Source organism: Coenobita brevimanus, chromosome 100, assembly GCF_032717465.1.
Source record: "Coenobita brevimanus isolate Jiangsu-jjx chromosome 100, ASM3271746v2, whole genome shotgun sequence".
NCBI lineage: Eukaryota > Metazoa > Arthropoda > Malacostraca > Decapoda > Coenobitidae > Coenobita > Coenobita brevimanus.
Genome location: NC_137053.1, coordinates 24,393,309 through 24,465,397, shown reverse-complemented (window position 1 = coordinate 24,465,397; position 72,089 = coordinate 24,393,309).

Below are 72,089 nucleotides of genomic sequence, written 5' to 3'. Positions count from 1 at the left end.
GTAATAGTGAAAATAAAAGTCAGCAAGTGGTAAAGTGTGTAATATATGTGAAGAATTAGTATATAAGTGTGTGAGTATTATGTTGGTCGAAACATTCATTGCGAGGGTATTTTCATGCGATAATCTCACGCTCACTTGAATAAATAATGCCAGTAAGTACGTACAGTGCAGTATAGGTGTGTAAACGTGTGTAATGTAAGTGGGAAATTATAATTGGAGTGAATAAATAAAGTAGATGATGAAACACGAGTGTTTGATATCGTGGTTGCTATGTGAATATGCGCTAGCATATCGCTAAATGCCCTCGTAATGAATGAAAATAATTGAAAACGTTTACAGTGGTGGAGGAAAGGTTCTATGTAAAGAGAAAAATAATAGGAAAGTGATAAAACAATTGGGTATGTTGAAATATGAGTCATAGCGAGTGCGCTTACTAAGCTGATGTGCGCTAAACCTATGCTGCATGTCATCATAATGAATGAAAACATCTGAAAACACTTTCAAACAGTTGTAATTGGTAAAATGTCATTGAAACAGAAGTATACAAGTAGAAAAAATGATATGTTGACTGATACAAGAAACTTAGCATATAGAATGTTACAACTCGGACCAAACTCGCTATGCTCACGTGATGGTACAATGCTTATTTTTCAAATATATGTGTCTGAAATCCATTATATTGTTACTGTTATTGTTTATTAGTTCAAATTCAATAAATATAGAGGTGTTGTGTGTTGTTTCTCCCAGTATTCCTTACCATAGAAAACGTCAGCGCCTGGCACATCCATTACAGAATACGATACCTGGCTCGGGGGACCTCACCTGTATGGACCACTTATAGACTGCGGTAAGCCCTTTCTTCGTGATTTTCCTTCGTTTCTCAACCTAAGCAGAAGTTTTAGCCAAAAAAAAAATTTTCCAAAAAGGCTCGGGACTGGGGGATGTCGGAGGGGCGGAAAACCTCGGGACGTGACGGGTTAAAAGACATTCTCGGTGGAGACGAAACACTAATAACTGACAATTCAAACCTACCGAATATTGAATAGAATACAACCCATGGTAATGGGTTGTATTTCAGATTATTAACAGACTATAGAAAAATATTATTATTATTTTGCACCAGTGTGTCACAGAGCCAAGGAGGGAGAATAGCATCCTAGATTTCTGGGGTATCTCAAGCAAGGACTAGAAAACCACTGTAGATGTTGGCAAAAATTAGCATCGCTTGACCAAAACTTCTGAGATACCGTATCTCATCAGCCTTGCACACAATGCATGTATTAGCAAAAGAAAAGGTACCTGATTATGAGAAAGCTGATTTATTGGCTTTCGAAAAAACTTTTGTATATTTCTTGGGCATCTAGAAAATATTAGTGACGCAAATGATGCTTTGGAAAATGTTAAGTGTATATCATGTCTCCCCGAAATATATACATTCCCATGAAATTTAGAAGGAAGAAGGAAGATATAAACCACTGTAGTTTAATGTAGAAATAAGTAAAGCAATCAAGAAAATATTCTAGAAAGATAGTTAAGAAATTCTTTAGATCAGCCAAAGTACTGTATGAAAATTTTTAGCCAAAACAAGCTCAACCAATCCTAAGCATTTTTATAGGTACCGTATATAATAAATAGGTATAACAGTTTAATACAGGCATTCGTCCATTACAAAGCAACTGAGAAATACTTAGACGTCAGGGAAATTAATTCCACCCTCGACCATTTTTTAAAATTCATTATTTACAAAGAAGACTAATAACTACAGCGAGGAATAACCATACTGGGCCTTGGTAGCAGGCTGTGAAGCATTTGCCCAGAGTCGGACACATAAAAAAAAAAAAAAAAATACACAGAACATGAGTCACTAAATACTATTAAGAGAGCAGCAAAGAGGTTAAGGACGAACTTTATAAAATTAGGAGCAACAAGACACACGGTCAATACAGTTTCTCTCCTAAGGTCCTAAAATGTGTGACGTGCGAAATAAGTGAACCTCTTAAACTTATTTTTAATAAATCCATACATGAAAGAAAGTTTCCTGTATCCTGGATATTAACCAACATAATGCTAGAGTATAAAATGGGCAGTGGATATTACCTAGGAAATTACAGACCAGTAAGTTTAACCTCCATCGTACATAATACATAGGGATAAGGTAATTGAATTATATGAATCAATTAATCTAATTACTTTAAGTCAGCATGATTTTCAGTTTGGATATTGTGTGTCGCAATCCTAATCGACGATGTCTAAAAGTATGGTAATACCAGATCAATGTATGTAATATTTTTCGACTTTCACAAAGCATATGACAAGGTTTCATACATACAACAAACTACTGAGAAATGTAAGATCACTGGGAACTGATGGAAGTATGCTCCAATGGATAAGAAACTAATTAAGTGATAAGGAACAATCCTTCGTTTTGAAAAACATTGAGTCCGACAGGATACCTGTCACCGATGGCCCACCAATTTTCAGTTTTGTGACCGGTTCATTTTATAATATATATTGATGATACTGAAGTTAGGCTAAATATTTTCATTTTTAAAATCGATGCTAATACTAAAATAGATATTGCAGTGACGATAGAGGATGACAAAAATTTTCAGTAAACAAATCTAAATAAAATTGGCGATGGTCAGTGAAGTGGCAAATGCCATTTAAGGCCAGTAAATTAAAGGTCTTGGAATGTGGAACTATAACAAAAAATGATGGGATCATGGAAAGCATGGGGAAGTAATTGACAAGGTCTCACAAGTTAAAGATTTAGCCATTATTTCAGATACCTTTCAGCTCTCGGGTCAATGTGTTATTCCACAAAAAAGGCAAAAATAGCTCTAGACTTTATCAACAGACATTATACTTTCATTTGTCAGGAATTTGTAATTTCTACGTACACATGTTCAGGTAGACAACATCTAGAGTTTCAGTGTAAATTCTGGGCACCATATCAAATAAACGATATAGAGAAACTGGATGCAGTCCAGTGAAGAGCTACAAGGTTAATCCCAGCCTTGCAAAATACGCCATACCGTGAGAAGCTTATGGAGGTGACTCTATTTTCTCTTGAAAAAAAAGTAGACTTTGAGGGCAACCCATTGAATGTTCTGAAGTACTCAAGTGTTTCATTAGCATTGAAGCAAATAAACTTTATGTAAAATTATAACAGACAATTAATCTGGAGGAAATATCCTAAAAATCCAGGGTAGGAGAGCAAATTTAGATATTACGAAAAACCTGTTCATATTCTTTATAGACAAAAAATGGAAGAACTCTCCGAGGAATATTGCGAAGAATGAATATTCAAATAATAAATTATGAGCATCTGAATGATGTTAGCAGTATACAGACATTTATATCATCCCACTTTATCCATCTATCTATCTATCTACCTATCTATCTCTGTGTGTGTACTGCATCAGAAGCAAATAGGGTGGGGAAGGAAAGAAGTGGGCTTAGAAGTGTCAGGTTAAGGTGGGCCTTGATGATCAGACCTGACCTCCGTACTCAAAAGTACTTCCAGGGAATACATAGGGCAAACGGCGATAGTTTTGTTGGTAATTTCCTGTCTGTTTTCTACGTGCAAGGTTATAGCTAACAAAACGATTCTATCAGTTAAATACAAGGTCAGAAAAGTAGGAAGGCTCCTCCCCCCCCCCAACCTACCAAACCCTCTAGCTGAAACTGAGAGGAAATAGTGAGAAGGACAGCCACGCAGCATAGAAAAGCAATGATGGAAATTTCATTGGAAAGAGGGAAAGGAAATCTGATTCTACACTACAGTATCTACCTGAAAAGGAAAACAGTATCAAGTCGACAATATGTATCGGTGTTATTCTGTGCTTGTATCCTCCAAGTTCTGAAAGGAAACAAATGTTATTTTTACTACAGCAATGTATTATTAAGAAGTTAACATACCTAGCTGGGGGTTAGAATGCATATACTAATCCGATATTTTAAAGGTTAGTACTATATCACAGTTTACTATATTGGAGGGCAATTTGTTCTATATATTTACAACACTGTTGAAGAAATACTTACCTTCATGTGGCTGGAATCTTTTGCCAACAATTTTATGCTCAGTACCTCTAATATTATTTGTCCGATCAACCGTTAATTATTCATCAATTGCCATATTATCATGTCCTTTGAATATTTTGAATACTTGAATAAAATCTTCTCATAACCTGTGCATAGTTAAGGCAAAGATATTCAGGGCTTACTTCGTATGGTTTATTTTTCAGCCTGGGTAACATTTTTGTCACCTTTCGTTGTACCCTCTCAAGTTTTTCCGTCTCTTTTTTGTAATAAGGTGACAAGAACTAGACAAAGAGCCGCAAGTGTGGGCATACTAGTGAATTATACAAAATGAGGACGGTATTCTCTGATTTATAATTGAATGCTCTGTCACTGAATCCAATTAGTTTGTTGGCTTAATTACCAGTCTCGATGCACTGGTTGCTTGGCAGCAGCTCATGTAATACTCTAATTTCTAAGTCATTTTCATTGTTGATATTACCAAGTTAAATATTGTTCGTAGTGTAACTGACTTTTTCGTTTCAACTTCCAGTGCTTAGCACGTTGCATTTACTAATATTAAATCCATCTCGCATGTTTTGACCCAGTTAATTAAACGATTGAGGTCACTCTGAATTGCCTGCCTCTGTAAGGATGTCTCTGCTCTGTTTCCAGCTAAAATGTCATCAGCAAACTTTGACATTCTATGAAATAAATCCTCGTTTCTGTCATTTATCTAAATCAGAAAGAGAATAAGCCCGGATATGGAGCACCGTGGTTCTTGTCTTTTAGTATCATGTAATCTAATTCTTTACCATTTATTACGAAACTCAGTTTACATCATGTAATCCAATTATCGATCCACTTGAGCAAGCCACTTCTGAATCCATGTGCTTGCAGTTTCTGAAGCAGTGTTTTGTGATAAATTCATCACATGCATTTTGAAAATCAAGATAGAAAATATCAGTAAATATGATCTCATCCTAAAGTCTGAATATGTTATCAAAGAATTCCAAGATTCATAAAGCAAGACCAGTTATTCCGAAAACTGAGGTTTGAATCTTTTGATGAGGGCATTTATTTCTAATTGTTTAGCAAACTTGTCTCTGATAATTGTATCCAACAACTCGCACACCAGTGATGGCAAGTATACGGTACTGTATGATAAGTTTCTGGTTGCGATTGGTTGCCGTTTTAAAACATTGTGGTTACATTTACTACTTTCCACTCCTGAGGCAACCTACTTATTCTTAATGATTTAATGTATAGTTCTGCTACTGGCTTTCCTATTTCAATCTTTGCTTCCATTACAATGTACAGATATTATACTCTGCTCCAGTGTTATACTTACTTTAAGTTTGCCGATGGGAAATTGTATATCTTTCTCACTAACAACAATGTTGCCAATTAAGTTACCCTCTTCTAAGATATCAGGAAACACTGCAGACATGGAATTGGTAATTTTCACTGTAAATATAGATGCAAAGAAAGTGTTCAGAATTTTAGCCTTCTCCATTTCACAGTCAGTATGCTTTCCATTATGTGTGAATAATTTACCTATTGTTAGTGCTATCAATATCTTGTTTCTGATGTAGCCGAAAAGTTCTTTAGGGCTGGATTTACTGATACAGGCAACATGAGCTTCGAAGTTTGTTTACATATATATATATATATATATATATATATATAGATAATTACATATATATATATATATATATATATATACATATATATATATATATATATATATATATATATATATATATCTATATCCAGACGCCTCAATCCCGTTTGTGGTGGCCACAAACAAATAGCCTTCAAGTCGCCCTGTCCCCCGCCAATTCACTGCCCTGCTCCCAACTCACACCCCCCTCTCTCATATACCTCTCCACCCCATCCCTCCATCTCATTCTCGGCCTCCCCCTCCTTCTTCCCCCCTCCACCTCACTCACATACACTCTCTTCGTCAGTCTTTCACCCTCCATCCTCTCCACATGGCCAAACCACCTCAGTGTGTTCCGTAACGCATATATATATATATATATATATGGAGCCTCAGTGGTAAAGTGTGCATTTTCGTACACTGAAGAACGAGGGTTCACACCCCACCAGGGGCCACGTACTGCAATGGTGGACACAAGGGGTGCTCTGGTTGAACCAGTGTCGCATACAATAAAGTATGCTTGCACCCAGTCGGCTTGCGCAGGCTGATTACACTTGGTTCACAGACTACACACACATCCAAAGCCACTCCAACACTACAATTACTCTTACAAGCACTTCTCGCCCTACATACAGTCTCTACTAGACAGCCTAAGCCACTTGGTAGAGATACATTGGCTGTATCGTCCCCACTTCAGTCGGGATAGGCTGGTTCTGCAGTGGACACTCAAATGGCTGATGAGATGATATATATATATATATATATATATATATATATATATATATATATATAAGTAATCCCTCCACTATCCGATGTAATAGAGCCAAAGGCATGTCCGGAAAGTGGTCCCATTCGGATAGTGGGCCCCAGCCTCCTGGACTTGTACTTATGGACCCTAACTCAGAAAAACACCTACACAACTCTCTCTGGACATGCATAGCACCTATTTAAGACCCAAATAACACCAAAAAGGGACACAAAAGACTGAAATAAAAGCAGAAGAACCATAAAATGAGGTTTTAGAGGTGAGTTTATACAATATTAAACATTCTGGGTACTTACAAGTCCCTGGCTCCTAGACTGGTAGTTATGAACCTTAACTTAGCCTGACTCAGAAAAATACCTTCCTAAGGCACTTGCATAGCACCTAAGACCCTATTCACACCAATAAGAGACATAAAAGAGTGAAATGAGGTGTTAGAGGTAAGTATGGAAAATACAGTACAATATGAAACATTCTAGGTACTTACAGCAAGTCCTTGGCCATCCCGATGAATAACCCGCCTCCTTTCAGACTCTGACAGTAAGAAGGAGTTGCTGAAGCACCTGCAGTACACTGTACATGAAGTCTTGCACTGAACTTAGTCATTTGCACTCAGAATTCCATTCTGTTAACACTGCGCACTCTACTCTTACTTGTGCTCCGTTGTACCTTAATGAAATAAGTGTTGCACTCTGCACTTAAAGTCTTTGCACTCATAAATCCATTTTCTAAACATAACACACTCTAGTTTATTAGCGCTACATTGAAAGTCTATACAATCAGTGTCTTTTCACTCAGAATTCTAATTTCTTAACATTATGCACTGTTTTTTTTTTTTACTGCTCAACACTGTAAATTCCCATGTGGTCTTGTGGAGAAGCTCTAGCCATTTAATCACTGTCAGAGTCTGAGAGTAGCTGTTACAGGTGACCTAGGGGTGCATGGCTGGGTCGTGGTGATGGAGTACCCACAGCAGACGACTCTGAAGAGAGACGCAAACTGACGTCGAGTGGTGACTCCACCATGCCTGATGTGCCGGGTTGTGGCTCGGAGGATGAGGGCCTGTCTTGGGGATGCAATGGAGTGGAGCCAAGGCTGGGGACAACGGGGATCATGGGTCTGAAAAAGTTGTCAATGGTTGATTGACGCAAGGAACAATGATTTTGATGATTAATGATGTGCTGCCTGAAAGTGCGTATTTCCTCCACAAGTCCTAAGGGCCCCATCTCCCTGTCGCAGTCCAGGTGTTCCAGGTAGCCGAGAACGAACTTTACGTGTTCCCAGAGTGTGCCCAGGTTGGGGATGGCTGGAGTAGTGTCACGCTGAGAGGAGTCTGCATCATCGTCGCCGTCCTCATCGGAATCTTCAAGCTGGGTACTGACACCTGCAACTGAAGATGCGAACCCGATATCAGACATGGTCTGATAACCAGGATCACACTCGTCATCCAACCACTCACGCACTTCGTCCGCATCAACATCGTCCCCATGTGCATGTAGACGTGCATGGAAGTCATCCACGTCAAAACCTAAGAAATTGTGCTCCACATCCGTTCCGAGACGCAGATGAGACCAATCATTTTCTAGAGTCTTGACAGGGATTTCCATGCACTGGTCCAGTTGTAGATGGCAGACTTGATGTAGTGGCGAAGGTTTTCCAAAGTCCGCTGGCCTCGCGTGTCCGGTCCCTCCCTGCACTCGTCCTCATCCTCGAGAACAACCATCACCTCATCCAGGAATTTCCTTCGGTAGAGCCTCTTCATTGCCACAATCACTCCTTGGTCCATTGGTTGGATGAAAGCAGTCGTATTAGGTGGCAGAAACATGCACTTAATGCACCCATTCTCAGCCACCAAGTCCTTGTCGCACAGATGAGCAGGTGCATTGTCGAGGAGGAGGGCCTTTACCTGGTCGCGTGGGATTCCCAGTTTCTCCGTCTGGTAATGGATGACCTCCTTGACGAAATGGCGGTGGAACCAGTCTTTGAAGATCTGGGCAGTGAACCGTGCCTTCAAGGAATGGTACCAAACGACAGAAAGGACATCCATCACCCCACGAAGACACCGAGGCTGCATTGCACGACCAACAATAACGGGCTTAAGCTGGTGCATGCTGTTAGCATGGCACAACACAAAGCAGATATCTGTTGCTTGGAGAGCTTGCGGCCAGGTACACACTTCTCAGTCTCCTCTGCTAGAGCGTTCTTAGGCAAAGAACGATAGAATAAACCAGTTTCGTCAGCGTTGAAGACTTGACTGAGAGTGGGGCCCTTCCTGTCGATCAAGCACTTCACCTTGTGCCGAAACTCCTCTACTCCATCCTCGTTGGCATCCAAAGCTTCGCCATGAGACTTACAGTTGGTAAGGCGATGTCGTAACTTGAATGCGAAGAGCCAACCCTCAGATGCCTTGAAGTCTAGGGCATTGTGAAGCCTTGCGAACTTCTCAGCAGCAGACTCCAGCTCCATGCCACGCACCAGCACACCAGCAGCACATTGTTGTCGATACCAAATTAACGTGGAGCGGTCGACTTCAGCATACATGGGAGTAAACATCATCTTCCTCTACACGTTGCGTTTGCTTTTCAACGAGAAGTCAGCCGTGTACTGCATGAGTTTGTCTCGGGATATCTTGATATCAAACAAAGTAGATCGGGACAGGTTGAATTCACAAAGGATGCGTGAGGAAGACCATCCTGCATCCACCTTGACCAATATCTCCCTCTTCTTCTCCAGAGTCAAAACCACTCTCTTCCTCTTCTCAGACGGCCGGGCCATCATCACACACTCTAATAAGAGGCACGAGAGCAGCAGGAGAGCCTGCAGCAGGTAAGGCACCACCACAAAAGCGAGCACGTGGGCGGCCATGATCACGGGCGTGCACTCACAACAAGAGACGGGCGGTAAGTGGGGAGGATGCAGGGGCGCTCTAGCGGACGGCGGTGGAACAACACACCAAAACACAGCTGGCCCACACCACGTGCGCCAAGTTCAAATTACGGGCAGGAAAAAGTCAGATTTTTAAAAAAAAATTTGCAGTTTTTGGCCCATTTTGGGAATATTGGATCCCGGGACCAAAATATCCGGTAAGTAGGGATTTCTGGAAAGTGGGCATCTGGATAGTATGGGGATTACTGTATATGTATACAAGGGGTGCTGTGATTGAACCAGTGTCGCTTACTATAAAGTATGCTTGCACCCAGTCGGCTTGCGTGGGCCGATTACACTTGGTTCACAGACTACACACACATCCAAAGCCATTCCAACACTACAATTACACTTACAAGCACTTCTTACTCTACATACAATCTTTACTAGACAGCTTAAGCCACTTGGTAGAGATACATTGGCTGTATCGTCCCGACTTCGGTCGGGATAGGCCGGTCCTGCAGTGGATACTCAAACGGCTGATGATGATGATGATATATATATATATATATATATATATATATATATATATATATATATATATATATATATATATATAAATATAATTTATATATATATCTATATATATATATATATATATATATATATATATATATATATATATATATATATATATTCACTTAAAACGAAGAGCATCGTATTCATTTTTATCATTGTGATGCATTATAATTTTTGTGTACAATGTGTGTGTGTTTTTTTTCTGATAGACAATGATTAAGATCTGTGTTCGATCATTTGGGTTTAATGTTTTATCGGGCAGTCTGTTGTGTATTGAAAAATATGACTTGGCTGCTTTATAGACAATGTATGTGAATGATTTCCATGACTCACTAAATATCTAATGTTTGAAGAATGGGACTCCAGTCGCCATTACAGATAACTTCCTTTGTTTCTTGAAAATCTGCTCACTTGTTGTTGGGCACTTTCTCGTAACTAGCCCTAACATTGTCATCACTTAATTTAAGGTTAAATATAACCATTTTATGGTCATTCGTACTACTGCACATTCTTCTCCTATATAACATCACTTATTTTTCTGATGTGGCAAAAACTAGATCAAATTTGATTCCTCCTCGTGTTGGTCAGTCATCTCATGCAATGAACCATCTTGCAAGTTAGTGTACAGGTTCATCTCTGCTAAGACAGGGTTTGTCCCCGTTCAGCAACCAGCATAGGAAAATTACCGAATAGGCTAATACGGTATACAGTATTTATGGTATTGCTATTTTATATCTGTCCTATAAAACATCCTTCGCTAGTTTTTCCACTCCTGCAAGATGCTTCCTCTCACAATATCCTGTACGGTGGATTACCAGAGAGTTTGAAGGGGGAGTGAAAGAAACTTCTACTATTCTGTCTTTCACATCTGTGACTAGGGTACAATAATTACAATTAAGACCACTCCGCCTCGTTGGGGCTATAAGGCTTGTATGGTCTGTATATGTAACTACATTAATTTCTCTCTCTCTCTCCCTCTCTCTCTCTCTCTCTCTCTCGGGCAAGGCAGGGTAATAAACCTGAATAAAGCCTTGTGAAAATATGCACTGTAGAATGACCAGTAAGGACAGGATGACTGATTAATTGAAATGGTTTAAAAATGGTTAACAACGAAAAGAGGGTCAGCACGCGTCGTTCTCATATACCTGGAGCCTCATGACTCAGGTAAAATCCTTTACAGCTCACTAACGCCACTCACACTCTAAACTCTTACACTCTGTCACATACTGTACTACTCCCTTCACCACAACTCACAACACCACAATATACCGTAGCATTAACAAAAGTTTAAAGCACACACACACACACACACACACACACACACACACACACACACACACACACACACACACACACACACACACACACACACACACACACACACACACACACACACACACACAAGGACGCGGGTGCCTCATCAGTCTGTATCGCCTCCATCACACTACACCACCACCCACACAGACAGGTCCAGAGTTTTCAAAGAAACCCCCTCTAAAAACAGATGAAAGCATATCAATACGCAAAGAGATCTTGACCATGGTTGAGAGGGAGGTTGGAGCTGGTTCGGTTCCTTGACGTTTGAAGACCCCCCTGACATGTGTTTGATTGGAGCGTCTGCTATATGGAAGACTGGATGTGGAAATATTGATGAATCGAGAAAGAGAAGGGAGAGAACGAATAAAACCTGAGAGAGAGAGAGAGAGAGAGAGAGAGAGAGAGAGAGAGAGAGAGAGAGAGAGAGAGAGAGGATGACTGAAGATGTAACGGGAGAAGATGAATAGAGAGAGGATATTGGACTGGGAAGGAGGAGGAGAATGAGGGGCTGAGTATGAGAATAATAATAATTGGTGAATGAGGAGAAAGAAATGTAGGCGAAGAAGTAAGAACTGTATTGGAGGAAAATGATTAAGAGGCAGATGGAGTAGAACTCATAAAAAGCAAAGAGAGGAGAAAGAATAAAATAATGTGAATGAAGAATTATAACAATGTGTACGAGAGTGAATAAAGCAGCGCAAAGAAACGGACTAGAAAAATTAAAAAGCTTAGTAAGCGGAAACGCAAACTTAGAGGAGGAAGAGGTGAAGAAGAAAAAAAGATAAATATAATAGAAAGAAGAAAGGAGGTGGAAATTCGATGTAAACGTGAAACTAATTACTGGCGAATATAATATGTAAAAATCGGCTCTACTAGTAAAATATCATGTCCTGAACCGATATAAATGAAAGAAACTCATTAGAGGATGTAATCGCCTCATTTTTTCCAAAAACTTAATGAATACTCTCGTGCTTAGGGGGAATATAAACTCACAGGCTGAAAATCGAGAGCAAAAGAGAAGAGGGCTGAAAGAGGGACATGGTAGAACAGGAAATAAAAAAGTGGAGGAACAGGGGGAGAGAGAGGGAGGAGCGAATGGGGTAAGGGTCAGAGAGGACGAAAGAGTAGTGAGAATAGAGGAGGAAGAAATGGAGAGATGAGGGCTAGGGAAGGGAAGAAGGGGGAAAATATGATGAGAAAAACGAAACATGGAAAAGAGGAAGAGAGAAAAAATCAGTGAACAGTACTGAAGGGAAATCTACTGTAGGGTGGGGAGAGGATTGGATTGGAGAAAAAGAAGAGAGAGGAAGAAACAGATGGGGGAAATGGAAGGCAGTGGAAAAGCGATGGAGGAATGGAAAAAGTCAGAAAATGTTAGGAAAGAGGGTGCGAAGGAGGTGGGGGGGAGGGAAGAAGATGGAAGGGGTTCGAATGAGAAGGGAGGAGGTAGGAGTACAGTGAGGGACCCCGGAGAAGTGTCTCGGTAAAGGAGGGAAAGAGCTAAGGATGGAGGGATAGGGGGAAAAGGGGAAAGTGGAAAGAGAAAGAGAGGGGATAAAAGGGAAGGGAAGAGGAAGAATGGAAGGACAGGGTAAGGGGAAGAGATGAAGGATGGAATAAGGAGGATAGAAAAGGACGAAGGAAGGGAGAGAAAAGAAGGGAATGGTGGAGGGAGGAAGGGAAGTGGAAATAAGGGAAGGATGGATGGAGAAGAGGGAAAAACAAGGGTAAAGAGGAGAAAGGAATGAACGATGAGGAGAAACACGAAGAGACAAGGAGGGGAAAAAAACATAGGGATGGAAGGCAGAGGGGCAGAGGACAAAGGAGGGGTTGGGAAAAGATAGTAATGCCGGAGGAGGTAGGTGAAAAGTTGTAGGATATAGGGGACGGGGGAAGGGTGGGACCTAGAAGGGGAGAGGGACAGAGCAAGGAGGAGGATGGACGAAGGGAGGGAGGGAGGGGGTGAGGGAACGGACGGGGAGGAGAGGGAGAACACAGGACGGACCGGCGGCGGAAGGAGAAACAGAAGGAAGGAGAGGAGAGACGGGGAATATGGGAAAGGGAGAAGGCGGAAATCTCACTGGTATAATAGAGAACAAGTGATCGGATGTGGAAGAGGAAGAGGGCGAAGGAAAGAAAGGGAGCGGAAAGGAATTGCTACAATGAGATAGGACGATGACAATAAAGAGGGAAAGCAGGAAATGAATGTGGTTGAGGTATGTTATAAGAGACAAAATGAGTGGGAGGGAAAAGTGTGAAGAGTATCGGTGTAGCAAAAATGGTTGTGGAATAATGGAGAACAAGGGAAAGAGAAGAGGTATAAGGAAAGGGAAGAAGATGATGATAATGATGATGATGATGAGAGGAGGAGAAAGAGAAGGAGGAGGAGAAGGAAAGGGAGGCGCGGAAATAAATCTTGAGAAACAAAAATAGAATAAATGAAGTACGGAGAGAGAAGGGAGAAGGAAGACAAGGCAAAAGAAGTAATGACTAAAGTACGGTAGAGGGAAAACGGGAAGACATAGTTGGAGAGACAAACAAATGTGAGGGGGGAGGGGTTGAGGGGAGGAAGGGAATAAAGCAGCGAAAATGGGTTGAAAATGTGAATGTGAGAGGGAGGAGGAGGAATATTGTCGGAAGAAAGAGCAAGAGGCATGAAGAAAGGAGATGAAATAAAAAGAAAAGGGAGGGGTATGAGAGAAAGGGGGAAGGGGGAGAATGGATGAAGTTATAGATGAAGGTGAAGAATGGGGAAGGGGGGAAGGATGGAGGAAGGTTTCACTCTCTGTGGCCTATCAGATAAGGCCAGGATAATTCTGTGTAGGGCCGCTGAAGGGGAGATGGGGGTGGGGGAGTAGTAGGGGTTGAGAAGGATGAAAGGGAAAGAAATTGTATAGGGTGAAAGGTAAGGCATTGGTTGAAGGAAGGGTGAAGGTGGTTGGCTTGGAAAAGGAGGAAGCTGAAGGGGGGCTGGCTAATATGAAACGGGAACGAGTTGCTGGGGGGAAGGGTTGGTAGATAATGGGGAAAGAGCTGGGCTTGGTGAAGGAAGAGTGAGTTTGGTGTGGTGAAGGGGGAGGGGAGTGTGTGGGGTGAAGAGGAAAGGGTTCGGTTGGATGAAGAGGGGGGGATTGGATGAAGTGAGGTAATGTTGATAGGCCTAAAGGAAGGGAGAGTTCATGGTTGGAAGTGAAATAGGGAAATGAAGGAAATATAAGGAAGGGGAGAGAAGATAGAATGAGAAGGGGGCTTAGACGGGGAAAGGATAAATGAGAAACAGTGAGGGAAAAGCTACAAAAATAAAGACTAGGGAAAGTGGTAAAATGATAATCGAAATGAGGCCTGTATGTAAGGAGAGGGATGATATATAGAATGAGAATGGAAAAAGTGGAAAAAAAGTTCATTGGACGAATAAGATATACTAGGCATGTATGGGAGAATATGTTCTAATTGCGTGGGAAATTAGGTCTGTGTGTATATATATATATATATATATATATATATATATATATATATATATATATATATTTCATTGCCAGACGCCATGTATCCCAGACGGGGTGGCCAAGGGCTTAGAGTTAATTGTTTTACAGGGAGGGGCACTAATCCTCCACCAACCCCACTTGACGTAGCGATGCCAACAGCATCTGGTGTTCCCAGGCGGTCACCCATCCAAGTACTACCCAGACACAATGTTGCTTTATATATATATATATATATATATATATATATATATATATATATATATATATATATATATATATATATATATATATATATGTGTGTGTGTGTGTGTGTGTGTGTGTGTGTGTTCAGCATACTGAAATTAGCGTGAAGTGATTTCCAATGGAATTATCATTTACTCCATTGACAAAGAGAAAATGCGCTTTAATTTTATTAGTTTTATTCAGAAGAGTACATTATAATTTTATCCTTCATTACATTGCAGTGATTCTATGATATAGTTGGTGTAAGATATTTATTGCAAACTGGTTGTTACAAATATTATTGTTTTTTAAGTAATCATTTCGTAGCCGAAAATGGGGGAGGATAAGCCGCCTCATCCCCAAATCCGTGTGTGTGATAGAACTTACAGGACTTCTGTAGACTAAATGATGCAAATGTTATGAGATGTGGAAATAAGATGGTAAAACTACTGAAAAAATGCAGATCTTAAGCAAGCTGCATCTGGTACATTCATTCAGTTTTGGGAAAAACCGAGGTTCGTGGAAAATGGGGTGATCGACAGTATTCTGTTTCTTGTGTCAATCCATCGTTCCTAGAAGACTAAAAATGGAGAGACATGGAGCGTCCCACCTCGCCCTCATCCCAACATCCACGTCTCTGCTTCCACATCACCATCACACTTTTGTTTCTTTCTTTTTTATGTGATTGCGTATTATCTTTCTAGTCTTGCATTCACCAAGCAGCTTTAATCTCTTCAGGAAAGAACTCTCGAAATTAGGGTGTTAGATATAGTCTTCAATCATTAACCCCCATCACTGTCATGGGATTCTGTTGAGCTGCATAAATTTGTTTAATGAAACAAATAATTAAACAAAAATTTTGTCCTGGAGCTAAGCAGTTTAAATACATTCTCTTTCACACCCCCTTGACTTCATTCACCTACTCTATCTTCTCATTTCCCACATACCCCCTCTCCAAGCATATCTCTCCCACAACCTTTCCCGCCCCCGTTCACACACACCTCACTGCCCTAAAATTTTGACACTTTAATCCCACACCCCCTTCATCCTATTTATCTACCCTACTTGTATCATAATCATGATCAGCAGCAGCTGTTTGAGTATCCACTGTAGGACCGTCCTATCCTGACCTAAGTCGGGACGATACAGCCAATGTATCTCTACCAAGTGGCTTAGGCTGTCTGGTAGAGATTGTATGTAGGGTGAGAAGTGCTTGTAAGTGTGACATTAGTGTTGGAGTGGCTTTGGATGTGTGTGTAGTCTGTGAACCAAGTGTAATCGGCTCGCGCAAGCCAACTGGGTGCAAATATACTTTATAGTAAGCGACACTGGTTCAACCACAGCACCAATTGTGTCTGCCAATGCGGTACATGGCCGGGTGAACAATCCCAAAGTTTATTACCCTAGCGGGGCACGAACCCTGGTTCACCCACGTACAAAACGCACACTCTATCACTGTACCACAGAGGCTCCATTCTACTTGTATATATATATATATAGATAGATAGATAGATTGATAGATATAGATATAGATACAGATGTATACAGCAAGCTCGCCCCTAACGAGAGGGTTTCGTTCCAACCGTGGTGCGTTTGGTGCGAAACTGCGTAAGTTTAACTACTCCTTATTTTGCTCCCTAGACCCCCTAAATGTGGTGTTTTGCTGTTATCTGCCATTGGTAATCAATATGAAGCACTTTAAGTGGTTAGAAGGTTTATTTGAAGTTATAACTTGCAAATACAGTACTGCACAGCAAAACTTCAGCACACAAATACATAAACACAAGGCAACATTCCGATGCTGATTGGTTTTGGGACAATTCGTCAAGTCAATTCGCCATCACAACAATAACAAGACAATTCGTTGTCATTAATGAAGACAGCTGTGGGTGATGCTAGAATATAATTAAAAGGCGAAATAAGTATATTTATAGAATGATGGGGAATCGTTCAGGGTGCGAATTGTCCTGACGGGGAATCGTCCATGTTTTGACGAGGAATTATCTGACGGTCAATTGACTTGACGGAGCATTATCCCAGAACCCGCCGATCGTGGGTAATCATATAAATCAGGTTAACTGGTTACAAGGCTTTATTTAATGCTTTAACGTTAGTTAAGTGCTTTAAGTTACAAACCAGAACAGTTAATGTTTAACTTACAATACAGTACTGTGGAAAATCAGTGCAGCAAATCTTTAATGAACAAATAAAAAAGGCAATATTCCGACGGCTATCAGGTAAACTGGTTTTAAGACTTTATTTCTTGCGTTAACATTATTTAATAGTACTTTAATTTGTACATAAACTTACCAGATCAGTAATGTAAATATTTAACTTACTAATATAGTACTGTGGAAAAGCAGTACACCAAATCACATGACACGTGATCAAAACAAACCATGCACGCTGTGCTCAGGTTCGAGGCTTTGGCCTTTCAAAGGCCTCTCTTGCATAAATTTATAGTTTTCGTAATGGTTCTTTAATCTTACTTATCCCAGCACTAACTGTATATAATTGCGAGCACGTTCGGCAAGAACGTGTTAGGGGCAAGCTTACTATATATATATATATATATATATATATATATATATATATATATATATATATATATATATATATTACAATGCAAATAATTCAGCATTTCTATTATCAGCTTTGTCAGTCATTAATAAGGTCTGTAATCTATTCAACCGGTTTTGTTCTTTTTTGAAATTCCTGTATTAGGGTTTATCTGATCCCAACTTCAGATAATTCCTGCATTCATCTCTATTCAGTTCTGTTCGGTTACCTCTTTTTTTTTTTTAGTATTGTATTTTGACAAAAATATTCTCGTTTTTGCAGATCATATAGAACTATGAAATATCACACAACGAGCCACTGATGGACAGTTATATCTGATGTGAAAATGGTGGATCAGGGCCGCTGGGGGATGGCTATAACCGCAAGTTTTTTTGCACCACAATTTGAAGTGGCTGCCACTTGATCTCTCCACCATAAGGTGGGGATAGCCTCCCGGCACCGGAGGCAAGCATACCTCAGTCGTCTTTGCAACTGCCAGGTGTAGGATGATGGCTTCTTAAGTCTCTCATCAATTCCGTTCCTGCTCTATGTGGACCCTTCTCTCATCCACCCATGCAAAGCCTCTTTCCAAGGATACTAGGAAGCTAAGTGACAGTGTCATAGGGCATGTCTTGGATGCAACTGTGTCTAGTTTATCTAGTAATGGAGAAGTTATCACGTTTGAGAGCAAAGGAAAGTCAATGCCACGCTCACACACGTGAATATAGCCTGCCTTATGGCCAAAAAATAAACATATTCTTCACGTCTTTACTCATGAACGCGACCACCGACAGACCTGAGGATGGTTTTATTCGCAAGAAGAAGAGCTGGTGAGAATTATTGTTTTTAATGTTTCCCTAACTGCTAAACATTCCGAAATATTAAAATTTGAATACAAGCAACATTGGGAAAATTGCCAGTACTGAGAGGGCAATGGTGGCATAACAGCCCGACGTGGAGGGGTTGGAGGAATGTATACCACTGAAGATTATTTCTCCATCTGTTATACGAACAGATGAATAGTACAGGATCATATATGCAATGTAAGGAGTTATTCTCCTTTCCAATTCATGTCTTTGTAGTGGAGTGAGAAAGGGATGAGAGGGGAAGGGGGCTCTGAGGTCACAGAGAAGGTGAAAGAAAATTAAGAAGGAAAATAAGATTTAACCCCTTAGTGGCCGTGCCTCTGGAAATTAATGAGCCCTCATGGCTGGTGCCAGGACCATTTTATCAAGTTTCGAAAATCGTTTTTTTTTTTTCTTTAACAACGTGAGGAGAATCGTCCAACGCACCTGACAATGTAATTTTTAGCTTCTTAAACCCGTACTGTGATTCGTAATAAATCACGGAAAATTCCTAAAACGGTTGCGAACATGTCAGTGAAAACTTACGAAATGTGCTGTATACACACACACACACACACACACACACACACACACACACACACACACACACACACACACATTTCCCCCCTCCCAAAAAAAAAAAAATGCTGTTAAAATGGTTTAGAATGACTAGAAAGCTGTAATATGAACAAAATCAGTACATAGTACGGGAAGTTTCATAATAAAAAAATATTTATATATTTTTCTCTATTTTTTATGTTTATTGTGTTTATGCAAGTATGGAGTTAGTTTTGCAGTATGAGTTGTGTGGTGTGTGCCTAAGGAGAGGCAAAAGATGCTATTTTCAGTCTGATGCCAGATAAGGGTCATGCTTTGTGTGTATAGGCTGAACCGTCGTGGCCTAAATTCGATATGACCCGAAATTATTACCTCGCATAAGGGTATTAGAGTGAAGGGAGCGGAAGGTTTTGCATCCATATATTCACCATGAGAACGTCTCATGCATTAATGATACGCTTGTGCAAAACAAGAATGCACAATGAACAATATACCTAAAATACACTTAAAATAAAAATATACTTAAAAAACAACATACTTTAAAAAAATTACTTAAATGAAAGTACACTTGCAATTATAATATACATCCATCCATCCGTCCATCTATCATGTGGTCCTATGTTCCCCCATGAGGAGCGCAGGAACCCGGGGCTAGGCAAATTGGTCCACACATTTAAGATGAGAGTGACCAGCCTCACTCATCCCTGAGTGGCATTACTTGAACAATAAACCCCAACCACCCCTTGGATATAAACCTACACATGCTCAATCAGATTGGAGCGCCTTAATTAACCACTAAGCCAGAAGTTGCCATAATTTGGCTATATGGTTACCACCCAGCATAGTATATGGTTTTCTGGTGTACAGGAAACCACTTGGCTTGTCACTCAGTGCAGAGTAACCCATAGGCAGAAGGAAGAGGAAAGAATGAAGGAAAGAATGACAGAGGAAGGAGTGTAAAGTCACCCGCAGGTAGAAGGAAGAGGAAAGAATGAAGGAAAGAAAGAAGAGGAAGGAAGGAAGAGAGGAAAGGGTAGACCCCTAAAACAGCACTACATCTAGTGAGTGGATGATGGGCGCCCCCACCTACTACAAATATACTTAAAATAAAAATATAATTATGAAAATATTTCCTATTTTCTTGTTTATAATGTTTATTCCTGTATGGAGTTGTTGTTTTTACTCTGGGTGGTATAGTGCGAAAAACAACCCTCGCGGTCAAAAAACGATAGGCCAGAGATTAGCAAGGCGGGCTGGGGAAGTGGGGGGGGGGTGTAAGAGATGGTGAGCTAAGTTATAATTTTAAGTGCACTAAACGAGGAATATGAATATTTTTCCTGCAAATACAAGAAAAAATAAGCGGAAAACACTACAATATAAGAAATAATTACACATGTATAATGAGTAAAGGAAAAAAACAACTAATCATTTATGCTTGTAGGGTTGTGCTTGTAAAGCCGGCAGAGCAAGTAAGTGTGAACGATACTTATCTCTCTTCCCTCCAGTCGCAGGTCAAAAGCAAACACTGATTTGTAGTCACTGTCTGGGAAACACACTTTCTTTATTTCCTTGGCTTACTTGCTTTTTATTCTTACTTACACTAACACTTGAGGGAAGCAAAAGACGGACGTCCACCCTTGACTGATTCACTAGTTGTACCGTCTGAGTGGTTTAGAGGGTAGAGGAGGTCAGTGTCAACATCTCCCAAGTTTTTGTTCCTTTCCCAGAATAATGTTCGCAGTGTTTTACAATCACACCGCATCGACACCACCGGCCATGCTACGGTAAAGCGTTGTTCGACCCTAGTTGCCACGGAAGGTTGAAGTAGAAAGAAAGGGTAACTGATAGGAGAGATGGATGAAGGGAAGTAGATAACGTCAGTGGGGGGAAGGATTAATGAGAGAGAGGAGGAGAGAATATGAGGAAGTGTAAGAACTTGGGGAATATAATGAAGAGTCACAAGCTAATATAAACAACGGAAAACAAGAAAAGATGGGAAAAGGAAACGAGAAAAGAGTACATGAAATACAAGGAAAAGTAATGACAAGAAAATATTTAAGAGAGACAGAAAAAACAAAAGGAAAGGATGGGTTGACGCCTCTGGTAAAGTGAATTAGGAGGGGAGTTCCACTAGAATTAAGAGACAGAAGGAAATGAATGAAAAGGGGGAACGAAGCAAAACTAAAGAAGGAAGTACAAGATTTTTTTTTTTTTCTTTTGAAAAACCTGAGACTTGTAAAAGACTGGGAAAGGAAGAAGAGGAAATGAAGCTAGAATTTAGCAAAGACTGCGGGTGAAACACATTGCAGGGTGATCTGAATAATTAAAATAAGGGAATCATGATGAGAAGCATGAGGGAGAAAGGATCATGGTCCTGCAAATATGAAGAAAGTATGAGTTAAACAAGAAGTGAGAAAAGGGTATAAATAATGGAAGAATCTATCTATCCATACGCAGTGTGTCCAGGCATCTCAAAATGAATGGATCTTGAATTTGGCTCTCTCTTGAATTTTGTTTTTCTCCAGGAAGGAACAGTTCTGCGGGCTTGTTGACTTTGGTTCCTTCTTCCTCACATAAAAAAAAAATCCATCTATCTACCTATTTATCTATTTATCTATCTGTCTGTCTATCCATCTATCTGTCAATCTATCTATCTATATACTGCATAGATAGATAGATATAGATAAAGATATAGATTATCTCTCTCTCTCTCTCTCTCTCTCTCTCTCTTTAGTATATATATATATATATATATATATATATATATATATATATATATATATATATATGCCCATCATCCAATCCTATGTCGCTTCATGAGGAGCATAGGAACCCAGGGCTAGGCAAGTTGGTCCTGACATTTAAGCTGTGAGTGACCAGCCTCACTCATCCCTGAATGTCAATGCGTGACCAATAAACCCCAACTATCCCTTGGATAAAAACCTACACAGGCTCAATCCCATTGGAGCGCCTTCATTACCCACTTAACCACCAGGTGCCATAATTTGGTTACCACCACCCAGCGTTGTAAACTGTTTCCTGGTGTACAGGAAAGCATTTGGCTTGTCACTCAGTGTAGAGTCACCAATAGCCAGAAGGGATAGGAAAGTAGGAAAGAAAGACAGAAGAGGATGGAAAGAAGAGAGTAAAGGGCAAACACCCAAAGCAGCACTAAATCCAGTGAGTGGATGGTGAGCTCCTCAACTACCACTAGCGCTCCCCCCCCCTCTCTCTCTCTCTCTCTCTCTCTCTCTCTCTCTCTCTCTCGAGAGAGAGAGAGAGAGAGAGAGAGAACTTACTATTGTAAGGGAGATGGGAATTAGGAAACGAAAGAACACTAGTGGAAGGAGGAAGGAATACCTAAAGAAACAGGTTAACTTAATGATAAATGAAGACGAAGAAAAGTTAAGTGGAAAGGGAAGATGACGGGTGTGAAGGCATGTTCATGGGTTGATATTAAGTAGCTGAGAATTTTTAATGTGCTAAAACTCAAGCCTGAGAGCATCCAATCATGTTGCTTTACCACGTACAGGTATTTGCATTTCCATGAACTCGGGGTCTTGGAGAATCTGAACGCGGGGTAAACAGAAACTTCCTTTTTTTGGAATCTTACATTCTTGATCATATATTTTTTCTGCAGTTGTGTCACTGCTTTCAGCACACTCTCTCTTCTTTCCTTCACCTCTTTTATTTTTTCTTTTTTTACGTGAAGAAGAAGAAACCAAAGGCCACAAGCTCGCAATAACTGTTCCTTCCCAAGGAAAAACAAAATACAAGAGAAAGCCAAATTCAAGATAAGTTCATTTCGAGGTGCCTGGACACACTGCGTTTGAAAGACTGGAGATCATAGGAAGCAGGAAATACAGACAGAGGTAGACAGTTCCAGAGTTGACCTATTGCATAAATGAACGACGGGGAGTAACGGTTAACTCTTGCATTAGTGATATGGACAGAAAAGGGATGAAAGTTTGCTGCCAGACGGGTGCTACGCGCCTGTCAAAGAGGTGGAGGAATGCAAGCAGACAGGTCAGAGAAACAGTGGCCATTGAAGTAGCAATAGAAAAGAGATAAAGATGCAACAGTGCGGCGAAGAGACAGAGGTTGAAGAGAGTCCATAAAAGGAGGAGAGTTAATGAGACGAAAAGCCTTTGACTCCACCCTATTGAGAAGAGCTGTATGTGGGGAACCACCCCACACATGAGAGTTGTACTCCACAAAGGGGCGGATAAAACTCGTATATAGAGTCAACAATTGTGCTGGGGTAAAGAAGGAATGGAGTCGGCTTAGCACACCTAATCTCTTCGAAGCAGATTTTGCAAGAGATGAAATATAATCTTTCCGAGATAAGTCCCGAGTAAATGAAACCCCAAGAGTGTTCAAGGATGATGCAGGCTTAAGCTGAATATTATTAAACATTAGTGGGTACACCTGTGGAAGATTTTGTTGGGTTGACAGATGTAAGAACTGAGTCTTTGATGCATTAAAAACAACCAGATTATTTTTACCCTAGTCAGAGATACGAGCCAAGTCAGACATTAGGTGTGTCATAGCCTCATCTCTGGTTTGTTGAAGCAACTGCTGAGATGGGCGTTGTGGGAACTGAATGGAAAGGTGAAGGATGGAGTCATCAGCGTTTGAGTGGATAGGGTTAGATGTACTATCACGATCCAAAGTTTCTTTACCCCCCTGAGTGGAAGAAGGTCGAAGCCAAGGTTGTAGCAAGACCAGATGATCGGACACTGCCAGTATACAATACTAATAATGGTTCATGATACCGTGATTCATAAATAGGCTCGTGTGTTTCATCCGGGTGATTCTTATTATCCTAAGCTTCAGGTTAGTTAACCCCTCCATCATGAACTGGCCTGTGTTCGGTGGCCCGTCATTTCTTCAACCTTGGCTTCGACCTTCCTCCACTCAGGGGGGTAAAGAAACTTTGGATCGTGATAGTACAGTCATAAGAATAAGTATCGTTACCCCCAGGACTGCTCAATTCGAAACGAACGTTAGCTGGGCTATGTGGGCGGGTCCTTTCTGTTTGCCCCTCCCCTATCTAGTGTTGCCATATCACAATCCCATTACAAGAGTCTAGGAGGGGTGCACGAGTTCATTTGTTTGCATTAGATGGGTGGTTAAATGCTTCAGATGGATGCTTCAGACGTCTAGAGGCTGTTTTCGAAGCAGGGGGTGGGTATACAAAATATTAAAGTAATGAGACTGAACATGTATTATTATTTTCCTTCTACTCAACTTTTATTATATGTAGAAAGCAATACATATTATTATACTGAAATTTACTAAGTTGACTTGTATCTGCTGAAGTACTATCATACGTCTAGCATGGGTGCACATACTCATAGCTCGTCTGCATGTGTGTTGCCGACTTCAGACTATTCAGTTATATTTTTATTTAATGAATTCGATGCCGGATAATAAAACGTACTGTCTCTATGCACAGAGGCCAAACGATCTAATTAGCTTTTATTACCTCTAGCACAAATTCTAATAACTGTGTCTCACATAACCGTCCTTCCACAACACTTCGTCGTTGTGTCGTAGTGCATAGCACTGAAGGGTAACGATAGTTTTTCTTATAACTGTACAGCTTAGAACAGAGGTTCTCAACCTTTTTAATTTTATGTACCCCTTGAAGTCTTTCAGTATTGGTCACGTACCACTTACACACAATGCAGCATCAGGAAGGGTAAAAAGAAATGCATGGTTTATTGACTTAGTCTATTAAGTTTAAATTGTGTTATATATGTGGAGCAGACAAACTTTTCAATTAATGTGAGTATGTCACTATGAAGTAGTGTTGATAGGAACTAGTTACTGTCATAGGGAAACACTATGTGACTAGCTGCTAGCATGCAATACATTTACTAAAACAGAACTATAGCAGACAGTTTTCGATCACTGTGACAGTGAGCTAATGCTGCTTGCAGCTAGTTGCAACTTGTAACTAGTAACAGTGATAGGTAAGTCACTGTGTGTGTGAATAGCATAAAAAAATAATAAAACACAACTAAATCAGACACATTTTTCCAATAACTGTGACTGTGAGGTAGTGGTGCTATATACAGCTTATAACTAGTTACTCATGGGGAAATTACTGTGTGCGTGACTAGCGTCACTACCATGAAAAAAAATTAACAAAATAGAATTAAGAAGGCATTGTGTTCCACTGACTGCGAATAATGCTGATTGTTAAGCATCGCAACTAGTTATTAGTATCTAGTTACTAACTCATAGGGAAGTCAGTGTGTGTGACTGCATTAAAATACAAGTATATACTAATTCAGTGAGATGGTTGGGCCTGTTTCTTTGCTACCAACAAGTCAATCCTCGGCACAGTCTTTGAAAGAGCCACTCTTATGTCGTCTCTGACTGCAAGACGTGAACGTAACTTGTTTTTAATCAAGCACAGTGCTGAGAATCCCTGCTCACAGCGGTATGTAGAAGGAAACATCAGGAGGTTCCGTACACATTTCTTTGCTAAAGCAGGATAAGAACTTCCATTGTTGACCAGAATCTTGTCAATGACAAACTATCGAAAGAATCTTTTGCAGTTGAGTCATTGACAAAGTCAACGAATTCTTGTAATTCATCTGGAAGTGATCTAGGGTCCATCTTCAATGGATTTCGAATGAGTTGGCAATCTAAGTCTGTGATATCAGGAAAATAGTTATCCAACTCTTTACTGAGAGAAACCAAGTGCTTCTGGATGAGACCACTGACCTCATCCACATCATCTTTACACAGAGCTGACAAGCTGTCTCTCATATTCTCTAAAACGTCATACCGACCCGCTGTGACTTTTTCTTACCAAAGTTTGAGTTTCATTTGAAAAGCTCGCAGCTTGTCAACAAAATCAATCACAATTGCCGAGTAACCTTAAAGTGATCTGTTGACTGCATTGATGCGAGAAAATATATCATTGAGATAAGCCAGCTTCGTGATCCACCTGTTGTCTGAAAGCTTGTAGACAAACGTCTTTGTTTTTTCTTTCTCATTTTTGTCAAAGAATTCCTTCAGCTCCTCCTTTAATGTTGCAACTCGAGCCACTGCGTTACCCCTCGATAGCCATCTTACATCTGTATGAAAAAGGAGTGACTCTTCCTCAGCATTAAGTTCCTGACACAAAAGATGCAGCATCCTTGTGTTCAACAGACTGTTTTTAATAAAGTTGACCATGGCTACAACATCGTCAAGTACAGTTTTGAGGTCTGTAGGTAGGGTCTTCACAGCTAATGCGTAGCAGTGAAGCATACAGTGCATCTTGCTTGCGTTGGGGTTGGCTGCTTTCACCCTTGCTTGGAAGCCAGACCGACAGCCTAGCATTGCAGGGGCACCGACTGTTGTACATCCCACCATATTTGCCCAAGAAAGCCCTTCTTTTTCAAAAAAGAGCTGGACACAGCTTCAAAGATGTCTTCTCCCATCATTGTAGATTCCAGAGGGTGACAGAACAAAAACTCTTCTTTAAAGTCTAAGTCTTTTATATACCTCGTGTAGGCAAGAAGCTGGGCACAAGAAGATATATCAGTTGATTCATCAAGTTGAATTGCAAATATACCTAGAGGAGCTTCCTTGATTTCCACAATGACTTGATGCTTGATATCCTCTGATAAGTCGCATATTCTTCAATGCACAGTATCATTTGACAATGGCAAGGAGTTCAACTTCTGTGCCACATTCTCCCCGAAGAAGGAACCAACAATATCTTTGCAGCATGGCAAGACAAAAGTTTCAATTATTGTGTGGGGCTTTTTATTTTGTACAACTCTCAGGGCAACCATAAACGAAGCATGGAGGCTAGCTTCATTTTGTTTATGTACCTGACCGCTATGATCAAGTCTGATACGCTTGAGAACAAGTGCCTTCCTCTCAAAATAGGACTGGTCTTTATCAGAAAGTTCAGGATGACAGCTGGAAAAATGTCACTTGAGGAGACTAGGTTTCATGGATCCTTCTGAAAGAACTTTTTGGCAGATCACACATTGCGGCAAATCCTTGCCTTGATTGTTCACAGCTGTGAAGCCAAACTTGATATAAGACTCACTGTACGTTCTTTTCTTGCCAGAGGAAGCCATTATTATCTGGAATTTGGACAAACAAAAATGCAGTTTACAAGTTGGGTATAACAGTCATACACCACACCACAAAATCATACTGCACACCACAGGGTAATACTGCACACCACACAGTCACTCACCACACCACACAATCATACTACACACCACAGGGTAACACTGCACACCACACAGTCACTTACCAGACCACACAATCATACTACACACCACAGGGTAATACTGTGCACCACACAGTCACTTGCCACACCATGCAGTCATACTGTACATCACAGGGTAATACTGCACACCACACAGTCACTCACCACACCACACAATCACACTGTACACCACAGGGTAATACTGCACACCACACAGTCACTCACCACACCACACAATCATACTGTACACCCCAGGGTAATACTGCACACCACACAGTCACTCACCACACTATACAGTCATACTGCACACCAAACAGTCATCCTGTACACCACAGTAACACTGCACACCACACAGACAAGTCACCACACCACACTGTCATACTGCGCACCACAGGGTAATACTGCACACCACACAGTCACATAATGGCAACAAATGTACCCATCAATTTATTGGTGCACTTTCCCAGCAAACTTGCCCAGGAATTCGTCAGAACATAACATATGCGTCCAGGAATTCATCAGTAAATAATAACAAATGTGTCCAAGAATTCATCGGTGTGTGATGACAAAAAAAATCTTCTCATAAATCTATCAGTATATAAAATCTATTATTAAATGTGCCCATGAATTCATCAGTACCGTACGCAATGACAACAATAATTGTCTGAGAATTTATGGGTCAGTCCAGGTCCTATAATAGACTTACACCCACCCCCCACATGTGAGCTGGGTACGGTAATGAATTTACTAACTAACAGGCAGACGGACAAACATACATACATCGATGATCACAGTCTCTGCCGCAACCGCCGTTGGCAGACGTAATTGAAAACCACAAACTTGGCCATGAAACCATTACCAGTTATTATGGCTGCAGTGTAGGCACATGACTTCGTAGCCGCAAGCAAAATCCATGACAACTTAAACGAGGAAAAAAAATCAGACTACAAATATACTGGAAACCATGAAGCAGATCTCAACGTACCTGAGGGTGAGGGTAGTGAGGGAAGAGTGGTGAGTGGGTGACAGTGAGAGGCGAACAGTGCGTCTCACTTTGGTACCTGTTCGGTACGCGTGCGGAGAGACGTGGTCGATAGAAAACGAGCAAGGGTGACTACTGTATTATGGGTTTGCAAGGTTGTGTGGCAAGTGTAGTCCAAGAGAGCTTTCTCTCAAATGACATAACTCCAAGAGTTTCCTTGTTAACGTTGTCACTTAGTGTCCTGGTTCTAGTGGAGGACACATCTAGCCTAGCACATGTAGGCCACTTTCTACAAACAGGTTTGCAGTTATTCAAAACCGAAGTATTTTGAGAAACCTGTCACGTACCCCCAAAATTCCTCTCACGTACCCCTGGGGGTACGCTTACCCCAGGTTGAGAACCCCTGGCTTAGAAGGTCATTGATGAATAAAAGGAAGAGAGTTGGTGATAGGACAGAGCCCTGAGGAATACCATTGTTGATAGATCTAGGAGAAGAACGATGGCCATCTACAACAGAGACTATAGAACTACCAGAAAGGAAGCTAGAGATGAAGGCACAGATAGAAGGATAGAAACCGTAAGAGGGCAGCTTGGAAATTAAAGATTTATGCCAGACTCGATTGAAAGCCTTTGAAATGTCAAGTGCAATGGCAAAGCTTTCGCCAAAGTCCCGAAAGGAGGATGACCAGGAGTCTGAAAGGTAGGTGAGAAGATCACCAATGGAGCGTCCCTGATGGAGCCCATATTGACAATCAGAAAGAAGGTTGTGATAGGAAAGATGCTTTAAAGTTTTTCTATTAAGAACTGACTCGAAAACTTTTGAGATACAGGATGTTAAAGCAATTGGACGATAGTTAGAGGGTTGGGAATGGTCACCCTTCTTTGGGACTGGCTGAATGACAGCAAACTTCCAGCAAGAAGGAAAGGGACAAGTTGATAGACAAAGACGAAAATGTTTGCCTAAGCAGGGTGTAAGCACAGAAGCACAGTTCTTGAGAACAACAGGAGGGACTCCATCAGGTCCATATGCTTTGTTAGTGTTGAGGCCAGTGATGGCAGAAAATACATCAGCTGAAGAAATTTTAGCGTCAGCCATGAGGAAGTCAGAGGGGGGAAAGTGATGGAGGAACAGCACCGGAATCGTCTAAGGTGGAATTGAAGGATAAAGTCTGAGCAAAGAGATCTGCTTTATCAGTAGAAGAAATAGCTACAGAACCATCAGAGTAGAAAAGAGGAGGGAAAGATGATGAGGTAAAGTTGTTAGAAAGGTTTTTGGCAAGGTGCCAGAAGAAATGGGAAGAATTCGAGTTTGAGAGTTGAGAGCATTTAGTATGGATGAAATTATTTTTAGCAGAGCGAAGAACAGACTTTAGCACGATTCCGGGCAGAAACGTATAAAAGATGTGATACACGAGTGGGTTGGCTCCGGTACCTTTTGTAGGCCCTCTCCTTATTGTGGATAGCATTAGAACAAGTGTGATTAAACCAAGGCTTTCTTGCATTAGTCAAAGGATATGAGAAAGGGATGTATGCTTCCATACTCGAGAGAATAGCCTCCGTAATGCGCAAGGCACACCCAGATGGCTCCCGGGCATGGAAGCAATAATCATTCCTCTCCTGTTTCTTGAGCTTTCCTTGTAGCACATTCCTCTACCTTCCTGTTCTTTCCTGTCCCTTCTTCTTCCTTGCATTTCCTTTACTCGTCTTTTCTTTAATTCTCCTTTTTCTTTTCATTTTCATTCCACCATTGGTCACTTTTTCCTCAAACAGAGAGTAGACTAGTAGGGGGTAGACTGTAGCACAAGTCCAACAGGGCGGTATATCCGAGGTGGATGGCAAGTTGGTCACAGGGAGAGCTGGAGCTCATGTTTCACCAGTCCTCAGGACCATCTCACTTTCCTGAATATTTTCAGTGTTTTCATTAAAAGAGTAAGTAGACCAGCATTCTCTCATAAACATCTACCTCCAGCTATCTATACCAAACAACATTCACATTATATATTACGCTTTTTTTTTTCATCCGACCTTAGCAATTGTCACTGCAACATTAGGGGGACGCGTGGTGGTACCTCGGATTGCCACCACCAGCAGGACTGACGGCACAGGGTTGTCATCAATTGATTGTGCCAACAGAGGTTACTGTAACCACAAACCATGCTTGGCAGCTGAGAAGTGGGGACTCGGCCTTACCTTTTACTAGCATTCATTGGTCTTAATACCAATCTGATTTCTGTTCACTTCTTCTATGAATCCATATCCCCTCCATTCATATTCTTCACAGCAGCCCAAATTCTTTCCTCTGCTTAACTATCCCTATTCAGTCTTCCTGGTTACCATCTCCTCACTAACTTTCGTAATAAGAGATGACACTTTTTGCTATATAAAATCTGAGTATGCAATTAACACTACCATGAACTTCATTTCTACTAAATTTTATTATTTTTTGGTACAAACTGATACACTTTAATATAACCAAATACATCAGTATAGTTCATCACTCCCCTAATACCTCACAAGAACCCAATGTACTTGACACCATATCCAAGCAGTTGGTCAACCTAAATCTTACCCTTACTAATGAAAATACTGTGTTGGATGATTTCAATGCTCGTAATGTAGAATGCTTCTTTCATTCTGCCAGGATTCCTAATACTGTTCTAGAATGCAAGCTGTTTGCAGAATTGTTGAATATCACACAACCTGTAAAACACTCAGTGAGAACACCAGATAGTCCTGACCATAGTGTCTATCTCCTAGACCTATTCCTGACAAGTAACCCAGATCAGTACAGGAAGAGATACTGTCACCACTCGGATCCTCCGATCACATTCTCATCAAAACATTATTCGTCAGTTTCTCCAAACTCCCCGTTCTGAATGGCACTTTGACAGGGTTGACTATAATGGACATAGAAATGAACTACCTGATATTGCCATGGCAGAATTTCTTCTCCACTGACGAAAATTCTATCCAGTTCCACATTAATGTATTGACACAGGTTGGTATGAAATTGTTCACATCCTGTCACCAGTTTACTAAAATACTGGTCTCCCAAAAATGATACGAGTGTAATTTTACCAGAGTAGTGGCCCAGAGTTTTTAGCATATAACCATTACTTTAAAATTACTAGAAACTACACAATAGTAGTAATAAATCTCGCAATAGGCAAACTTTCTTTACAACTAAGCATCCAGACTATTTAATCGTTCTGATGACAGAATATCGTGGTCACCTTTCACTGCTTTCAATATTAATTTTAATAAGTCATCACTCATTCCTCCACTAAAATCTTTAGACAGAAATACAGTAAATGACGACCGTCTTGGAAAGCTAACATTCTTCCCATTACATTCACCTGATATTCTGTATTAGAGGAAGTCATTCAGAACATTCCTATATCAGAATTTGACTCTCCCTAAACTGCTTTACTAAAGATACAGACTAGATATGTAAAATCTATCCAAGACAATTTGCCATCCAACAAAGCTTCAGGTCCAGAAGGGATTCCTCCAATATGTTTGAAAAAGTGTTCCTCAGAACTTGCTCCAGCTCTAGTTATGTTATTTAGACTGTACATACGTACTTTTTCATTCCCGAGTCCTTCGAAGTAAGCCAGCATCCAATTCCAAAGACAGAAAAGTCCTCTGACCCTTCTTATTACAGACCCACAGCTATCACACCTTACAGTATAGTAAAGTATTTAAGACTATCATTATAAAGCATCTTGAATCCGACAATTGGTGACAGAGAGCATGGTTTCCTCCATGAAGGATCCACAGTTGATATACTCGGTCTCATTACTCATACAGTCCATCAGTCAGTTGACCAATATAGAGAAACTCATGCAGTAGCCTTTGGTATTTCTAAAGCTTTTGACAGAGTGCGACACCAGTGTCACGAATCAAATTCGCAACATTTCCCTTTTGTGGGAAGCCACGAACTATTAGTGGAAAACTCACTGTGTATCGCTCAGTTAACCGTTTCTCTCTCCATTTCAGGGTCTACTTTTCAAAACATTCGTCACTGTTTTCAAAAGTGACCGATTTAATGCACGTCACTAAGTGCTCTACTGAGCGATACTATTGTTTCTTTATTGTTCGCCCCTGCTTGCCTCGACCGTTAGAAAAATGTGGCCTAGTGCTCCGCTTTTCTTTCCCACGACTTACTCAGTCCAGTGTTTGCTCTGACGGAGGAAGGATCTGTGCTCCAACAAGTGAGAAGTCAGCCAGGCTCTACTTAGACCACAGTCTCCAGTGCTCCTACCTTGAATTGGGTGATACAAAGCATTCATCGACCAGTATTTCATTTTTGTATTTTCCTAGTCTTAAGAGTTTAATTAAGGTGTTTTTTTTCCTAAGCGTAAGTATTTAGCTTTTGCGTGAGTGAGTGAGTGCGATCTCATTAATTTGATTTTGAATTGTAACGTTAAATTTATTTTTGTAATCAATAAATTTAAGTTCTTTTTCTTGAGCTTAATGTAATGTAAACTCTTGTTTCATTTCTCCATAATTAAGCTTATTTTCCATATAGCTCCTAGCTTGCATAAACGTTTGCCTTTCATAACCGGTACTTAGACCAGTCTTGTATTAAACTTAAAATCCGTTGTGCCTTCTAGGAGTTAAGCATCAGCAAGAACTTGATGTTAGTATTAGTTATTTATTGTCAGGGGTGAAGTAACTTTCTCCAGAGGCTACAGTGCTAATGAACAGCAATTGAGTGATTAGTCTCTGCTGTGTACTGTCGAGAAAGTTTATAAATTCTCGTTCTTAGAGAATCGTTGCTTGATTTAGCAAGACAATCATTGTCCCTGCTCTTTAATATCAATTAAATAACATTTAAGCATTTATTTTTAAAAACACCGTGATTATTTTCAAAACCCCGTGACAACCAGTCCCAGTTACCCAAACACTCTTGCTGTGGCTCTTATCAACCTTTGTTCCACTGATTGCATCGTGTCTCAGCAACAGAAAGGTAGAAGTAAAGGTAGATGATGTATATTCCTATTTCTACTCAATGCCGGTTTGTCACAAGGATGAGTCCTGGCTCCAACCCTGTTCCTCATTCATATCAATGATCTCTTGTTTGTCACCCATAATCCCATTCACTCATATTATGCTGATGATTCTGAGCTTCACACTTCCATTAAATTTAACTACCCATTCACAAACTTTGATAACTCTAACTCCCAACCCAGCACAGCAATCTCCATATATCAAGACATATCTAAGATCATTGAATGAGAACGAAATAACATTGTCTCAAGTAATGCAAGGAAAACTAAATATATTCAATTTACTAACAGTAATGCAAGGAAAGCTAAATATATTCAATTTACTAACAGTAATGCAAGGAAAGCTAAATATATCCAATTTATTAATAGACAGATATTGCCTGATTCCTATATTACCTTCAGTGCAACCGATATTCTTATTTATAAAAGTATTGAAATTATGGGAATTTCGCTTAACAATACTGTAGCATCAGCTGGACCCGTCAAGTCAGATCATTGCTAAAACCGCCTCAAATAACCTGGATTATAGTACAGGATCCTTAACTTCTTCACTGATGAGAAATCAGCTATAATTTACAAGAGTCATATGTGCTCTCAACTCGAATGTTGCTGCCCCATATGGAGTGAATGTGGAGAGGTTGCACTAAAACAACTGAAAAAAAAATCAGAACAAAGCTATAAGAATAATTAATAACCCAGCAACTAATAATGAAATACCTCCCAAACAAGTAAGATGGAATGTTGCATCTTTTGCACTATTTTACAGATACCTTTATAGCAAATGCTCAGACGCAGTTGCAGCCAATGTGCCACCTCACCACACCTTTTCCTGTGCTATATAGGCTTCTGGTAGGGCCCATGAACTGACCGTCACACTGCCATATTGCAGAATTTTTGCCTATCAGAAATCCTTTATTCCCAAGTCTACTTCTCTTTGGAACTCGGTTCCTCAAATTAGTTTCTCGCCATACATCAACCTACAGCAATTCGAGTCGAACTGTAACAGATATTTAATGAACGGAAGACACTGTAAACTGGTGTATGGAATTTTTTATGTTTAATTTTTTCTCCTCTCTCTGTTAAACTTCTGTTAAGATCTCTCTCTCTCTCTCTCTCTCTCTCTCTCTCTCTCTCATTGTTTTCTGTATTAGTCAGGGCATATAAATATGAAGAGTGATTCAGGAGTTGAAGAGAAACATAAACGGTACCACTATATTTTTCAATAATTTCCTAGGTCAAGAAAGTGTGAGGAAACGGAAATTATTTCGATTTTGATTACAGTCCAGGTGACGCACCGTTCGTGGGCCAAACAAGGAGAATTCAGTGATGGTCGCAGGTGATATGAAAGCTTTTATAGGTCTGATCTGTGCTTTCATGGTAATAAAACGTAAACCGTCAGAAGCAGGCGTGTGTGTGTGTGTGTGTGTGTGTGTGTAATAAATAATAACAATAATAGTAATAATAATAATAATAATAATAATAATAATAATAATTGTGAGTGGGGTTGGTGGAGGATTAGTGCCCCTCCCTGTAAAACAATTAACTCTAAGCCCTTGGCCACCCCGTTTGGGATACATGGCGTCTGGCAATGAATGAATGAATGATGATGATGATGATGATTATTATTATTATTATTATTATTATTATAAAGTTATAGGGGAGATGGCAGACTTCTGGCAGACAACATAAGTTAGGTGAAGTCTCATAAAATGTCAGCACATAATATTATGTAAATAATGACTACCGTATTAATTTTAGTGGAGAGGTATATGAAAGAGGGGCGTGTGAGCTGGGAGCAGGGCAATGAAATGGTGGGGGACCGGGCGACGTGGAGGCGATTTGTTTATGGGCACCCTCTACGGGATTAAAGCGTCTGGCAGTAGATAGATAGATCATACTGGATTTGTTCATTATACGACAAAGAAATGAAGTATATTGTCATCCATTATTATTATATTATATTCATTGTATATATGTCCACAGACTTAGTGCCTTTCGTAATTACTACTTTCATGGGTGGTTGATGGTATGGGTAATGTCATATGTTATTATTGTCAGTGTCATTATAATTGTATCAATGTATGTCAAATATTATTAGTGTTCTTGTTAACAGCCACTTACAAGTCATGCGGTTGAAAATACAGAAAATGTCATATGTGTTTGAAACTAATATTATTATAAAACATTGGTTGTATGTCACAGTATTGCTGTGATAATTATTTATATACTGTATATGGGTGATAGTAGAGCCACTGTTTATGTAATTATAGCCAATGACAATATGTCACATTCACCGTGCATCTCATAGGTTGCTGCTTACTATGCATATGTGGTAGGTAACCTAGCCAGTGTCATCGTATGTCATAATAATTATTACATCTTTATCACTGCATATCCTACAATACTGTTGAATCTCTTAATATGTCGAAATACGTTTCACAGAAGACAATGTTCTCAACATATTATATTTCCTCTGCTAACACTTAATGTCAGATGTCATAAATAATGACATCTGACACATACAGCGGTATAGCAATACTTTTAATATTATGCAGCGATGACTGTTGGTACACAGCAGCAATTTGCAGAGATTCGGCAACCCAATTATTACTATACTGCATTATTGTACACGCGATATGACAGTAATCAGAGCTAATTAGCTGAGGGGAGAGGGTCCAGAGGGGTCCAGAGTACTATTACCCTGATTACTCTGTTTAAATACTCACGCTGGTTATTTACCATATTCGTTATGTACGGTATGGGACAATTTCTAAATCTCGGGATATATATATATATATATATATATATATATATATATATATATATATACATATATATATATATATATATATATATATATATATATATATATATATTTTCATTCATCATTCATTGCCAGACGCCATGTATTCCAGACGGGGTGGTCAAGGGCTTAGAGTTAATTGTTTTACAGGAAGGGGCACTAATGCTCCACCAACCCCACTTGACACGTAGAGATGCCAACAGCATCTGATGTTCCCAGGCTGTCACCCATCCAAGTACTAACCAGACCCAACGTTGCTTAATATATATATATATATATATATATATATATATATATATATATATATATATATATATATATATATATATATATATATATATATATATATATATATATATATATATTCTACTAGGTGGGGGTGCTCTCCATCCACTCACTCGTTGTAGTGCTGCTCTCGGGTGTCTGCCCTTTTCTCTCCTCCCTCCTTTCTTTCCTTCCTCTTCTTCATTCTTTCCTCGTCCTTCTGCCTATGGGTGTTCTTACACTCCCTCTTTTGTCTTTCATTCCTTCATTCTTTCCTGTTTCTTCTGCCTGTGGGTGACTGTACTCTGAGATAAGCAGAATTGTTTCTTGTACACCAGGAAACCATTTACTATGCTGGGTGGTAAACATATAACCAAATTATGGCGCCTGGCGGTTTAGTGGGTAATTGCAGTGCTGTAATCGAATTGAGCCAGTGAAGGTTTATATCCCAGTGGTGGTTGGGGTTATAGCTCAAGTAATGCCACTCAGGGATGAGTGAGGCGGGTCACGCTCATCATAAATGTCAGAACCAATATGCCTAGCCACGGGCTCCTACTCTCCTCATGGGGCAACGTAGGTTTGGATGTTGGATGGATATATATATATATATATATATATATATATATATATATATATATATATATATATATATATATATATATATATATATATATATATATATATATATATATAGCCCGACGCCCTAATCCCGCAAAGGGTGGCCGCAGAGTAAACGCCTCTAAGTCGCTCTGTCAACCACCATTTGACTACCCTCCCCCCAACTCACTCCCCCCTCCCTCATATACCTCTCAACTTCATCCTTCCACCTCATCGTCGGTCTACCTCTCCCTCTTACTCCCTCCCCCTCACCTACATACACCCTCTTAGTCAGTCTTTCTTTCTCCATTCTCTCCAGATGTCCAAACCACCTCAGTGTATTTCTCCTAATCTTCTCAACCACATCCACATCCACCCCACAACGTTCTTTCACTTCTTCATTCATCAACCTGTCCCTCCATGTCACTCCATATGCTCCTCTGAAGTAACTCATTTCCACTGCTCTCACTCTTGACTTGTTCCCCTCTTGCAAGGTCCATGCCTCGCTTCCATATGTCAGGGTAGGGATCACAATACTATCATGCAGTGACTTAGTAACTTTCATACTCACCTCCCTATTTCTCATCACTGCTCTCAGTAACTTTCATACTCACCTCCCTATTTCTCATCACTGCTTTCAGTGAACCAACAACCTTCCTTCCCTGCTGTACCTTTTCACGCACTTCATCCCCCAACGTTCAATCCTTACTCATCACACTACCCAAGTACTTGAATGCTCTTACATTCTCCATATCCTCACCATCCAACCTCACTGTACGTTCTCTGACTTCATTCCTCTCAAACACCATAACTTTACTCTTGTTTACATTAACTTTCAGATTCCTCTTCCTACACACTGTCCCAGATTCATTCACCAAACCTTGCAACTTCCATTCATCTTCACTCAACAATACTGTATTATCAGCAAACAGCAATACCGGAATCTTCCAAATCTCACCCTCATTCATTAGAGCCACCCCCAAATCCACTGCCCTACCTTGCACCTCCTTTACAACCCCATCCATGTATATATGAAACAGCCATGGACACATCACACAACCCTGTTTCAGTCCTACACTGAGATCAAAGAACTCACTCAGCTCGCCATCCACTCTCACCGTAGCCTTAGGTCCTTCGTGCATACTCTTCACGGCACTCAATAAAATCCCCTCCACTCCATATATTCTTAATATCTTCCACATACCTTGCTTATCTATTCTGTCATAAGCTTTCTCCAAGTCAATGGAGGCAGCATACACTTTCTTTCCCTTTTCTAGATACTTTTCCACTAAACATCTTAGAACAATTATCTGATCTACACACCCTTTTCCCTTCCTAAAATCCCCCTTGTTCTTCTCCAACTAGCTCCTCGGTCATATGCCTAACCCTATCAATGAGTATTCTACCATATATTTTTCCAGTCACACTAAGAAGGCAAATACCCCTATGGTTACCACATACTTCTCTCTCCCTTTTTCCTTTGTATAAAGGAACAATTATACCTAATTTCCAGTCCTCTGGAACCCTTCCCTCTTCCCAAGCCAATCTACACAACTTCCATATCCACTCCACAACAATCTCACTCACATACCTCGGCATTTTACCACACACTCCATCAATTCCAGGGGCCTTTCCCATCTTTATCTTCTTCACTGCTTCCACTACTTCCGCCCTACTGATCTCTTCCTCCCTCATCTCATCTCTTCTTCTCCCAGCCATTCCCCAACCACTTATACTCGCACTGCTCTCACTCTCTACATTCAACAAATCCTCAAAGTGCTCCTTCCATCTCTTCAATTTCTCTCTCTTCTCCACCAACAATCTATTATTCCTAACTTTCACTCCCCTACTATTCCCCCTTTCACACTGCCTTAGTATCTTTACCTCCTTCCAAAACGATTTTTACTCTCCCTCCATTTCACACTCAGATTCCTCCCAAATTCTTCATCCAGTTTCTTCTTACTCTCCTTCACCAGTCTCTTCAACTCCCTTCTCCTGCTCACATATACCTCTCTCTTCTCTCTCTCATCTTCTCCCCTACCCCTACTCGCTAGCCATTCACTATATGCCTTCTTCTTTTGTTCCACAGCTCGTTTCACCTCATTATTCCACCATGCTGTCCCTTGCACACCCCTGCATCTCCTCCTCACTCCACAAACCACCTCACATGGTGCGCCTATCTCTTCCGTGATTATCTTACATACGTCTTCCACCCCTTCCATCTGCTCTAACTCATACCTTCCCAATCTTTCTTCCACTATGCTCTTATACTCTGCCATTTTCTCACTATCTTGCAACTTCTCCACTCTTTTCACAGGAGCTGTTTCCTCCTGTCTTCCTCTTCGTCTCTTCAACCATTTTCTTTGCAGCTTTACCTTGGCTATCACTAAGTGATTGTCCGAGACTCCATTCCCCCACCCTCTCCACACTCTTGCATCCAACACTTGTCTTCTCATTCGCTCATCCACGCACACGTTGTCTATCATTGCCTTTCGTTCAACATGTTCACCATCCACCCTCCTCATTACTCGCCATGTATACCTGTGGATCATCTTATGCCGAAAGTAGATGTTAGATATTGCTAACCCCTTACCAGCACAGATGTCCAACAAAGCACTACCATTCCCATCTACTTCAGCTGGCACACCCCACTGACCAACCACTCCATCCACTCGTACATTCCCAACTTTGCCATTCATGTCTCCAGTCAAAAGCATTCTCTCACTCCTCTCAAATTTGTCCATGCTTCTACACTCGCCCAAAACTCATCTTTCATTCTTGTCACTCGCTCCTCTGTCGGTGCATACGCACATACAATCGCCCACGCTTGTATACCTACTTTCATCCTCACCCATACAATCCTTGCACCCACTGTTCCATACTCTCTTATGTCATCCTTCCACTTCTTGGATATCATCAGACATACTCCCTCTCTTGCTCTCCCATTTTCATTAACTCCCGCACATATACCTAAACCATATTCCCACTCTCTCACCCTTTCACCAACCATTTAGTTTCAGTCAATCCACATATATCCAATCTTGCATACTCAAGCACCTGAACAATTTCTCACTTCATCATTCACAATATATACAGGGTGTAACGCGACGTATGACAAAAACTTACACCAATGATCTATCATGCAATTTTGAGTATATTTTGTTCTATAACATATACTCTCTGCAACCCCAGTTCAGTACCCAGCATTCGGCTTTTTAAGTGTTAAAGTTTGGTGGGTAGCATGCGCCATTGAGTGGGAGCTTCGCAGGGCGACGGGAGACGAGTATTATTAGCTCATACTGTACTGTATATAAAAATACCATTTCCTATCAGTACAAACGAGTTTTAAGAAGAAACATTACGTAGTCTATTGATTCTTTAACATCGTCATGCATTTCAGCAATTCTTTTGCACAAATCGACTGTAAATTAAGGATTAAATTCAAATTTTATGGCTTGTGAGGGAGAAGGGAGGGAGGAGACGGGCTGGTGTGTGTGCCAGCTACGTAATGTGTGGTTTGTAGGATATTGCTAGCAGCATTATCATAACACCCACAGCTCATTCAGTGGAAAGACATTAGTACAGGTAGTGACTAGCATCACACTAAGTCAGGAGTAATATTATTATTCATTACAGTTTTTCTGCTGCAAGGAAACGTGGCACCAATGCTTTCATATGTTGACGTGAGAAAAGTGACACAGGATTGCCAATGTAACGACTATGGAGCTAGACCTATTTTTTGCTTCTACCTAGCGGCAATACTTAACATCTGACAACATGGTATCTAGCTACATTTAGGATATTTTTTGCCATTTTTAGGTGATATTCTAGAGATTTAATCGTATTTTGTAGCAATGTTTTGCAGTGTTTACTATCTAGCGACATTCTACCAAGTTTCCATGACTAAACTAGCGAGACTGATGATCAGGACTTGGCAGCCCTGCGTCCAGTGTCATTTGAACGGGAAAATTTGCAGGCGAGTCACGCACTTCAAATACTGTTCTCCGCGTTCAGCTGTTCACTGGGTTCATGAAACAGCATGCCACGTACGTACAGCAATCAAGAATATGCAGATATCGTTTATTTTTACGGATTCTGCGATGGTAATGCCAGTGTTGCAGAGAGGAATACGGGTGGAGATACCCGATGGCGCCACGTTTACTTGCAGCAGAAAAATTGTAATAAATAGTAGTCTTCCTGACTTAAAGTGAGGCTAATCTCCCATTACAATAACGTTTTTCCACTGAATGAGCTGTGGGTGTTATGATAATGCTGCTAGCAATATCCTACAAACCACACATTACGTAGCTGGCACACACACTAGCCCGTCTCCTCCCTCCCTTCTCCCTCACAAGCCATAAAATTTGAATTTAATCCTTAATTTACAGTCGATTTGTGCAAAAGAATTGCTGAAATGCATGACGATGTTAAAGAATCAATAGACTACGTAATGTTTCTTCTTAAAACTCGTTTGTACTGATAGGAAATGGTATTTTTATATACAGTACAGTATGAGCTAATAATACTCGTCTCCCGTCGCCCTGCGAAGCTCCCACTCAATGGCGCATGCTACCCACCAAACTTTAACACTTAAAAGCCGAATGCTGGGTACTGAACTGGGGTTGCAGAGAGTATATGTTATAGAACAAAATATACTCAAAATTGCATGATAGATCATTGGTGTAAGTTTTTGTCATACGTCGCGTTACACCCTGTATATATATATATATATATATATATATATATGTGTGTGTGTGTGTGTGTGTGTGTGTGTGTGTGTGTAATGCAGAAGTCCTTGCACGAATCAATGACGCCTCAGCCTCCTTTGGGCATCTCAGATCCAGAGTCTTTGAAAACACGAACTTGAAAATCTTGACAAAGGTATCAATATATACTGTACAGCTGTATGTATCTCCACCCCCTTATACGGTTCTGAATTCTGGAGTACTTACCAGCGTCACATAAAAAAAAAAAAAAGGGTCTTTTCACATCCGATGCTTACAGCGCATCCTAGAACTCACGTGGGAGGATAAAGTCCCTCACTAACAAATTCATCACAGGACAAAGTCAACCTGCACAGAAACCATGCTGCCTAAAAAGCAGCTGAGATAGATTGGACACGTGTTCCACATGCCTGAACATCGTCTTCCCGCCAGGTTCTATATGGCCAACTCCCTCCAGCACATCGCAACCCAGGGGTACAGAAGAAGAGATATAAAAATTACATAAGGACAACCCTGAAGAAATGAAACATGGAACCAAAAGATCTTGAAACCAATGTCTCTGACAGAAAACACTAGCTATCCCTCTGCAGTGAAGGACCCATTCATCTAGAAGAAGCTCGCAACCTGGCCAGAGAGGAGCGTAGACAGAGGAGGCACAACCTAAACAGAGTTCTCCAAGCGAACCTGTACTTGACATGCCATTCTAGTGGCAGAGTTTGCGGATCCAGAATAGGTTTGCATAGTCACACACGTTGGCACCAAAGACTGTGAAACATATGAGTAACTTGCAGTAGTCATCGTCTTCTGTAGTAGAATGACAGCTTTAAGTGTGTGTGTGTGTGTGTGTGTGTGTGTGTGTGTGTGTGTTCTTACCTTACCTAATTGTTCTTACCTAATTGTATCTTTACAGGAATGAGTCAAGCTCGTACTGTCCCGTGTCTTAAACCATATTTATCGTACATATCCTTAAATTTGTGAATTGTTTTGGCATACACTATTTCATTCGGTAATGCATTCCAATGACCAATTGCTCTGTTTGGGACACTGAATTTCCTTACGTCTTTATCACCTCTCTTCTTATGCAGTTTTTTGCAGTGTCCTCTTGCTGATGCTTCCCCATATGTTAGGTAATCATTTATGTCTATTTTCTCCTTCCCTGATATGCATTTATATAGCATTATCATGTCACCTCTTTTCCTTCTCTCCTGTAGTGTTGGTAGATTCAGGTTATTTAGTCTTTCTTCGTAGCTTAGATCCCTTAAGCTTGGTATCCATCTTGTAGCGGCCCTTTGAACTTTTTCAATCTTGTCTATGTGTTTTTTGAGATGAGGACTCCAGACTACTGATGCATACTCCAGGGTTGACCTGATGAATGATGTCATTATCCTTCTTAGCATGTCTTCATTTATGTATGTGAATGGTATTCTCATATTTTCAAGCAGTGTATACATGTTCCGTACCTTCTCACTGATGTGGTCAGCCGGAGATAGTCTGTTATTGATACTCACACCTAGGTCCTTCTCTCTTTCTGATGTGTGTAGGGTTTTATTTCCTAACGTATAATCCCAATCAGGTCTTTTTCCACTTTTACCAAACTTCATTACATGACACTTGTCCACATTGAATTCCATTTGCCATGTATTACTCCATTCATGAAGTTAAGAGTCTGTGTTAGTAATTCTCCTTTGTATTTTTGCATCATCTGCAAACATATTTAGATAACTTTCATTTCCAGTGTTACTGTCTATATCATTTATATACACTAAAAACATGATTGGTGCCAGCACTGAGCCCTGTGGTACTCCACTAGTCACTTCTTTACATGATCAGTAGTTTCCCCTTAGTACTGTTCTCATTTCTCTTTTTATGAGAAAATCTTGCATCCAACAAAACAGTTTGCCTCGAATTCCTCCTTGATGGTACAGTTTCCATAAAAGTCTTTGGTGTGGTACTGTGTCAAATGCTTTCTTGAAATCTAATAGATACTGTCCACCCATCCTTCTCTTTCCTGTATTGTGTCTGTTACTCTTCATAGTAACTCAACAGATTAGTAACACATGATTTTCCTTTTCTGAAACCAAACTGTCTTTCTGTTATCATATTGTGTTCTTCTTGATGATTTACTCAAGCTTTTCTTATAAGCGTTTCTAATACCTTGCTTACAACACTGGTCAGTGATACTGGTCGGTAGTTGAGTGGATTTTGTCTATTCCCTTTCTTGAATAAGGGGACAATATTTGCTTTCTTCCAAATATCAGGTAGTTTACCTTGACTTAAAGATTTCGTGAAAATTAAAAATAATGGTTTACTCAACTCCTTTGCACATCCTCGTAGCACCCAACATGAAATTTCATCAGGACCACTTGCTTTTCCTCTGTCTAATTTACTTAACTCCTCCAGTATTACCTTTTCTGATATTTGTATATCTGGTAGTATGTGTGGGCATGCATGTTCCACATAGTCCCTTTCAAAATTTTTTTCTTCTGTAAAAACTGATTGGAAATTCTTATTTAGTGCTTCACAAATGTCTTTCTCTTGTGTATAGGTGATTCCCTCGTCCGTAATGGATTGTATTTTATCTTTTACTTTGGTTTTGCTTCTGATGTAGCTGTAAAATAGCCTCGGTTGATCATTACTGTGTGTGTGTGTGTGTGTGTGTGTGTGTGTGTGTTAACAAAATTACAAAAAAAATTAGATCCAATTTAAATTATCCCTGGTGGAAAGGTTGAAGCTCAACAAAGTTGTAAACCTACTGTTTGTGTATAATAGGTAAAATTAATGTTAGAGGGCATGAAAAACATTTTCCGATATAAACAAAGCTTTTACGAAGGATTGAGGAATACCCGGAAATTAAATGATTCGATTAAATACAAATCTATTGAGATAAAGGTCATAGGGAAAGACCAAAGTCCAAGGACATAGGGAAGGTCGAATGAAACAGTTCTGATAAGCTTCGAATCAAACTGAATCAGTGTAATAAATGTCATGTAAGAAAAAAGAAATTCATTTTTGAAAACAGTCAGAAATTAAGGACACAGGGCAAGGTCAAAGTTCGGTAAGTGTGTCTGTGTGTTAATAAAGTAAACAAAACATTTAGTATCGGAACTGGATCAAACATGGTGCATGAGTTGAGGATTTACCAAGATGTTGCCCTATTGTTTTTTAGAATGACAGGTCAAAGGTCAAGGTCATATGGCAAGGTCATACTTGGTGGATGAGTGAATGATCACCCAAGAGCTTGATCGATACTTTTATAACAAGGGCAAAGGTTAAGGTCGTATGGCAAGGTCAACAGTTTTTGTCATAAGTAGACGAAAGTTTGCAGAGCAGTCCGGGTTAAAATGACGATAAATATATTCGTTTTTTAGAGCAACCAGTTATATGTTACGGTCACAGGATAAGGAGAAGGTTTAATGTCACTGGGTAAACCCAGCTTAAATGCTATTGATTTGCCTTGAAACAGTCTGGTGGAAGGGTTGATGATTAGACAAGTATGAAGTGACTGAATTTTAAGATTAATCTGTCAAAGGTCAATGTAAAAGGGCAGAGTCAAATATTCGTCCCTCAGTCTAGTGTGTGGACACCAGTGGTTCACTATTTAAGTGTTCTTTCTTTCTTTTAAATGCCTTCCTTCACTTAGTTTAATATTATGACAAGGGCCGGATTAACAGGTATAGGCAAAATGGGCAACTACCTACCAGGCCACGGCCTGTCACAGGCCATCCAGACTTCCAAAGCGGAATAAATACACGCTTTGGCCGTCCAAATAAGGGCCATCACCCATCAGGTCATCAAAAAAAGGCCATTATCGGTCATGCTAAAATTTAACTGGAAATAACGGAAAAAAGGGATTTATAAGTTGCAGGCCAATCTTCTGCGTTGCCTACCAGGCCACTGCAGAGTTAATCCGGCCCTGATTACGACCACCCCTCCCCCTCACACACACACACACACACACACACACACACACACACACACACACACACACACACACACTACGACCCGCTCTTCTCACACTGCCTAGTTTTCTGCAGTCAGATGCATGCGCTAACTTCTCGTATTCTGTCGCTTTCCATAACTCACACTGTCAGACACACTCTCTAATTACAACTTATTCTCAGTTTTCCACGCTTTCACTTAGTCCTCCGCACTCTTATAGCCCTACTCTTACTATCTGTTTATCTATTGGCAGACGCTTTAATCCCTTATACGGGGTGGCCACAAACAAATCGCCTCCACGTCACACTGTCTCCCACCATTTCACTGCCCTGCTCCCAATTCTTACCCCCCTCTCTCACATACCTCTCCACTCCATCCCTCCATCTCATCCTTGGCCTTCCCCTCCCTCTCTCCCCCTCCACCCCACTCACATACACTCTCCTCGTCAGTCTCTCACTCTCCATCCTCTCCACATGGCCAAACCACCTCAGTGTGTTTCTCCTAATACTTCCTGTAACATCCACATCCACACCACAACGCTCCTTCGCATCCTTATTTGTCATTCTGTCTCTCTATGTGACTCAACAGGCTCCTCTCAAATAACTCATTTCCACTGATCTCACTCTTGACTTGTGTCTCTCCAACAACGTCCAAGCTTCACTTCAATACGTCAGAGTTGGTATCACAATACTGTCATGTAATAACTTTTTCACTTCCATGCTCTCTTCCCTGTTTCTTATCACTGACTTCAAGGAAACAGCAACTTTTCTTCCTTGTTGTACCATTTCAAGCACTTCACCCTCCAAACTTCCATCCTTACTCATCACGCTACCGAAGTACTAAAATGTACAGTACTCACATTTTCCATTTCCTCATCATCCAGCTGACTTCACTTCTCTCAAAGACCATAACTTTATTCTTCCCTACATTCACCTTTAAATTCCGTTTCTTGCACACTCTCTCAAACTCATCCACCAAGCCTTGCGGCTCCCCTTCGTCTTCACTTAACAACAGAGTATCATCAGCAAACAACAGTACAGGGAGATTCCAAACACTGCCCTCTCTCATTAAGGCGACTCCTACATCCACCGTCTTACCTTGTATCTCTTTTATAACCCCATCCATATACAGATTCAACAACCATGAAGACATGACACATCCCTGTTTCAACCCAACGTTCAAATAGAAAAACCCACTCAGTTCACAATCCACACGCACTGTAGCCTTAACACCCTCATACATACTCTTCACGGCATTCAACAACTTCTCATGTACTCCATATATTCTTAATACTTTCCATGAAGGCAGCATTCAACTTCTTTCCCTTCTCCCGAATTCTTCCACTAAAGATCTAAGAAAGAATATCTGATCTACACAGCCTCATTCCTTCTTAAAGCCTCCCTGTTGTTCTTCAACTAATTCCTCTGTTATTTCCCTAACTCTGTCAATAAGTATCCCACCGTATACTTTTCCTATTACACTAAGAAGACAAATGCCACTATGATTACAACACACTTCTTCTTCCCCCCACCCTTTGTACAAGGGAATAATTATACCTGACTCCCAATCATCCAGGACTTTACCTTCCTCCCAGGCCAATCTGCACATCTTCCACACCCATTCTACTACTATCTCTCCCCCATGCTTCAACATTTCACCACACACTCCATCAATTCCTGGGTCTTTCCCTATTTTGACTTTCCTCATTGCTTCCACAACTTCCATCCTACTGATTTTTCCTGTCTTCTCGCCTCCCTCCTTCCAGCCATACCCCAGCCACTTATACTTGCATTACTTTCATTCTCTATGTTCAACAATTTATTAAAGTGTTCTCTCCATCTGCTCACTTATTCTCCCTTCTCAACTAGTAATCTACCATTTTTATCTTTCACTCCCCTACTAACTTCATTACCATCCTGTCTAACTTACTTCACGTCTTTCCAGAAGATTTTCTTACATTCCCTCTACTTGACACTCAGATTCCTTCCAAAAACTTCATCCACTCTCTTCCTACTCTCTTCTACTAATCTTTTCACCTCTCTCTTCCTTTCTACATTAACTCTGTTTTCCATCTCTCAACTTCTTCCACACCCCTATTTCTCATCCATTCATTATATGCTTTCTTCTTTTGTGCCACAGCCTGTCTCACCTCTTCATTCCACCATGCTGTTCCTTGCACTCCCTTTTGTCTTGTCTTCACCCCACACACCACCTCACATGCTGCACATATTTCTTCTGTGAATATCTTGCACACACTTGCCACATCCCCCATCTGCTCCAATTCATATTTACTCAATCGTTCCTCCACTTCTCTCGTATATTCTGCCTTTTTCTCATTCTCTTGTAACCTTTCGACTCTCCTTACAACTACTCCTTCCTCCCGTCCTTCCCTTCTTCTCTTTCTCCATTTCACTTGGACCTTGATTCTGACCACCACCAAATGGTGGTCAGAAAGTCCACTCCCCCAACCTCTATATGCTCTTGCATCCATTACACATCTTTGCGTCCTTTCATCCACACACACATAATCAGTCATAACCTTCCTTTCAGTCAGTTCACAATTCACCCTTCTCATCACTCGCCATGTGTACCTGTGGATCATTTTGTGTTTGAAGAGGGTTTTGGCTATCACCAACCCCCTCCTGACACAAATGTTCACTAAAGCACTGCCATTCTCATCTATCTCACCAGGCACACCCCACTGTCCAACTACTCCATTAACCTTCACATTCTCTACTTTACCATTCATATCACCAATCAACAACACTCTCTCATTCCTTTCAATCTTTTCCATGCACACTTCCACATTTGTCCAAAACTCTTCTCTCACACTGCTTGCACGATCTTGCATTGGCGCATAGACGCACACAGTTGCCCACATTTGTAGTCCAACTTTCAGTCTTACCCACACAATCCTTGAACCAACTGATCCATACTCTCTAATATTCTCCTTCCATCTGTTACTCACAACAATACACACTCTTTCTCTTGCCCTCTCATTCTCACCTACTCCTGCACATATACCCCATCCATACTCCCATTCTCTCACACTCTCACCTCTCCATTTAGTTTCAGTTAATCCACATACATCCACTTTCACACCCTCAAGCACCTGGACAATCTCTCTCTCTCTTTCACCTCATCATTTGCACCCCTTACATTCCAGGTCGCCATCCGTATCATGTCCTTTGTACGGTTCTTAGTTGTCATCCTGGTCCGAGGCTTCTTGTTCGTATTTTTAGTTAGTTGTTTTCCGAGGAGGGGCACTAACCCTCGGCCAACCCACTTGCTGTCACGTAGGGAACACGTGTTGCTTGGTTATAAGGTTACCACCCAGCGTTGTAAATGATTTCCTGGTTTACAGGAAATCATTTGGCTTGCCACTCAATGTAGAGCTACCCTAAACTCAGGGTACAACTATACTAAGTGGGTGGATGATGGGCGCCCCCACCCACCACCTACTTCTACACTTTCACTAAATTTCGTAAACTGTATGCCTTCAAACTCTCACTCAAATTCTCCCTTACACTCACACTATCGCATTCACCCACTCGCTGTCATGTCTCATTTAATTTTCACTTAAGCTCCCTCTCTGTTACATCATCATCCAGTCACTCATTCTTACAATAACGTTTTTATTAACCATACTACCACAGCAACTAACAGTTTCAGTCTCTTTAACCTCAGTACCTTTGCTAAATCTTAGACAGACAAACAGACAGAAAGACAGACAGACAGATGACATGTATTCCGAATATCCCTGCACGGTATGAGAGAATGGTTGGGGTGTCTGCGGGGATGAGCAAGAATGAAACCACCTTTTACAGTTCCCTCGCAGGGTTGAAAAAAAAAAAAAAAAAAACACTACAAATCTTGGATATTCTTTGAAGATAATGGGATGAACGAAAAGTGATGATGCTAAAATGTGCACATTACGGTACAAGTCTTTCTAAACCGCGTAATGCATCCCACGGTCAGGAGACCGTAATAAAAGAAGGGTAATAAAAGAAGGACTAACGTAGTCATGTAACAGTCTTTGTAATTAATATCCTTATTAAATCTCTAGCAGAAAGCATCGTGCTTAATTCAACAATTAATATTTCTTCAATTAACGTTTTTATTATTATTATTATGAAAGCAGTTGGGCATTTCATTTTAGATATCATGTGGCGATTTTAAAGAAGCTGTCTCACTCGTGTCCTGTTCCCAGTGAGATTTTTCACCTGATCTTCCAAGAGTCAGGGTACTTGCCAGTCTGTCAGTTTTATCTTACATCCCACTCCTTTACTCGTCATCAGCTACCAAACCCTTAGTAAGCCGTGTCTTGTTAGAGGCATTTTCATTTAATTCTCATCAACCTTATCAACTGTCCTCAAAACACTATCCAATTGATTCTCGACATCCCTTTCTGAAAATGTCCATGAAGCTGCGAAGTAATAGCAAGAGGCAAGCACATATCCACCACAGTCTCTAAAATGAGGCCAACACATGAGGACAACCTACAGCCACAGTTCACCTTATTATATGGGTGTAGCGCTGACCAGCAAAAATTAACTGAACTAACTTATTGTCTTTCCATAACAAAATGATTGCAAATACCATTATCTTTGTTACCATACCGGTATTGAGCCCACAATGATCAACCCTGACCAAAAAGTAAATCAAAATAGTTTTGCATACTTTTGCGCGTCGCAGTTGTTATGCACTGTCGCGTCGCAAGCCATCGTCATTTTGTTTAGAATATTTCTGACACTTCCTGGACTTATCCCGACCTAATGCAAACAGAATTAGGTCGATAGCTATTACCACTCTTGTGAAAGAAATGAACAAACATGCAGACACGGACATACACAGCTTGATTTATTATTTAGATACTATTTAGATCATGCACTAGACCCACCACTCTCTGAATAAAATGATTCCTCTCACTAGGTTGTCCTTGTCACGAGTCGGCTCATGACATTATTTGGTGGGAAACCGCGAACTCTAGTGGAATCCCAGTGTTTATCATTCAGTTTAACCGCTATGTATTCACCCGGTCGGGAGTGTTTTCAAAACAATTTTTCACTGCGTCATAAATGATCGTCTTTGTGCGAGACATTAGCACTTCCGCTGAGCAATTTATTTTGCGCGTTTCACTCATTATAGCCGTTAGCAATGCGGCCACAACACTTGCCTCTTTCCCATGATTTGAAGTCAGTCAAGGTTTGAGCGCCATGAAAGCAGGTTGGGCCCAGAGCGTAGCAATGCTGCCGTTGTCCAGTTCCTGAATTTCTACCTAGTGCGATTGGCGAGAGACTTAGCGAGTGCAGTGTCCTTCCAGTAACGACGCCCAGTCATCCGCTTAGTCCACTCTTTGACCAGTATTTCTTTTCGTTTTTTCCTAGGTTTAAGAGTTAACTTTTGAGTGAGCAAGTGAGTGCGATTTCCTTATTTTGAATTCATTTTGAAATGTAATGTAAATTTATTTCTTTGTAATCAATAAATTTAACAGTTCTTTTTCTCGAGCTTAATGTAATGTAAACTCGTGTTTTATTTTCCATATTAAGCTTATTTCACTTATAACTCCTAGTTTGCACAAACGCTTTGCTATTCATAACTGGTATTTAGGCCAGTCCTTTCGTATTAAGCTTAAAGTCCATTGTGCCATCTAGGAGTTAATGTATCAGCAAGAACCTGTTATCATTAACCCGCGCCGTCCCGAGGACGTACTTCCACGTCCTCACGTTTTGTCACAGCCAGTCCCGAGGACGTACTTCAACGTCCTGCAATTGCAAGGTTCATAATTTCCACAATTTTCAAAATTCGCGGGAGATTTTCGTTTCGCCCGGGTACCCAAGCCTCCCCTACCTGCCGCCAGGTGGGCAGCGTCCTAGACCCTGCGTGACCCGCGCTCGCCCTTGTCTCGGTCACTCACCTGCCAGCAGTGACCCAGGTCAGACATGGCGCGGAAACGTCTCTCAGATGAGCAAATTGCATCCGTCCTGGAAGCCTTCCCTGGAGACAGTGATTCTCCACTCGATGATGATGTGGTGGATCGCGATTACGTCCAGCCAGAGGAAGAAATAAGTAGCAGTGATGAGGAGGTCCCTTCGCCCCGAAAAACGCGGTATGTGACATACCGTAAGGCAAGGGAAGGCCAGGCTGCTCCCCAACCACGTGCACAGCTATCTCTCCATCACGATTCTGATCAGGACGAGGATGAGGATGATGAGGATGACGGAGGGCTAGGACGTGATATCGCCGAGTGGTTGGGAAAGGAAAAAATATCACCACGTGGATCAGAAGGTGGGGCGAGACAACACCTAAGGTATGGTTCAAGTACTTTGTCTGGGGAAGTAGCAAGTGGTGTGGTGGGATTGCTGGGAGAAAGGGAAAGTGTTGTGGCGGCAGCACGGGGTGAAAGTGAGAGTGGTGTGGGGGTAGTGCGGGGTGAAGGGGCCAGTGGTGTGAGGGAGGCAGCACGAGCACGTGGTGCTCGTAGGCCTAGGGGAGAGGAGGTTGAGTCACTCCCCAGCACTTCTTTCGCCCCTGAATATGCCCAAACTTCCTCCCCACAGCCCCAGGATGTGGGGAAAGGAAAGAAAGGGAAGGGAAAGGGCAAAGGAAAAGGGAGAGGGAAGAGAAGTGCGAGTGATGAGAGGCGCCGCTCTCCACCTCCCCAACCTCCCCCACCACCCTCACCTCCCCACCCTGACGAAGGGGACGATGGTGACGTGGCTGGAGACGGTGGTGTCACGTGGAACTGGGAGGATGGGAGTAATTTTACTCCCATCATTCACCAGTTCACTGAGGAGTGGCGGTCAGGTTGCACGGCTCCAGGTGTAAATGCTGGGTTGTCACGTTTAGATTTTTTCAATTTGTTTTTTGATGAGGCGTTTGTTGGGCGCATAGTAGAACAGACGAATATATTTTCACAATCCCAGCGCCTTGAAAGTGAACGCCTAGGAACCACAAGCAAGCATGCAGAACAGTATGACTTTCCCGTGACTATATCAGAGATGTTCCTATTTTTGGCCCTGGTAATCTTGATGGGTGTGGTGAAGAAAAATCAAATTCCTGCCTATTGGACAACGGACCCAATCATCCTAACACCTTTCCTTGGAAAGGTGATGGGTCGTAATAGATTTCAGTTTATTCTCGGCCGCCTCCACTTTTTTGATGCAGATGATCCAGCCAATGCAAATAACACCGATAAAATGAGGAGAATTAGGCTGGTATTTGATCATTTACGGGAAATGTTCCGCTCCTCATTTTATCCCTACAGAGACCTTGTCATAGACGAGAGTCTTGTGTTGTGGAGAGGCAATATTTCCTTTAGGCAGTATATACCCAGCAAGAGACACCGTTTCGGGTTCAAGATCTTTGTTATGTGTGACTGTAAGACTGGTTATGTGCAAGACATAGTCTTGTACACGGGCGCACAGACAGATATAATAGAAGATCGGAGTATAGGACTCTCTGGGGCCGTGGTGAAGACAATGATAGAAGAGTACCTTCATCGTGGTCATGTTTTGTACCTGGACAACTGGTACACTAGCCCTCTTCTCGCTAGGTTCCTCCACCAACACGACACCGGAGTCTGTGGTACAGTCAAGAGAAACCGTCGCCATATGGTCAAGATAGGAGGAAACTTGACAAGAATGAGGTGGTTTTCTTCCAGGCCAATAACATCCTTGCAACCCTGTGGAACCACAACAGGGAAGTTTGCCTCCTATCAACTGTTCACAGCCCCCTGATGCACCGCACAGACTCCGTGGATCACCGTAGCGAGAGGAGGCGCAACGTATGGAAACCAGAGTCTGTACTTGCCTATAATCTCAACATGAGGCAAGTTGATCAGTCAGACTCGATGATTTCAAGTGTTGACTGTGCCAGGACAACGATGAAGTGGTACAAGAAACTCTTTTTCCACTTGCTCGACATCACGGTCCTGAACGCCCACTACCTGCACGCAATGACCACCGGAGTATCCGAGACCTTTGAGGGGTTTGTGAGGGAGCTGGCACGTGAAATAATCGCCAAGCATGCCCAGGAAAGACCCCCACACCGCCCCCGCGCCCTCCGTGCTGCTCAGACTCCCCTACGTCTTGCAGCCCGACACTACCCCAGCGCAATCCCTTCCGAACCAAACCGTCGTAAACCCCAGCGTCGCTGCCATGTATGTAAGCACTCGACAGTCAGACCATCAACGCAGAGAAAAGACACAAGATACGAGTGTGTCGAGTGCAATGTTGCGTTGTGCCTTCAGCCTTGTTTCAAGGAATACCATAATCTCGTACACTTCTGAAACTGTGTGGGAAGGCGAAATGACGCTCATGATAATGGTAAGGCCAGTCAGTAGGTGCTAAGTCAAATATAAAGTTGAAACGGGTGTTATTTTTTCAGAAAAGTAATGTATAAGATGAGAATTAGTGTAAGTGGAAAGAATTGTTATCAAAACTACACCCACTGTGTAAATCTGGTCAGTAAATATGTGATAGCAAGGAAATAAAGTGGAAACGGGTGTAATGTTAGCATGAATAAAACGTATAAGTTGAACATTACTGTAAGTTGTCATAATTGATGTCACGAGTACACCCACATTCTGGTCAGTAAGTATGTGATAGGAATTATATACAGTGGATGATGTTGTAATGTTAGTAGTAAGGTATTTTATAAGTTGATTACTTGTGTAAGATGAAACAAATGATATCGCGATAACACTCCCTGTGTAAGTACACGCAAATATGACGCTAAGTTCCATCTTACATTCAGAAATGATGTAATATCAATTATATCAAGTGTTTACATGTGCAATGTTAGTGTAGAATAATTACATAAGTAAAAAAATAGGTTGTAAGTTGAATTAGTTGTCATAGCGACTTCACCGTGTGTGTTACTATGCGCTATTATTACGCTATATATTTACGTAAGGCCTGAAATAATCTCAAAACAGTTCTATAAAGTTGAAAAGTGTATAATAATATTAGAAACGTATTATGTTAGTAGAAAAAGCACAATACGAGTTGAAACATCAGTCACAGCGAGTTCACTCACTACGTAAATTAGCGCTAGCATTACGCTAAATGTTATCGAAAGGCCTGTGAATACGTAAAAACAGTTCAATATAATGTAAAATGGTATAATGTTATTGTAGAAGTATTATGTAAGTAAAAAAAATTATATGTATCATGATTTTAGAATGTTAGCGATTCATGGGAACCAAGTTGGCCGATTTTGCTCGTTTCTCACGATGGTACAATGGTTATTTCTGCTCTATTTTTGTATAATATCCAATATACTCTTTTATCACATGTTTTTATGTTTGTAATAAATTCATTTCTACTTACTTTCATTGGTTTCCCAAACTTATAATACCATAGAAAACGTTTGATGCTCACACCGCATAGGGAGAACACGGGGCCAGGTGGGACCATCGCATACCTGGTTAAGCTAATTAGGGACCCCAGGGACCACTTTCTTTGCCACCGGCCATTGTTTCTGACCAAAAGCGAAAGTTTAAGCAAAAAAAAAAAAAGGTCGAAAATTGCCCGGGATTGGGGGGTACCAGTGGTCGAAAAGTTGCCGGGACGGGGCGGGTTAATAGCATTAGTTATTGATTGTCACGGGTGAAGTCACTTTCTCCAGAGGCTAACAGTACTAACAAACAGCAATTGTGAGGAATTAGTCTCTGCTGTGTACTGTTGAGAAAGTTTATAAATTCTCGTCCTTAGAGAATCGGCTAAGTAAGCCGGAATTAAGTAATCATTGTTTGATTTTCACAAGACAATTCATTGTGCTGCTCTCAGTAATATTGAAAAATATCCTTTAATATTGAATAATTTATACATTAAAAACCCCGTGACAATTGGCGACCTCATTCCAGGATATTAACTCCTAGCTCTAAAGTTATTCACGAGATAATACTCTCTCGTTCATACTTAGGTATTTATCATTAAAGTCTATAGGCACTACCTTACTGGTGATTATTATTCATTTTTATTAATTTACGTAATAGTTTTCACAGTCAGTTGTTGTTTAATTTTCTTTCTTTACAAGCTTTATTAGATAAAACTGGTCACCATTAACCTGTGCCTATATTCTTTATTCTCGATTATTGGCATCTTTCTCTGAAAAAAAAATTGCAGTCAGTATTGAGTCGCTAGTTTATTGAGTTAGCATCATGTCCACCAGCGTCAATGTACAGGAAGCCAAAGATATGGGTCTTACAGACCCAACTGAAATTAAGAATTATGTCCTCTCTCGGTTTAGTCACGAGCAGCAACGCGAGAGTGATGCTTATGAAGAGCGTAGAATCCAACGCAAACACGAGCGAGAACAGCGCGAACACGAACAAAAACAATGTGATCTCGAGTTAGAAAATGAGCGAGAACAACAAGAACATGAACGTGCCGAACGAGACGCACGCGAAAAACATGAAATTGAAATGCTGAAGCTCAAGCGAGATTCCTTGGCTTCAGACATATCTGGTGCAGCTGGCCCAAGCTCCACGAGCGTTCTCCCTGCACATGTTATGGTGACCCCACACATCAAGCTTCCCCCATACAAGGAAGGTGAGCGAATCGAGCCATACATAGCTCGTTTTGAAGACATGCCTCAACTTTTCCAGCTGGATGATGCAGCTAAGCGGCTTCAGTTTCTTAGCCTGTTTGAGGGCCCTGCCCTAGATATTCTCCACAGAACTTGTGGAGACAATCTCACATATGAGATGATGAAGGCCGCACTCGTCAAAGCGTACGGCCTCACAGTTGACGACACCAAGAGTCAGTTCATGAGGGCGCGTTTACAGGATAAAGGGACTGCTGTTCAGTTTCTTGACCGGCTTACTGCTTACTTAGATGAGTGGATGGAAAAGATGAAACTCCTTCCACGCGTGAGGGGATAATTGACCTTATGCTGCGCACGCAGCTGGAAAAGTCGTGGCCTACTGAACTTATGGCTCAGCTTAAGATCTGCCAGGTAAGAGATGCTAGCCAATGGTAAAGAAGGCTGACGCATTCTTCACTGCATATGGGTATCAAACTCGCAAGCAGCATATCTGGAACAGAAAACCTGATAAATCTGGGAAACCGTCTCAGACTGAACCCCAGCAACAGGGCCGTTTTCAGAATAATGGCCAAGGTCCAAAACCGCAGAAGGACCAGAGGCAAAACAATCAGAAATCTAAGTGGAAGCGATACGATAAGCAGAACCCTAACCAACAGCAGTACCGGTATTTCAAGCAGCAGCAGGGCATGGACAAACCACGTAACCCTCAGTCAGGACAATCGACTTTAGTGTATCGGAGGCAGGATGCAAATGCAGCCATTATGCCACAACAAGAGTACAGTGGTGTCAACCCCACCAGTACAGGTACTTCGCAGTTCACTAGTTCCCCAGCGACAGTGAACCCTTCTCCACAGGTGGTCGATGCTCCAGCTCCTCTGATGGTGAGCACGACCCCACTGGTATCAAGTTCTCAGGGCACCACATTTGCTGCATCGTTTGTTCCGCTGTCTCACCAATGACTGGCTGCTACCTCCTCAGACCCTTCCACCAGTAACACTGCCTTTCTTGTTCAGCCAGGGTTTGTGGGAGGTGTTTCTGTAAATGTCCTGAGAGATAATGGTTCCTCAGGTTGCTCTGTCAAGCAAAGTTTAGTTCGGCCCGATGAGTACACAGGTAAGCAGATCCAAGTTAGACTTATTGATGGGTCAGTGAGATTGTTCCCTGAGGCACGCATCCAGGTGGCATCTCCTTTCTACACTGGCTTGACAGCTGCTGTTGTCATGCCAGAACCCTTGTTTGACCTCATTATCGGCAACATATCGGGCGTCAAAAACAGTTGCGCCGTAGATGTTGCTACTCAGACTTCGGCTGTTGCAATAACACAAGCCATGGCCAAGGCTCCGAATTGTGTCACCCCGTTGACCGTCGCAAAGCCGCAAGATTTGATTCGTTTTCAAGATGTTATCCAAGAACAACAGTCTGACCCAACACTTGCCCCAGTGCGTAAGAAGTTAGAGGGTAAAGTGATTAAGTACTCACGGGGAGGTCAAGCCAGGTTCCTTCACAAGCGAGGACGGCAATACCGTGAGTCATGAACACCCAGTCGTCATTCCCGTGAAGTATCGCCGGGCAGTGTTCGAATTAGGTCATTGTTCAGTCATGGGAGGTCACATGGGCCAAAAGAAAACCTCTGACCGCATCCATGCTGACTTTTTCTGACCAGAAATGGGACAGGAAATAAAAAGGCTTGTGCGTTCCTGTGATGTGTGTTAGCGTACCACTGACCGGGGATGTGTCCGTCCTGCGCCATTGAAATCAATGCCTGTAATCTCTGAACCATTCGAGAGAGTATCAGTTGACATTGTTGGGCCAATCTCTCCTAGGGCAAGTGATGGATCAAGGTATATCCTCACTATTGTTGATTTCAGCACACGGTGGCCTGAAGCCTTGGCCCTTAAGAATATAGAGGCCATCACTGTTGCTGAGGCATTGATCGAAGTGTTCTTTCGCATAGGTATCCCCAAAGAGGTCTTAAGCGACCGGGGTTCGCAGTTCACCTCTGCAATGATGAACGAAGCATTCAGGTTGTTGTCCATCCGAGGCCTGCGAACTATGCCTTATCATCCCATGTGTAACGGGCTGTGTGAGAGGCTCAGTGGGACTCTCAAGAAGATGTTAAAGCGCATGGCCGCTGAACAGCCAATGGAATGGCCACAGTTCATTGCTCCTCTTCTGTTCACTTATCGAGAAGCCCCACAGCACTCCTTGAAGTTCTCACCCTTTGAACTGGTGCATGGAAGGTCGGTCCGTGGACCACTTCAAGTCCTTCGCGAGTTATGGGATGATGAAGAATCCGACCCTGAAGTCAAGACCACCTACACCTATGTCCTTGTTCTAGCTGACCGCCTCCAGTCGACATGCGAGTTAGCTAAGGAAGAATTGATCAAGGCGCGTGAAGTTCAGAAAGTCTATTATGATAAGAAGGCAAAACTTCAGAAGTTTAGTCCAGGCGATAAGTGCTTGGAGTTACTCCCCACTGCCCAGAACAAGTTGTTGGTGCAGTGGAAGGGTCCATTTGATGTAGTAGAGCGCATTTCAGACCTCAACTACATAATTCAGATGGGGAATCTTCGCAAAAGGTTCCACATTAACATGTTGAAGACTTATCATGAGTCAAACCCCGAGAAGACTGGCCTACGAGTAACTGATGATAGTGACCAGCCACTGGAAGAAGCTGGGGCAGCCGTGGTGATCCCAGCTGATGACCATGATGACGAGCCCTTAACCGCTCAGTCCCTTCAGGAAGAGACTGTCGGAGATGTTTTACTTAATACTGACTTAGCATTAGGTGATCAGAATGCCATAAGGTCACTGCTCTGCCAGTATGCTGATGTCTTCTCTGACCAACCTAGACTTGCAAAGGTTGATTGTCACAAGACTGAGTTGACCAGCGATGCTCCCGTAAAGGTTAAGTCATATCCAATTCCCATGTGGCTACTGGGCACAGTAGACAACGAAATCGCTGACATGGAGATTGCAGGTATTATTGAAAAGTCCTCATCTCCATACTGCAGTCCAATTGTAGTAGTTCGCAAGAAAGATGGTGGAGTCAGGATTTGTGGCGACTATAGGAGGCTCAATGCAATCACCAAAGTGGATGTTGAGCCAATGGGTGACCACATTGCCATCTTCTCCAAGCTGGCAGGGTCACAATATTTCACGAAGCTCGATTTGGTGAAGGGATTCTTTCAGATTCCCCTTCACCCTGAGAGCCGTCAGTTCACTGCCTTTGCAACTCCTAGGGGGTTGTATCAGTATAAAGTCCTCCCATTTGGACTTACCAATTCCCCAGCAGTATTCAATTGTGCCATGAGACAAGTGCTCCATGGTATTGTAGGAGTAGAGATGTTCGTTGATGATGTCCTCGTTCATTCCGCCACATTGGAGGAGCACCTCAGACTCTTGGAAATTGTTTTCAGTAGACTCCAGAGTTTCAACATGACTGTGAAGCCTAGCAAATGTAAGATTGCTCACAGTGAGGTGGAGTTTCTCGGACATATTGTTGGCAACAATCACTGCAGGTGTCAGGGTGACAAGATCAGGAAGGTTAGAGAAGCCCCGAGACCCGTGACTAAGAAACAGGTTAGGGCATTCCTTGGCCTAGTGGGATATTATAGGAGTTTTATCCCCAACTTTGCTCTCATTGCCCAACCGTTGTACGAGGTGCTACGGAAATATGCTCCAAACAACACTGAATGGGGAGAAGCGCAAGAGAGATCTTTTGCCGCCCTTAAGAACATGTTGTGCAAGGAGCCTATCTTGCAGTTGCCTGATTCCAACAAACCTTTCATACTGCACACTGATGCTTCAAAGATGGAGTAGGTGCCGTATTGATGCAGGAATCGGAAGGTGGAATCTTCCCAGTGGCATACCACAGCCATAAGCTAAAACCGGCCGAGAGGAATTACAGTATTGTTGAGAAGAAACTCTTGGCCGTGGTTGATGGTGTTAAAAAATATTATTATTATTTATATGGGGCACCATTCACTCTGGAAACTGATCATTTTCCACTCACTAGTCTCAGCACGACAAAGACGGCTAATGTAAGATTGACACACTGGACACTGTATTTACAGCAGTTTAACCTTGTTGTGAGATACATCAAGGGAAGTGATAACGTAGGTGCAGACCTGATGTCTCGCCTGCTAACTGCTGACTAACACGGGCAACTGTTGTATGCTGGGTTCCGTAAGATAGGCGTCCTCAGAGATTTGAGTAATCCAAGGACCAGCCTGGTTCCTAGTTAAAAGTGTACCAGTAATTGCTGACAACTTGCCCTTTGGTCCCACAGGACACGTTACATCCAGGACTTGTATATACATGTATACCATAAGTTAAGGGAAAAGTTTGAGAACCCTGCAGAGACAGTCCAAGGCTGTGTATGAATTACCTTGTGGAACGTCTCGAGCTGTGGGCCTCTCTGAGGATTCCTGGAGAATGCACAATATCCACACGAGTGTTCACACCCACGGTGGGTGTTAAAACGTGACCTGCCCGAGACTGCGTAGCGATTCTCAGCTTCCTGTCATTAATCGTAAGTGTAGAGTTAGGTTAACCAGTAAACTGCCCGTTCTGAGAGATTTGAGCAATTCAAGAACTGGCACGTTTCTTGGTTAATAATGTTAGGTTAACTAGTAAACTGCCCGTTCTAAGAGATTTGAGCAATTCAAGAACTGGCACGTTTCCTAGTTAATAAGCGTTAACCAGTAAACTATAAGGGTTCTAAGAAATTTGTGAATTCAAGAATTATGTTTCCTGGTTAATAATGACATACATACTGATTGCTAGGCAGAGAGAGAAAAATGATACTTTTGATGCTCCACCTTGATTCCCTTCACAGGTGCAGCTGGTGGGTGCAGCATTGCCGTGCAGATCAGCTGGTCGTCCCCGCCGCATGCTGCTGCCCCATCTCTTCTGCCTCGTCATCATTGTTTACTATAAATTTGTATTACATGATTTTACACGTAGGTACAGTTACACCCCAACTGTCACACCTACACCATGTATTACATACATCACGCTACATAACAATTAGTTGTTAATGTAAATGTAGTGAACTTTTCGCTCAGTTTGACCTGAGTACAGGATTTTTCACCGTCGTCACGAAGTTTTTCCCTCAAGCTTGCTTCTATTAACATAAATAAGAGGTTTTTTCGCTCACTGGCGACTGTGACTTTCTCCTGTAGCAGGGATAGCACACACACACACCACAGTGTGAATCTTGTCTGACTGAGTTAAGAAATGTATGTATGTATATTGAAATCTTTTTTTTTTTTCTGAAGAAAAAAAGATTTGATTTTCATGGGGCGTAATGTCACGAGTCGGCTCGTGACATCATTTGGTGGGAAACCGCGAACTCTAGTGGAATCCCAGTGTTTATCATTCAGGTTAATCGTTTCGTATTCACCCGGTCGGGAGTGTTTTCAGAACAATTTTTCACTGTGTCATATATGATCGTCTTTGTGCGAGACATTAGCACTTCCGCTGAGCAATTTATTTTGGGCGTGTTTCACTCATTATAGCAGTTAGCAGTGCGGCCACAACACTTGCCTCTTTCCCACGATTTGAAGTCAGTCAAGGTTTGAGCGCCATGAAAGCAGGTTGGGCCCAGAGCATAGCAGTGCCGCCATTGTCCAGTTCCTGAATTTCCACCTAGTGTGATTGGCGAGAGACTTAGCGAGTGCAATGTCCTTCCAGTAACGACGCCCAGTCATCCGCTTAGTCCACTCTTTGACCAGTATTTTTTTTCGTTTTTTCCTAGGTTTAAGACTTAGCTTTAGAGTGAGCGAGTGAGTGCGATCTCCTTATTTTGAATTCATTTTGAAATGTAACAAATTTATTTCTTTGTAATCAATAAATTTAACAGTTCTTTTTCTTGAGCTTAATGTAATGTAAACTCGTGTTTTATTTTCCATATTAAGATTATTTCACTTATAGCTCCTAGTTTGCATAAATGCTTTGCTATTCATAACTGGTATTTAGGCCAGTCCTTTCGTATTAAGCTTAAAATCCGTTGTGCCATCTAGGAGTTAATGCATCAGCAAGAACCTGTTATCATTAATAGCATTAGTTATTGATTGTCAGGGGTGAAGTCACTTTCTCCAGAGGCTAACAGTACTAACAAACAGCAATTATGAGGAATTAGTCTTTGCTGTGTACTGTTGAGAAAGTTTATAAATTCTCGTCCTTAGAGAATCGGCTAAGTAAGTCGGCATAAAGTAATCATTGCTTGATTTTCACAAGACAATTCATTGTCCTGCTCTCAGTAATATTGAAAAATATCCTTTAATATTGAATATACATTAAAAACCCCGTGACAGTCCTATCTTTGCATTTTCTGTGCAAAACCAAGTCCTAATGCCTTTTTTACAACTTCGCCTGGAGGCTATGAGGGCATTTATTTCTATGACACCAATGCAGGAAACAGCAGCTCAGCTTAAAGTTCATCCAAATCACGTCGAAGCAAATCCAGCAATAATACCAAGGATACGAACAACTGAACACATAGTATTGCATCAGGACACAGATCCTATTTTCTTCACTGGACATGGGACTTGGTACAGCAGTTTACATTAATACTGAAGTACACACTGGGGATGACTGTAGAGTGGTCATTAATATGTCACGTTCCATTCCCGAGGATCAGGCTGACACAGGTTCAAATCACGCAGTGGCAGCTGATTTTCAGCGATTCCCTCTTACTTCCTCCATGCCGCCCTTTATCATATCTTAAATCTTTCAATTTGGCTCATCTTGATTATTTCTAAATGTCGGGGCAGTGGTTTGGTGTAAGTTGGGAACAAGAAAAAATAAAATAAAATAAAATAACGTGGGAGGAAGGAGGTCACAAAAGAGACAGACAGAGCTCTTGAAAAGGAAAAATGGGAGGAGGAAGTTGTAAAGCTTCCTCTCCCTAAATCTTGAATCGGTAGTGACTATTATTCTTATTGACCCTTGTGCAGTCAATAGGTAGCATGGTCTGTTTTATCTAATAACCCAGAATGGAAGCCATTTCTTGTCCTGGCGTTTTTGAGAGACTGAGCTCATCTCAGACACGTCAGCCAAGCATCTGTAGACAGGAGTTCCTGTCTCATCTCATCCCATCTCATTGTCACCCATTCGGGAATTCCTTGAATTGGTAAATTTAACTTTTGCTGCATGGGTCGTAGCGTCATTTCTTAGCTATTTACCTTGGACGTTACACACTGATTTGCTGTTTTATGGTATGTGTACAATTTGGTGCCGACAAAATTTGCGACAGTATATTAAAAGAAGATATTAGAAAGAAGTGAACGGAAAAAACATTGAGGAATAGGTGCTTCAGTACTTGCAAAGCCACTGAAAGTATTACGCCTATGGTCATCCTCGCTTCTGCTCTTCAACCATGTCATTGAGCTAATTCAGAACTTTCATATCGTCACACAGCCTGGAATTAGTTGGAGGCAATTGAAGCCTTAAACTCAGTGCTGGAGCGGTGATACAAGGAACCTGTCCCCTAAATTTCTACCTCCAAGATGGAAACGGATTTCCACTGTAAAGCGACACCAATGTAACATATACTCACTCTCAAATACACAGACTCTTACTCCAGCAGTTGTTACATTCCAGCGCCCGCCCATAGCCACTTTACCCCTAGTTTTGTTTTATTCTTGTTTCCTTCAGACAGTTTCATTAATCTAAGGAGAGACTTCTCGAACTAGAAGGTTAGTTATAGCATTCATTAATCCCTGCAGTAAGAGATCTTTTATACTTAAACAAAAGTTTAGTGCTGAGAAGATTAAAACAGAAAAATACAGTCTCTGACTGAAGGAGCTAAAATAATCGTCCTCACTCGCCGCTCATCATGTTCTGTCGTTCCTTCCCCTAAAACCTACATATTTTTAGCACTCACGCCTGTGTCTAGAGATTGAATAATTGTTGGGTGAAACCTTCATCAGTTATTAAATAAACCAAGACCAGCCGTTGTTTTTTAAGTATACTCGCTGTCTATCCATTTTTCGTCCTTGTGATCCCAGTAGTCACTGCCAGTTATGGAGTGTCTGTACAAGTTTCACCAGCTGAGGGACTAATCAAGGGAAGGGAGGTACGAGGGGATAATATAGTGAGTGAGGCGAGTGAAGGTAGTGAGTGTTAGGTGCAAGTGGAAGACCGAGTGACTGGAAGGTAAAGATGATGCAAGAAAGGAATTAGTCAAAGAGTGTGCATGTGTAATAAATGAAGGTGGTGAATGTAGGCAAAATAAGAGGAAGGGTGAACGAGTGGGAAGAATGAAAGTGGTGAATAAATGAGTGAAAGAATGTGAAGAGTGGAAGGACAAGAATTGGGCCAAGTAAATGGTACACACACGACCTAGTAAATCCGAGGATTAGCGAAAGGTAGAGCAAAAAAATAAATAAATAAATAAAAAGTGGTGGAGGGGACTAGTGAAAGCGATAAGAAACTGTTGGATCAAGGGAGACCAATCAAAGAGACAAATGAACCAGGTAAGTGTAGAGCCAAGTAAATGGACGATTGAGAGTGTGTTATGGTAGGTGATGGGCAAAGAAAAAGGGTGAATTTATAAGTGAGATCAAGTGTTAAGTGAATCAATAAAGGAAGAAGCGTATACCTCGTCTCGGTGGACCGAAAAATGAACGGGCGAATGAACGAGAGAACTAGTGAAATATGTGAATAAAGGAGGCAGTTTGGGATTGGAGTCAAAACGGTCTGCGAGTGCGAGTGAATACAGAAGAAAAAATGGAAGAGTAGGAAAATGAATGGTGGGAAGAATGAAGAGGTGAGTGAAGGAATTAGTGAGGGGGAGGGTAAAGAAATGAGAGAAAGATAAAGTGAAGGGGAGCATGAAAATGAAAATATCGTTTGTGAACCAAACAGTACACACACACACACACACACACACACACACACACACACACACACACACACACACACACACACACACACACACACACACACACACACAGAGTGCAGCCAGTCTTCGGTCTGCAGTTAGGCTATCGGCTAAGCTGGATTCAATTACATTCCGTGTAATTAGCTGCGGCACGATTAAGGCTGTTGACGTGCTGATGATGGCTATTGAATATTCTGATCACGACAGGCAACTCAGAGTTTTAATTCACAGGTATGCCAATAACTATTAATGAAATCTTCTACTCACAGTTTCGTGTCACGTAACTCACAGTAATTTTTTTTCACATGTATATGTAGAAAACTTACGATTTCTACTCACATAGTATGATCACATACTGTAACTCAAAATTATCTTTCTCATGGAACCGTTGTCTGTAACTACTGCACACATTTTTTTTTTATTAAATGCAACTTAAAAATACTGTTAGCACAGTTTGGAATGTATATACTGCTTACATATGCAGGGCACAACATACTATCAACAGACACAGCTCATAAAAACATACAAGGCACGCTACATCTCTTCAACATACTACAGATAGCAAACTACATCCTTTTACGGCTAGGATAAAATGCTCATAAAATGTCTGAAAGATACTGTAGAGTATATCTGTACCTTCATAATACACTTCGGAAATATTGTTTGCAAAGAACTGATCATATTACTAAGACAGGTGCGGATCTGGGGGGGGGGGGTCCAGGGCTTTGTATATAACCTTAACCTGTATTCCAATTGAGTAAAACCAAATTTAAAGTGTTACATGTGCACACTGTATATTACGGATAGCGAATATAGTTATTTATCTTGTTTTACGTAACAGTTCAACAGGACAAGGTTTTCTTTGAAACGTATTTTATTTAATGCGTACATAAATGTGACGGACCCTGTGTTGTTTAAATCAGACTGATTAAATGCATCCACTATAATCTTATATACTTTTGGCAATTATCAATGAATTCGTGCAGACCTTTTTTTAAACAAATAAACAGTTACCTCTGTACTTACTTGCAGGGTGGTTTTCTTTCGTTGGTTATGCTACCTCAAAATGTGTATTTTAATATTGTAGGAAATATCTAATCTGACATAATTTAGTTAATACTGCTTTAACAGAAATTTACTTAATTTAGAAATATTACATTTACCACTTTAATCAATATCGAATCCTCTCAACCTCGTACGTTCATTGCTGACTTATACAGCCTACTCACGCCACGGTAGGAAGAGTTGATCATGCAGGCTTAAGTTAAACCCCAGCGACAACAACAGCAGGAAAAAAAAGAAAAAGAACAAGGAGCATTGAAAAGAGGTACAATCTGAAGGAATTTTTTTAATTCTCTGGTTTACCATGTTCATTTTTCCCTACGCCCACTATTCCTCCATTAATCGATGTTGTTGAGAAATTGCAGCAGTGGATGCTAAAGAATGCCTAGGCCTTGCTAGGTATTTTCGATAGGTAGGGAAGCGAAATCGAGGTGAATTTAACATACGGTAATGGAAGGCAATCTTATTATAACTATGATTGAAGAAATGCTGTTTATTCGTTTTGCCAGATCGAGAGGTCTCTGGGATACAATAGGCAATGTCACTAAGTAATTATCTCGTTAAAACTAGCTTTTTGACCCTTCTAGCAGCCATAGACCCTGAAGTATTGTACCTTTTTGGAATCCTGGGACTAGTGGAACCTAATCATGGTGTTTTCAAGTACCGTTGCCCCCCAACATCCCCATGGGAGGCCCCAAAAGGCCTATAAATCCCCCCCCCCCAAATAGCTCAGCCATCTAGCAGCCCTGGAGCCCTCCTAATTTATCATACCTTTTGGAATCCTTAGGACCAATGGAACAGTGTTATGGGGTTTCCAAGTACCGTTGGCCCCCTAACCCTACCATGGGGGGCCCCAAATAGCCTCTAAATGGCCCCAAATAGTTCTTAGCCCTAGTCTGGTAGCCTCAGACCCCCAAGTACCATAGCTTTTTGAAATCTTTGGGACTAATGGAACTTAGTCAAGGGGTTTTCAAGTACCTTTGGTAGCCTAGGCCCCCAATGAGGGCCAGGCCCCTAAATACCCACAACTCGGTCTAACCGCAGCCTTCAAATCAATGTAGATGATGTCATTCAATGCTTCATCCTCAAAAACCACGACGGCTATCTTCTACACTGTATAGCATGTAGGCTTCCCAGCTGTGATGAAATATTTATATGAATGGATCCATCCCCATAATTTTAATGATGAGAATACTATATTTTATTTATATGTGTAGCTTTTCAATTCCTTAAATGTGTATCTTACCTACCGGTATTTTGGTTTCTCTGAAATCTAGTCTGTTATCATATATTAACAAATACAATAAAACATATCTGTGTCCATAAATATTCACATTTCCAGCGAAGATTATTATACTCTCAAATGGAAGGAAAATACATCTGAGACTCTCAGTACCATTTATATTCTATTATTCCTTAATGAACTAAGAGATCTGTTTATGCAATAATGCGTATCTGAGAGCTTTAATTTCTGCTTTCTAGCTAAGATTATTATACAGTACTTTCAAATGCGAGGAAGATGCATACGAGACTCTTTGATGCATTTTTGTACTGTTTTTCCCTAATTTTCTTTAATTATCTTTTAAAGAGATTTTTAAAGGAAAGATCATTGTCTTGCATATATTCATCACCATTTTTACTATACTGAATATCATCTTCATTGCCTAATGTATCCTTCCATAGACCTCTAAATTCCCTCTAAAGCTGCAAAAGCTCGCTTCGCTCGCCACCCTCATCCACCTTCACCCTTCCATCATGTTCATGAGCCTATAATGATGGACCCCCCCCCCTACAAAAAAATCCAGGATCCGCCCCTGTAAGACTATTCCAAACACCTATTAAATATCCAAACACTTGTGAAATAAGACTGAGAAAATATTCCTCATCGTTTCTACAAACAAAATGTTAATTGCAAAACAGTGCCCACTAATTGCATTGAGTAAAATTGCACTGGAAAAATCCTTAATAATACTACTCAAGATGCCTACGTAACACTGGTACGTTTGGACACAAGATGATCACAAAACAATTGCTCAAGAACAGAAGCTGTTTTTAGCTATGGCACTCTGGAGATTTGGGTAGTGTAGGCTTCCATGCGCGTGATTCATAGTACTCTATCACACACACACACACACACACACACACACACACACACACACACACACACACACGTTCTGAGCCTATAGTTTACGTTTCGGGGTGGAGGGGGCTACCTCCTTAGAGAGACGATCTACAGTTCCAGTGGGTGCAGGTTCAAATCTCAGCTGTGGAAATGAATTTTATCAAAGTAGACTCTATTGATTTAGCATAAGGCCCGCCGACATGCCGTATAAACATCCCTGTAATACCAATACACCAGTCTCAGCTGAGACTGTCTTAGCATGATTCAATAACGATCGGTGGTGACAGTGCCAAAGTGGTGACATGTGAAGCTGTGTGGTACAAAGGAAGACTGCTGGGCCTCAGGAAACGGGCTGTTGAAGTTTATGTCCAGAGTTTCTCTCTCTCTCTCTCTCACACACACACACACACACACTTTATATATATATATATATATATATATATATATATATATATATATATATATATATATATATATATATATATATATATATAGGCTGTCTGAAAAGTTACTGTGCGGTGAGAAATTTGTAATCACCCAACACATTGAACAGATAACTCCCCCCACCCTTCAGAATGTGTTCGATAATATGCAGCATCGTGTGCAGACATGTCTTCAGGCCTCCAGGGAACATTTTCAGCATTTGCTGGAACACATTCTGAAGGATGGCGGGAGTTATCAGTTCCATGTGATGGGTCATTTCAAATTTCTCACTGCACAGTAACTTTTCGGACACCCTGTATGTATATATATATATATATATATATATATATATATATATATATATATATATATATATATATATATATATATATATATATATATAAAGATAGGACAAATATGCCACATCCAGTGGAGTTCAGTTGGGTAGGAATAGTTTGTTGTTGTCACAGTGAATTAAGTAGCATCCAGTTCAGTCTAAATTGGTAGGTATAATTGGTTGTTGTAATTGAGTGGAATAGTTTTTTGTTGTTATGGTCGATTAAGTCGCATCCAGTCGAGTCCATATTGGTAGGCACAATTAATCGTCCCCGTCTTGGAGGGCAGCGGGGATGGACATTGTTTTCATTCGGGTTGCTTGTTTGTTTGTCTGTCTGTCTATCCGTCTGTTAACATCTTTACATAAAAACTACTGGTGCAATTCTAACTAAAATTACAGGGATGATGGGCTACAACCTTCTGATCACCTGAATAAATTCTGGGCCAAACTGGGCCTTGGCCCAGGCTGTAAGCCCCGAAAAATGACAAAAAGGGGGATAGGTAAGAATCGTTTTTTCACCATAACTCCTTTCAATTTTGTCATATTGACATGAAACCAAGGCCTAAAGGTGCATCTTTCAAATCTGCATCCTGTAACAATGCCTCATCAGGGAGGTCGCTCACTAGTAAGCGGTAGGGAGATCAATGTCAGGTTGGTTGGGCATAAAATTTCAGATGAGCATAAAATCGTCAATTTTTGCCCTATTTACTCCAAATTTGATATGTGACATCTTTGATTAGATATCCTGTTGTGTTTTACGTCAGCACTAAAATGACTGCCGGGGACGGGTTTGCTGTCTTGGCACCACTTCTTGTTGGTTTTTGTTATAGTCGATTTTAATCTACTGTACTTACAGAGCCAGGGGAGATCCCGTGAGCACTTTCTACTCGTCAATGGCCCTGGGATACTATTGTATCCATAGCAGTATCAAATATTTTGCTTGTAAGTCTGTGAATTACGGTACTCCTTTCAGGTGTTTGAACAGTTATATTGACAATGAAATGTTTTCTTTAATGTCTTACATAATTCTGTTTTGAAAAATCCATGACTGAGAAATTTTCTTGTGATCTGTTGGATTCTTGTCATAAATTTTTCCAAATTTGTACTTGCCTTTGAGACCCATAGCAATTGAGACATGTTTACACCATACGCTGGAACTCTAGGTATGTTTCCCGACAAATTTAGGTATGATACAATTTCAAAATTATAGTATTCTCGTTTATCATAGTTTTGTTGATATAACTTTGTTTTCTGCTTTGATATTAATTTCCAAAAAACTTGCTTGGCAGTTATTGGTATTTTCTTTATTTAATACTAGCGCTTCCGGATATATTTCGTTTAGCCTTTCATCCATTTCTCCATCATTGTTTAAGGATATTCAAATTGTCAATGAAGCATCCAGTTTCGTTAAATTTCTTCGCTACTGAATATTGACCTTTTGACATACATCAAGATTAAATTATCATGACAGGTGTACCTGCAAACACTTGCTCGCTTGTCACACTCTCACAAAGCGCTCTTCACTGGTTGTAGATGAGATTTTATACCAATTGTACGGCACAGGAGCTGCGCTTTCGGAAAGCTTCTTGTCTCCATCTCTTACTGATCCCTACTTTTTTTTCCGTTTCTTTTGTTATGTTCTATTTTTCTTCTTTGTAGTAATTACCTCTTTGCTGTTTCTTTTGTTATGTTCTATTTTTTTCTTCATAGTAATTATCTCATTTTACTCTTTCTATTTCTTCATTTGGTCTCATGCTGACTCCTCAATTTACGTCATTTACTCTTACTTTCTTTACTGCTGCTGCTTGCACTCGTGTGTTCATTCTTCTCTTCCTTTGTTTCATATTGATTTTCCAGTTCTCTCTTTCAACCGTATTATTATACCAATGTGCAGGAATGTGTGAGTATCCTCTTAAATTTTGGCAGTCAGTTGTGAACACAGGTATATAGATGTTAAATGTGATGAGCCCGAATCCCACATTACAGAGTTGTCAGCAACGATATAGGAAGATCATTCGTACAATGTCATTAACACTTGCTTTAGAAACTATCGTCTAAAAATGGGGGTTTGTCCTTAGGTTTATAACTGTTTTACAACCTAATGTTTCTGCACCTCAAGTCGATGAACTTTTGCTTAAAAACAAAGAAAAAAAAAACCTTATTCTTCCCAGTTAAAAAAAAAAAAAAAAAAAAAGTCACCCCAAAATTTAAAAATTCGATTTTTGCAAGTGTATATTTACATGTATAATAATAACAATAATAAAAAAAAATATACAAAATCATTAATACTTACTCTCACTGCTTATTACCTAGAATAATTCTAAGTTGCGGTTTGGCTTTGTTTCTGCTGGCAGCATAAAGTTCCTGCATCACTTTGATTGCACGTTCTGCACACTGATTACTTCGTGGTATCTTTAGTAAGGATGGCTCCTGATTCCAGTGATTCTGTAATGAGTTTAATGTTTTTCTTTTTTTTTTTGTAAGGTTTCAATATTTCTGACAAGTTCTTGAAGTAATTTTCATTGTTTATCTGATTAGTAAACCAGTACTCTGCCCATTCATATGAAATGAATCTGCATGTCTTCTACAAATTCTTCTTTGTTGATGGTATAAGAATGAATGCAAGGATGACGAGAATTGCTCTTCAATTCCACCTCACATTACTGATATTTGGAAATTTGTGAAAGTTAATAAAAGGATAATGCCCATTTCCTTCAAAGAATCTAAACACTCGCCTTAAATGCTACAAAAAATTCATGTCATCTCTCCATCCTGATTAACTGAGGATCTCTTCTGTTCCATTAACAAACTGTGATTTCAGTTTTTCATAATTCTTTATTAGTTGAGACACAAATGGATATTCTATGTTTGGAGAGTTGGTGTTAGTGTCAAGGTCTTTGTCGATCACCAAATGGAGAATCCTGTCCAGAACGTGGTGCTGACAACCGATTGTGGTTTGTTCAAACTCTTAAAACATTTGTTGTAATCTGACAACTCCACTCTTTTTCCCAGCGTTAACGCTGGTTATATCAGCAATGATCATTTTTATTGCATGCTGTGAGTTGTATTTATAAATAACTTTTGCAATTCCTTCAGCTATAGTTTCAGCCTTGTAATTTTCCAAATGCAATGCATCCAAGTTTATTTTGGTCTTTCATTTTCAAGTAGTACTACCTGGTACTCATTTTCATCATTCCGCTTTTCATCGAAATGTAAAGACCATTTTTCCAACTATAACTTTTCAATCATTTCCTCCTTCAGTGTAGCAGCGTCTTTG